The sequence below is a fragment of the Agelaius tricolor genome, unplaced genomic scaffold, assembly GCF_023055355.1.
Source record: "Agelaius tricolor isolate 1412-34295 unplaced genomic scaffold, bAgeTri1.0.p SCAF_54, whole genome shotgun sequence".
Lineage (NCBI taxonomy): Eukaryota > Metazoa > Chordata > Aves > Passeriformes > Icteridae > Agelaius > Agelaius tricolor.
In genome coordinates this window covers 1323643-1393466 of record NW_027269314.1, presented here as the reverse complement: position 1 = coordinate 1393466, position 69824 = coordinate 1323643, and the positions used below count along the sequence as shown (strand labels likewise).

The window sequence follows — 69824 nt, the reverse complement described above, 5'->3', positions numbered from 1 at the left end:
CAGCTCCTGTCCCGCTGAGCCCTGGATCTTGGGGGGAGATGCCTCCATCTCCCAGAGTCCCAGGGAATCCCAAAGAGCCATCCCGGAGCAGATGCCTCATTTATGGATCCACGCAGGTGGGATGGACCCCCCACCCCGGCAGCAGAGGGGTCCCAGTGTCGCTTTTCCATTGGGATTCCTCAAGGATGCTGTCCCCCTTCCAGGTGACGTCACTTAGATGCCAAGAGAACTCCTCTGGACAGGCACTGGGAGGATTTTCCGGGAGCTGCTGATGGTTTTCGGAAGGGATTTGGAACCTCTGGTCATTCCGTGACCCCAGGAGCGTCTCCCAGGAATGTCCCTCGTGGGAAGAGGCAGGACAGTGTCCAGGGAGGATGTGGGACATCCCTGAGGACAGCAGCAGCTGGATCTGTCCCTCAGCATCCCAGTGAGGTTTGGAGGGGATTTGAGGGGACTTTCCTGGGAGGAAACCTCAGGAAGGGCAGGGAGGATGAAGTGCCTTTCCCAAAATCGTCCCCCTTATCCAAAATGGGACCTCTAAACAGGCCGTGCAAGTTGGGAATGTGGGGATTTGGGATGGGGGCTGAGCTTTGGGGCCAGAGCTTCTTCCATCCCTTTAAGGTCCTTGAGCCACAGAATCATGGAATCATGGAATGTGCTGAGAGGGAAGGGAGCCCAGGGATCATTGAGTCCAACTCCTGGCCCTGCCCAGGATCATTCCCGAGTCTCCCACTCCACCTTCTGCCTGTCTGACAGGGCTCCTCCTCTTTCATCTCCCTCCCTGATGGAATCTCCTGGCACCAATTTGTTTTTATCCTCGTCTCTCCCCACTGCTCTCCCGGAGCTCTGCTTCCGTGAAGGAGCAGAGAGGAGGGAAATCCCCCCAAAATCCCATTTTCCCTTCGCCCAGGGCAGGTGCTGAGTGGGATCCCAGCTCCCTGCTCGGGTGTGTGGGCCGGGAATCCAGGGAAAAAGGAACAGTAGCTTTTTCTCTCCCCGGCGACGCCGACGTGGTGATCAGAGGAGCTGGCCAGAGTCCTAATGAAGATAAATGAGTATTCCCACTCCTCCAGCTCTTCCAGCTTTTATTGATGGGCTGTGGGGTGAAAGGCGAGGGCCGGAATGCTCATTCCAGCCGACGTCACGGGCTGGGGTTGAGGGGAAGGTGCAGGGAAAAGCGCCTGGTGCCGGGAAGTTCCTGCACCGTGAGCACGCTCCAAGGCTTTACAAGGCTTTCTCCATTCCTTCCCCATCCATCACTTCCCGGGATCCCTTTGTAAATGCAAATTGCACTTTGATAGGAATAATGCACTGAGCCCCATTAGTGTCGGGTAATGGGGAGGGTGATTTTAACGCCATCCTTCTTCAAACAAGGCACCCAGGAGCTTCTCTGGGGCTGTGTATCAAAAACCCATCTGGGGCTGGGCTCCTCCCATCCCCGGCCTTGGCAGGAGCTGGGATGGGTTTTATTTTGGGGCTCGGGATTCTGGGATGTTTTTTATTTGGGCTCAAGACTCTGGGGTATTTTGTACCTGGGGCTTGGGATTCTGGGGTATTTTGTACGTGGGGCTCGGGATTCTGGGATGTGTTTTTTATTTGGGCCCGAGATTCTGGGGTATTTTGTACCTGGGGCTTGGGATTCTTTTGGGTTGGGGCTGGGGATTTGTGGGGCAGCCCGAGGGTTTGGCCTCGTTAATGGGAGCTCGGAGCTCTCCCCCTTCGACCCGGTCCCAAGAACAAGGCGGAATGGATTTAAACTGGAACTGGGGAGATTTAGGTTGGATTTGGGATGGAATTGTTCCCTGTCAGGGTGGGCAGGGCTGGGCTGGAATTCCCAGAGCAGATGGGGCTGCCCCTGGATCCTTGGCAGTGCCCAAGGCCAGGCTGGATCCACCTGGGACAGTGGGAATTGTCCCTGCCCATGGCAGGGCTTTAAGGTCCCTTCCCACCCAAACCATTCCATGATTCCATGGCAAGGTTGTCCCAGACTGGAATACCATACTGGATCATGGAATGGTGGGATTACCTGCTTCCTTCCCAGTTTTCCATGTGGGGAAGGACCAGCTGGGATTTTAGGGGGCTGAGATCCCTCATCCCTGGATCTGTTCCTTCCCAGGCTCTCCAGGTGCTCCCAGCAGGAAGGAGCCGGCTCAATCCCAGCCCAGTCCCTCTCCCATGGGATGGAGCATTGGGAAGTGCAGAGCAGCCCCTCAGATCCCTGGGATGTTCCTGCACCACCAGATGGATTTTCCTCATGTCCCAGCCCGAGTTCTCCCTCCCAGGGTGAGCAGCAGCAGCAGCTCCAGCGCTGAAATCGGTTAAAGCTGCTGTAAAATTCCAGAAAAAAGGAACATTTGAAGGCACTGAGATCCCCCTACACACTCACACTTTGGGAGGTCAGAAGAAAAACGGCTTTGAAGTGCTTAAAAACAAATCCGGGGCCTCGTTCATCTTCATTAATGAGATATTTAACCAGGCCCTTTTTAATAACTTTTTGATGCCTGTGCCAAGTGAAAAAATAAAAAAACATTTTCTGCTTAAAAGACCTTGAGTTTGGTCTCTTTGCTGATTAAAAGACCATTATGCTCCATGCCTTTCCCCACCTTAATCCCTAAATCCTTGCTTTATTTTTTTTTCCAGGTGTCATCATCACATTCCCTCGGAGCAGCTTCTCCACGGGCACCACCAGGATTTATTTTTTTATATTTATTTTTTTATATTTATTTTTTTCACCACCAGTGAGGTCAGGGAAAGGAGGTGACTTCCGTCATCTCTCCCAGGTTTTCCACAGGGCTTCCATGCAGGACTTAATCAATCCTGGAGAAATCAATCCCGCTGGATCCCTCTCCCTACCTGTTTGGGTGTGAATTATTCCTGGGCTGGAGTGGATTTTCTTCAGGAAGAACTGGGAATCAAAACCATCCCGGAGCTCCTTCCCAAAACCATCCCGGATGGCTCCAAAGGTGTGGCCCTCCGGCACCTTCCCAGTGGAGCTGGAATATTTAGAGCCAGTCAGGAACTTCTGAGCGAGCCCCAGCGTGGCTCTTCTGAACTCCGGGGTGGGAACCACCGATTTTGGGGGTCCTTGACTCCCAAAACGAAGGATTTGGGGAGGGAAAAGTCCTTTCATAAATCAAGCGTGGAGAACAAAGGCAGGGAACATGGAAAGCAGAGGGGAGACTTCCCTGTTTCTCGAGGAGCAGAAAAAGAGGGATGGGGACGGGGATGGCAGCGTCGTTAAAGTGAAATCCCGACTGGAACGACAAAAGGAAAAGAAATTAAAGCCAGATTTGTTCCCCTGGGCCGGAGGAAGGAGGATCCCGTTGGATTTGTTCCTCCTTTCTTGTTTCCTTCAAAGCCAGGAGATCAATTGCGGGCCTTAATGAGAACCGTCTCGTGCCAGAGGTGGACAATGGAGCGGGACAGGGACATCCCGGGGATTTTACGGCAGCTCGGAGCATTGGGATCCATCCCTGGAAGCGCCAGCCCATCGCTGGAAGCGCCAGCCCGTCGTCTCCGGCCTTTGTGAGTATCCCGGCACTGAGCCCGAGCGGGGAGCACTGGTAGCAATTCCCATCCTGATCCCAGGGATTGAAGTGTCCGTGGGTCCATCCTTGGTCCCACACCCATGTTGGGATCTGGGAATTCGGGATCAGGACCTGGTTTTAAATCCCCCATCCCTGGGCTGTTGTGCTTTGCGAGTATCCCGGCGCTGAGGCTGAGTGGGGAGCACCGGTGGCAATTCCCATCCCTGATCCTGGATCTGGGAAAGCATCTTGGCCTTTCTGGAGACCCTCAGGGAGATGGGAATGGTCTCAAGGAAATGGGAATGGCCTCATGTAGATGGGAATGGTTTCACAGTGATGGGAATGACCTCAGGGAGACAGGGATGGCATCATGGAGATGGGAATGGTCTCAAAGGAATGGGGATGGCCTCGGGGAGAAGGGGATGGCCCTGGTGTGATGGGGATGGCCTTGGGGAAATGGGAATGGTCTCAAGGAGACAGGGATGGCCTGGGGGAGATGGGAATGGCCTGGGGGAGATGGGAATGGCCTCAGAGAGATGGGGATGGCCTCAGGGAGATGGGGATGGCCTCGGGGAGATGGGAATGGCCTTGGGGAGATGGGGATGGCCTCGTGGAAATGGGGATGGCCTCATGGAGATGGGAATGGTCTCAAGGAAATGGAAATGGCCTCAGGTGACGGGGATGGCCTCAGGGAGAGAGAAATAGCCTTGGGGAGAGGGGAGTGACCTCGGGGAGATGGGAATGGCCTCAAGGAAATGGGAATCACCTGGGGGAGACGGGGATGGCCTCATGGAGATGAGAGTGGTCTCAAGGAAATGGGAATGGCCTCATGGAAACAGGAATGCCATCGGGGTGACTGGGATGGCCTTAGGGTGATGGGGATGTCCTCGTGGAAATGGGAATGGTGTCACGGTGATGGGAATGGCCTTGGGGCCATGGGGATGGCCTCATGGGGATGGGAACAGCCTCAAGGAAGTTGGGATGGCTTCATGGTGACAGGGATGGCCTTGGGGAGATGGGAATAGCCCCGGGGAGATGGGGATGAGCTCAGGAAGTGAACACTCAACTCATGCCCATATCGAGGCCCCATCTACCACGCCGAGGCAAGAAGGAGACAAAAGGGGGATAAAATTCCCAATCATCCTGGGCATCACACCCATGTCCCACTCCATGGGCGGCAGCAGGAACTGGGAGAGCCTGGGCACATCCCGGAGCAGCGGAGCCTCCCAAATCCGCGAAGCCGCCTCTTCCGAGGCCTCCGTGCCGGACCCTGGGGATGAATCTTCTTTCAGAGCGAATTCTTTGCTCTGTCACCCGATCGGTCCCGGTCCTGGAGCTCCAGCGGAGAGAGGGACCTCGCAGGGCAGGGGAGGGGGGAGGGCTCTGCTAATCACCCCGGGCTCTTAATGAATGCAAATGAGCTCTCACCGAGGGGGTTTGTTCGAGGAGGAGCAGGCACCTCCTCATTCCCAAATGTTAACAACTTCCTGCCCAGATCCCGGACCCCTGGAAAACTCCGGGCGAAGGATTCGTCCTGAGGTCTCCTCATCTGGAATGTCTGAGGCTCACTGGGGGATTTATTCAGGTCGAGGATGGTTAAAGGGGGCAACATCCCTGATTATCCCACACCAGCACCCCACTTATTCCTCAAAACCCTGATTTCCCTTCCTGTCCTCAATCTGGGATATTCCATGCAGGAAAATGGGGTTTGCCCCATAGAAAAACTCCCGATTTCCTTTCCCATCTTCAGTCTGGGATATTCCATGAAGGAAAATGAGGTTTTTCTCCTAAAAATCTCTTGGTTTCTCTTCCCTTCCTCAATCTGGGATATCTCATGCAGGAAAATGGGTCTTGCCTTGTAGAAATCCTGAAAATGGCTCAAACCAAATATGAATTTATTTCCCTGAGTTTTAACTGGGAGCATGGATTGATTTTGATTTTAAGACGACTTTCCAAAAAAGAAAGGAAGTTTCTGTGATTTTTCTTTAAAGGGAAGGAGGTTTCTGTGAGTTTTGCTTAAAAGAATGGAAATTTCTGACTTTTCCTAAAAGGGAGGGAATTTTCTGTGAGTTTTCCTAAAAATAATGGAAATTTCTGCGTTTTCCTAAAAGGAAGGGAATTTTCTGTGATTTTTCCTGAAAGGAGAACTCAGCTCTGTGAGCGGAATGGGAAAACCGTCCTGGAACTCAGTGATCCTAAGGATGACCGGGAGAAACCTTTCCTGTGTGTTTTGGGATGTGGAGAAACACTTGGAGCCAGCACCACCCAGGAGTGATATCCTGATTTATTCCATGGATTTCCATGGGGCCGCTGTGTTTCCCTGGAACCACGAGGCCCCATCAGTGGTTTGGAAGATCCAGAGTGGTTCTGTTGGAAAGGGGATGAAGGATTTTGGGAAGGAATGGAGCCGTGGTGCTTTCAGCTTCATTCCACATCATTAAGGGAAGTGGAAAACTCCCCCAAACTTCCCAAAACTTCCTCAAACCAGGAAAAAAATTGATCTGGAAATCTCTCTTTTCTTCCTCTTCCCCAATCCCCTCCTCACTCACAAGCTTCCCTCACTTTTTCTGGGAAGAGAGGAGAAAATCCCTTCTTGCTTTGATAAAAATCCCGCTTATTCCACATGGAGCAAGCTCCCATCCCTTCCCAATCCCGCTTTTCTGGGCCACCTCCGTCCTCATCCTTGCTCCAGGGCCTCATTCCAGAGGTTTTTCCCTGTTTTTAAGGCTCTTTGGCCTGTGGGGGGGGTCCCTCACCCAGGATGGGCCCAAAATTTTGGCTGTTTGAGCCAAAAAAAGGGAATTTTAAAACGATCCCAAAGGGAAAAGTGGAATTTCAGGAGTCCTTGAGGAAAGAGGAACCCTGGGCTGGTGTCCAAGGACACTGAGCCCTTTGCTCCGGCAGCAAATCCCACCTGGAATTTCCTCTGGGTGAGGTTGGCATGTGGGGCTTGGTTTGGTTCCTTTGCTTTCTTTTCTCCCCCCTTTTCCCTCTTTTCCCAGTGGGTTCAGCAAGGAAAACTGTCGGGATTCAGGGATGAGAGAGGAGCCATGGGCTCAGCTCCAGCCTTGAATCCCCGCTCCACAAACACCTTTGGGATTTAAAACCTCCTTTCCCAAGGATTTTTGGATGAGTTGGGAAGAGGGACAGGAGCAGAGAGCTGGAAGGGAGAAGGTGGGAATCTCCAGCATGGGGAGAAGGATGGAAATTCGGGATAATGGGATCAATGCCAGCCCCCTTGGCAGGGAGGAAATCCCGGATTTGGAGAGAGCAAACATTGGGATATTCCCATTCTGTGGGTCCATGGAGTTGCCTCCTCATCCAGGTTTTCTATTCAAATATTTGGGTTATAAGTAATGTTTTAACCACAACTGCAAAATTCCATTTATAAAAATATCCATGGATATTTCATCTATGGATTTCCCCTGGATTGCCTTCCCTGGAATTTTGTGTTGGGGTGAAGGGAGAAAATTCCCTGGGGTTTCTTCTCCTTCTGGACTGGGGGAAGATGGTTCTCGTTAAGCCTCTGGAATTTTCTCCATGGCCTGGAGAAGAGTGGAGGCTGGACTCTCGCAAGGATGCACACACCCCTCACATCCAACATTTTTTGGGGAATTATGGGGAGATCCAGGCTAGGGAAAAGCTGGATGGGTTGGAAAAAGGGCTGAAATTTGGGAGGATGGTTTTGCTGGTAGCAGATTTATAAAAAAAAAAAAAAAGAGAGATTGTTTGTAAAACCAGGAAACCAGGATAAATCCCAGGCAGTGCTGGCAGGTTGGGATTTAAATGGGATTTTTATTGGGAATGTTTGGCAGAGAAAGGGCGATAAAAGTAATTATCTGAAACAAATAAATAATTAAAGTTTTTTAAAGGGGGACACTCGGGAAAAGGATCTCTTCTTCCTGAGGAGAATTCCAAACTAAGAGACTTGAAGGAAAACCTCCGGATACCTGGGATTATTCACAGAAAATATTCCCAGTTCCATCACCACTAATCTGACCCAGAAGTGAGAGGAAAATCCCGCAAAATTCTCCTAATTGGGGAAAAAAAAAAAAAGGAACAGAAGCTCAAAACTTTCCCTGTGCAGCCCCACGGGGATTTCTGCTGGGAATTTGGGGTTTGGGATGCTCTGAGGGGATTGTTGCCTTGGGATTGGGTTTGGAGGAGGAATTGAAGGATTTTGGGGAGAAAAGAGGCTGAGAGTGACCACAAAAATGCAGGAAAAGGGGTTGGGAATGGGGATAAATCAGGTTGGGCTCCATTTATCGTGAAGCCCCAAAAAAGTGAAGTAAAATCCCACTGAAACCCAGCAGGAAAATCCCATTTTTAGAGGGATTTCTTTGGATTTGGGTTGGGCTGTCCCTGGAGCATCTTCCTGAGGGCCCATCTGGAGCTCAGGGTGGGAACAACCCCAGAACAACCGGCCACTTTCGGATTTTTAAGAGATCAAAAGTTGAGGTTTTTGGTGGGATTTTGGTGGGGTTTTAATGGGGTTTTGGTGGGGTTTTTGGTGGGATTTTGGTGGGGTTTTAATGGGGTTTTGGTGGGATTTTTCCGCGGCCCTGCCGCATCCCCCCTCTGGCGGCGCCTGGAGCGGGCCCAAGGCGCGTCCGCGCTCCTCGGGAAAAGGCGGATGCACAAAAAGGGGGAATATCAAAATGATCTCGTTTCTGTCTCTCCTCGGTCTCCTATGGAACAAAGGACAGATGGGAACAAGAAAGGAAGGAAAAAAGCATCACCTGTTCCCATCCAGTCCTGGAGCGATCCGGTCATTATCTCGGAGCTTCACATTTCCAAAGGGGCTTCATTTTCCTTTGAAACACTGGCATTTTGTTAAAAAAAAACCAACAAAAAAAAAAAAAAAACAACAACCAGGAAAAAACCCCCGAATTTAAGCATTCTAACACCCCTCCAATCCAAAGGGGTTTTCCATGCTTTTCCCCACAGCCCCGAGTTTAACACCTGGGAAAAGAAAGTGGGAAGGAAATCCAAGGAAAAGAGAAAGAAAGGGCCCCCCCAAGGGCGGCTTTTCCCGATCTGCATCCGACAAAAGCCTTTGGTTTTCTGTCATTCTTTTCATTTCCTTGCTGGCTCCCCCAATTGTCAAAGCCCTCAAGAAAATGCACTTTAGCTCTTTGTCCCCAAATGTAATTTGATAAACTCCAGGCAGAAACATTCGGGTTTCGGAGGCTTTTCAGCAAAAAAAAAAAAAAAGGGAAAAAAAGGGGAAAATAAAGGGGTGGAAGAAGGGGGGAAAAGGGGAAAATAAGAGGGGAAAAGGGGAAAAATAAGAGGGCAAAAGGAGAAAATAAAAGGGGCGAAAGGGGAAAAATAAGAGGGGGAAAAAAGGGGAAAAATAGAGTGGGAAAAATGAGAGAAAAGAGGGGGAGAAAGAAGAAAAATGAAGGGGGAAAGAGGAAGAAAGAAGGGGGAAATGATCAAATAATGAAGGGGAAAAAGAAGATAAGGCATAAAAAGAAGGATGAAAAGAAGGGAGAAATGAGGGGGAAATAAGAAAAAAAAAAGGTGATGAGGGAGAAAAAGAAGGAAGAAAATGAAGGGGAAATAAGGAAAAAAGGAAAAATAGATTAAGGAGAAAAAGAAGAAGGAAAAGAAGGGACAAAATGAGGGGGAAAAAAGAAGGAAGAAAAAAGGGATAAAGAAAAGAAGGGACAAAAATTGGGGGGCAGAAAAAAATGGGGAGAATAATTTTAAAAAAGAAAAATAAGAGGGAAAAAATAAGGAAAAGAAGAGGTGGAAAAAAAGAAGGAAAAGAAGAGGGGAAAAAAAAGGGAAAAGGAAGGAAAATCCCCAGGAGGGGTGAAAGTGGGGGAGCCCCTATCGAAGAATCTCTCGGAGCCTTTGGAATTTACAAAGCGGGATTTTGGGAGTGGGGCGATGGAGCCAAGGCCGCAGGCTCGGGGAGGGAAGCCTGACATTGTCATCATCCCTAAATCCTTGGGAATCCTCATTTTCTAGCGGCACTTTCCCCCCTGTGGGCGGGGACCACCGCTGCTCCCACACTATAAAACGCTCCGGGTTTTCCCGGGAGTGGGGAGCGGCCGCCGGGGCCAACGTGGGCTTGGAGGTTGGGGTGAGTGGCGAAAAGAATCCGGGTTTTCTTCCCAGGGATTTTTCCCAGATGGGGGTTTGGGGTTCGGGGTGCTGCCGCATCCAACCGCGCCCGGAATCCTGGAATATCCGCGGCGCTCCCCGTGGGATCTCCCAAGGGGGTGGTTGGTTGTGTGTTCGTCCAGAGGGTGGGAAAAGCGGTGATGACAATTCCCAAATTTCAGGGCAGGGGTGGAAAGGCGCCTGGTTTGAAAAATATTTCGGGAAGCAAAGCCTCAAACCAGGAATGAGGGCCTGCTCCCGGCTGTGGAAGTGGTGGAATTCTGCTTCCAGCGGGAGAAGCGGCTCCCGAAACCCCAGCGGAGTTTTGGGGGGGAAAAGAGCAAAGTTGAGGAAAGAGCAAAAATTAATTGGGAAGTTTGGAGGGTAAAGAGAAGAAATTGGAATATGTCTGCAAAAAATTCCAGTGGGGGGCTTGGGTGCAAAAAATCCCAGCTGGAAGTTTGGCTGCAAAAAAAAAAATCAGGTTGAAAGTCTGGATGCAAAAATTCCAAGCTGAGGGTTTGGATGGAAAAAAAAACTCCAGTTGGAGATTTGGGAGCAAAAATTCAATAAAATTGGAGGATGAGTTAAAAAAAAGGGATATTTTTGGATATAAGTCCCTGGGATTGTGGAAGTTGTCCCTGCCCAGGGCATGGGGTTGGAATGGGATATTTAAGGTCACTTCCAATCTGGAATTCCCTGATTTTCATGTCAGGGTTTTCCCTGCTCCTCATTATCAGCCTGGGAGGGGCAGCAGTTCAGTTCCAAGGGGGCTGGAGCTGGGATTCCCCTGGAATGTAAAATTCCCTGGATTCTGCCCTCCCGAGCTTCACCTCTGCAGGTGGATGAGAGCAGGAGAGGAGCTTGTGGTGCATCCCAATTATTTGATCAGCTCTGAAACTGTTAATTAATATTAATTAATGGAAATAAAACCCACAATCAAAGCAAAAAAAAATGGGATCAACAATCCCAATGGATCATTATCGGGAAATCCCGGCTGGAAAATTGAAGAGATTTGGATGAATTGGGGGGTTTTTAAATTAAATTTTTGAAATGGCACATGGGATGAGGTAAAAAAAAAAATAAAAAGAGTCATGGAGTGAGACACGAAAATTGAAAATTCCACCTCTGCCCTCCAAGTTTTTCCCAGTTTCCCCTTTGGGAATGTTTTGCCCGGATGAGGAAAGGGGAAAACGGGGTGTGGGAAAAAAAAAAGGGAAGGGATGTGAGGAAGCCTCAGAGAAGGAGCAAAATAAACGATGATTTTAGAAGGGATTTTGGGAAAGGAAAAAAACAAAAAGGGAATTAAGCAGGAATATTACCTGGAAGCGCCTCTGGAATTTTCTCAGGGAATCCAATCCGTCAGTGCGGCCGAGGGGGTGCAGCTGCCTGTGCCAGGGAGAGGAAAACAGGGAAGGGGAAATTCCCAGCGGGAGTTTCTGTGTGCAGGGAGAGACCCCAGCACCTCCTTTGGGATGAGCTGGGGGGGCCAGAGCTTCCCTAAATTCCCTGGGAATGGGGAAATCCCGGGAATGCTGCTCCGGGTGCAACCTCCGGGACTCTCTGCTGCTCTCTCCAGCTGGAATTGAACAGCACTGGGAATTTCAGGAGCTGCAGGGACAGCGTTGCCCACTCCTGGCACGGGAAATCCCAGGGAATTTGGGGGGGAAAAAGGGAATTTTGGTGCTTTATGGCCCAGGCAGAGGGAGAGCCCGCAGGGAGCTTTTCCTACAGGAAGGTTATTCCCTCCTGAAATTCCCTGTTTTTCCCAAGGTAGGAATTCAGGGTCTCGTTTGTATTGCAAAATTGGACTCTGGGGTGCATCCCTGTGGGAAAAGCGGGATTGAACCCCGGGATTTGGGAGTGGTTCAGCCCCAAACCCACCCGGGGGGGAGGAGAGCCCGAAATTCCCATTCCCAATGGGAATTCCAGCAGTGCTATCGCCCCTCTCCCCTCTGGAATTGTCGCTCCCCCGGTGCTTTCTCCACCCCATTTGTGATTTCACAGCCCCTTGGCTTTGTTTGGGGATGATAAAATTCCCCAGGCTCCAGGAAAAGTTGGGAATGCCGTGGCTGCATCCCACAGACCCGGTTTGGGCTCCAGGTCCGACCTTGGAAAAGCCTGGATTTACCTCCAGAGGTGGGAATCTGCTCCAAGAGAAACCCTTTAAACCCCACAAATATTATTATTTTTTTTTTTTAGGCTTTCCCACTTTCTCCTTGAATTTCCAGTAGCAGGAAAAGAAATATTAGACATTTCCATAAAATTCTTATGGAATTCCGTGCCAGTGGCTCATCCCTGCCCCTTTCCCTGCTCCTCAGAGGGGCTTTTCCACACACTTGGAAAGAATTTGGGACAGGAATTCTGCTGCTTTGGGGAGGCATCCCAGGGACGGATTTTTCCATGGAAAAGGAAGGAGGGGAGGCTGGGAATTCCAGGGGGTGTTTTTCCACTGGGGCCAGGGATCATTTTGGGAAAGTGTTTAGGGAAGGAGTTTTGGGAAGGCGCCTCTGGAAGGTGTGAAGTGCTCGGAGCAGGATTTTGGGGAGGATGATTTGGGAAGGGGCTTCAGTAAGAGCTGGGAAGGTGTTTTGGGAAGGTTTTTGGGGAAGGCGTTTTGGGAAGGCGCGAGGCGCCTGGAGCAGGTGTTTTAGGAACATTCTTTGGGAACAGTTTTTGGGAAAATGCTTTGGGTGGTGTTTAGGGAAGGTGCATTGGGAGAACGCGAGGAGCTTTGGGAAGATCCTTTTGGGAGCCACTTTGGGCGAGAATTCTGGGAAGATATTTTGGGAAGGGGCTTCAGGAAGATGCTCTGGGAAGGTGTTTTGGGAAGGGGGGAGTTGGGACAGCACGAGGCACTTTGGGAGCCACTTGGGGCAAATATTTTGGGAAGACACTTTGGGAAGGGACTCTGGAAAAGTATTTGGGGAAAGTATTTGGGGAATGTTTTTTTGGGAATGTTTTTCAGGAAGGTGCTTTGGGATGGGGAGATTTGTGTGAGAGATTCAGGAAGCTGCTTTGGGAAGGTTTTTTGGGAATATTTTTTGGGAAGGTGAAGGTTTTTTGGGAATGTTTCTCGGGGAGGTTTTATAGGATGGGGAGATTTGTGTGAGAGACTGAGGAAGCTTCTTTGGGAAGGTTTTTAGGGAATGTTTTTTGGGAAGGGGAAAGTTTTTCGGGAATGTTTCTCGGGAAGGGGAAGGTTTTTTGGGGAATGTTTTTCGGGAAGGTGCTTTGGCATGGGGAGATTTGTGTGAGAGATTCAGGAAGACACTTTGGGAAGGTTTTTTAGGAATGTTTTTCAGGAAGATGCTTTGGAGACGCGACTGGGGGCGAGCCCAGGGACACCCGGCGGGGAGGAGGGGGCGGGGCCGGGGCGGGGCCGGGGCCACCTCCACCTGCCGCCCCTGCAGTGCCCGCGGCCGCCACCAGGTGGGGCCGTCGGGCCGGGAGTGAGCGGCGGGCGCGGGGCCCGCGGGGCTCGGGGGGCTCCGGGCCCGGGACGCGGCGGCCCCGGGAGGGGATCCCGGCTCCACAGGGACCGATCCCAGCCTGGGGGCACCCGCGGGGCGAGAGGAGGGGTCCCCGCACCGGGATGGTGCCGGGAATTCCCATGGGATGGGATTTTAGGGGGGGCGGTTTCCATCCCCCCGGGGATGGGGAGCGGGGTGGCGGGGTTGGGAGTCCCATGGTGCGGGAATTGGGGCGCTCCCGGGGGATCCCGTCCCTCGGGGGGGATGCGGGGGAGGGAATCCAGCCTGGATCCTCCCCCCCGGGGTCACCGCAAAAATAAAAGGGGTGAGGGGACCCCCCCCCGGCCCCTGTTCCCTGCGATCCCAGCGGGAACAGAGCGGAGCCAGGCGGGGAGGGGGCGCAGGGGAAGGGGGAACTCAAAGAACTTTTGTTTTTCCTGTAATCCGAAGCAAATGCGTGGCTGCGAGCGGGCGGCCCCGGTACCTGCTGTCATCCCGGGGTGTGGGAGGGGGGGAAATAAGGGAATTTGGGGGGGTTGGAGCCTCCTGGATAAGGGGGACACCCCTGGGAAAAGCGGCGTCACCCAGCCTGGCCTGGGAAGCTGTGGGGAGGGGGAGCAGGAAAATCCCCCCCTCCAATAAAATAAAATAGAGCAAAACCCCAAAATGTGGTGGGGGCACTGAGGAAATCATTTCGATGTTAATTATCACTGGTAATTAGGGGAGGGTGTTCGGGATTAATGCAAGGGGGGAAATAATTGGGAAGGGGGGGCGGTCATGGCAAGGGGGCAAATCCTGATGGGGACAATTCTGTAATGGGGGAAATCTGGGAAATAATGGGAAAAGGAGGGGGGGGGGTCAGCATCATCAAAGGGGGAGGGAAATTATTGCCGGGAGGAAATGATGGAAGGGGAACATCAACAGACGGGGAGAAATTATTGGGGAGGGGGGGAAAAAATATCAATGATTGGGGTGAATGAATGTCAGGTTTGGGGTAAATCTGTGCCTGGGCGGGGGCAGAGGGGGAAATCACGGACAGGGGAAAATAATTAGGGGATTAATTGGGGGGGAGGGTCATTAAAAAGGGGGGAACTGATTGGGGGAAGAAATTTTTGCCGGGGGAAGGGTTAAATATTGGGGGGAGGGAAGGGGGAATTGGGGCTTAAATATGGGGGAGAGGAAAAGTCGTGAAGGGTTAAATATGGGGGGAATCATTGTGGGGGGGGGAATATCAGGGATTAAACATCGGGGGAAACGATCGGGGATTAAATTTGGGGGGATCGTCACGAGGGGGAGTCAGGGTTAAATATTGGGGGGTTGTGGTGAGGGGAGAACAACGAAGGGGTTAAATATCGGGGGGGGCAATCAATGATTAAATATTGGTGGGGGGGAATCGATTAAATATTGGGGGGACTTTGTTATGGGGGAAACAATCAAGGATTAAATCCTGGGGAGGGGGGGATGTTCAAGGGGTTAAAGGGGGGAGGATTTTTGCCAGGAGAAAATGATCGAGGGTTAAATATTGAAATATTGGGGGGGGGGGGGGGAAATTAAGATTAAATATTGGGGGGGCAAATTAAAGATTAAATAAGGGGGGGTTGTGGTAAGGGGGGAGAGATCAAGGATTAAATATTGGGGGGACAATCCCGGGGGGTTCAAATACTGGGGGGCCGGGGTGTGGCAAGGGGAGAAGGATCAAGGATTGAATATTGAGGGGGGCAAATTAAGGATTAAATAAGGGGGGGGGGGGGTTGTGGCAAGGGGGAAGCGATCAGGGATTAAATATTGGGGGGACAAGCCCGGGGGCGTTGTGGCAAAGGGAAAAGGACCAAGGATCAAATCCTGTAGGGGGCTGTGGCAAGGGGAGAAGGACCAAGGATTGGATATCGGGGGGACAATCCCAAGTGGATCAGATCCAGGAGGGGGCTGTGGCAAGGGGAACGCGATCTCGGGTTGAACAGCGAGGCCACAACCCCGGATCAAATCTCGGGGGGACCCTGGCCCGGGGGGTCCCGGGGGGGGGCTGAGGGTGTCGGGGGAAGGCTCCCGGTGCCCTCCGCTCCTCTCCAAGGGTTAACGCGGGCGGGCGGGCGGGCGGGGGTCGCTCCGGCGGGGCTGAGCCGCGCTCGTCTCTCCTCCTCAGGCCGGCGGCGGCGAAGGAGCAGCAGCAGCGGCGGCGGCGGCGGCAGCAGGAGGAGGAGGAGGAGAAGAGGAGGAGAAAGAGCAGCAGCAGCAGGAGGAGGAGGAGGAGGAGGAGGATGAGGCCGAGCAGAGCGGCGTGACCGAGCCGCGGGCTCCGCGCCAGGGCTCGCACGCTCCAGCGCCGCGTCCCCCGGGCCGGCCCGGCCCCCCCGAGCCTCTGAAGTGCGGGTGGGGGCGCGGGGGGAGCAGCGGCGCTGGCGGCCGGCCCAGCCCCGGCTTCCCCGCCTCTATATAAACACACATTTGACTTTCTTTTGCCTCAAAGCGAACAGTGCAGAGGGGCTTTGCCCAGCAGCCCTGCCTCCCTTTTTTTTTTTTTTTCTTTCCCTTTTTTTTTTTTTTTACTTTTTTTTTTTTTTTCCTCTCCTCTCCTCCTTTGCCTTCCTCCTCCTTTACAGAAGTCTGGTGAAAAGTCTGGGGCTCCCAAATAAGCGGCGTCGCGAGAGATCTGTATTTATAGGGAGATATTTATATATATGTAGAGATAGAGCTATAAACCGAGCCGGCTCGCTGCGTGTGTGTAGATACATATATACAGCTATTTAATTCTTCCATCTCTCCAGCTCGTGGCTGAATTATTTTAAGATTTTTTTGAACTTTTTTTTTTTTTTAAATCTCGCTCCTTTTTCCCCCTTTTTTCCCCCCCTTTTCCCCCCTTTTTCTTCTTTTCCTTTTTTACTTCTCCTCTTTTTTTCCCCCCTCCTTCTGGTGTGTGTGGCTTTGCCTTGCAAGCGAGCGAGAGCCAGAGCATCTGCAGTTGGACTTTTTGGGGTCTTTTTTTTTTTTTTTTCCGCCACTCCAAGGTTTTTCTTTTTTCCATTTTTTTCTTCTTTATCATTTTTTTCTTTTTTTGCTAATTTTTTTACCCTCGCCTTTTCCCCTCCTCATCACCCCCACCCCATTTTTTTGGGGGGGCCGCTGCTTTTCCTCTTTTTTTTTTGTTGTTTTTCCCCCCCCCCTTTCCCCTCTCCGTGCGCGCGTGGTGCTTTCTCTCCGTGTCACTCCGTCAAGTTTACCCCAAACAAGCCCAAACTTCGCAGCGAGGGGCGCAGCAACCACAGCTTCTTTTTTCCCCCCCTATTTTTTAATTATTATTTTTTGTGTGTTTGTTTTTAATTTTTCCCTCCTTTCCCCCTCTTTCCCCTCGCCGCTTCCCCAACCTGCCAGCGCCGAGGGGGGCGAGCCGGGGCCCCCCTCGCCCCAGGACCCCCCAAGCAGCTCCGAGCGGGCGCTCCGCGCTCGCCGTCCCTCCGCGCGTGTGTGTGGGTGCGAGCGTGGTGCCTGTCAAGGGGCCGTTTCTCTCCCCACCCTCCTCCTCCTCCCTTCTTTCCAAATATGCTTTTTGCAAGTTTTGATCTCGTCTCGGCACTGGCTACCCTCGCCGCGTGCTTGGTGTCACTGACTTTGCTGCTGGCCGTGTCCCAACAGCTGTGGCAGCTCCGCTGGGCTGCCACCCGCGACAAAACCTGCAAGCTACCAATCCCCAAAGGCTCCATGGGATTCCCTTTAATCGGAGAGACCTTCCACTGGCTGCTGCAGGTAAGGAGGATTCCCTCGTTCCCTGCTCCTCGCTGGAACCCGGGTCGGGACCGGGTGGTTTCTTAGGGGTTTTTTTTTCCTTCTTTTTTTTTTTTCTCCCCCTTGGATCGGTGTTGTTTTAGGGGCATTTTAGGGCTTTTTCTCGCTGTATTTTTTTTTCTCTCCCGTCTTCTTTCCCTTCCGATTGCATCATGCGGCTCCGGGGCGGCAGAGCCGGAGCCGGGCGAGCGGCGGGGGCACCGCGGGAGCGCGGCCGGGCTCGGCGGGGCTGCCCCGGGCTCGGCATCGCCCCCGCGCTGCCCACCCGCTCCTCCTGCTCCTCCTCCTGCTCCCGCTCCCCTCCTCAGCCTCAATTCCTGCCAAAACCCGAAACCCGCAGCGCCGGAGCCGCGGGCGGAGGCGGCCCGGGCTGGATGCGGGGGCTCCGCCGCTCGCGTCCCCCCCCGAGCCGCGGCTCCGTCCCGTCCCTTCCGCGCTGCCGGCGCTGCTCCCGGCCCGGCTCCCGCGGCGGGGGAAGCCCGCCGAGGTAATCGGGAGATTAACCCGGGATTAACCTCGCTAAACGCCCAACAGCGGCGGGCGGAGCGGGATCCCCCCCGCGCACCGCGGGGCGGCTGCCAAAAAATCGGGGGGAAAGGGGGGAAAAAAACCCCACAGGAGAGAGGCAGGAGGCGGCCGGGGGGTGCCCGGCTCCGGGGGGAGCCTCGGGGCGCCCCGGGGCTCGCAGCATCCCGGGAGGGAACCCCCGAGGCGAAGCCGCGCCAGGGTTTCCCCTTCTCTCCTCGCAGCAGCAAAAAGAAAAAAAAAATTAATAATAATAATCAAAGGAGGATGCTCCCGCCCTTCATCGCCGCAGCCGGCGGCGGGGCAGGACAGCCCGGTCCCGGCGGGGACAGCGGCGGCGTCCCCCGGTGTCCCCTCCCCGCCAGCGCTGGGGAAGCCCCGGCGCGGCGGCCCCGCTCCGCCGGCCGCCCCCGGCGCCGAAGGGGTTAACGGCACGCTCTCAATAGGGCTTTATTTTTTAAAGAAATTTATCAGATTTTTACAGGGGGACCAGAAAAGGGTTCTCGCTTTTCCAGCAGGCTCCGTCCAAACAGAGTCCAGGGCTAAAAATACAAAAATTTTGTATAAATTGGACTCCATTCGCAACTTGTGCCGCATAAAGGTGCTCTTTGTGCTGCCCTGGAAATGGTGTACAAATAACTCTTTATTAATGCCACAAAAAGGACTTTAATTATATTTACGCAGATCAAGAAACAGGGTCACCTGAACATCTGAACCTCACAACCGCGCTTTTGTTTCAAAATAAACACCCGCGCTCCCAGCCCGGCGGCGCGGCCGCGGCTCTCCTCGCTCGCCAGGGGGGTTTTTTGGGGACCCCCGCCCCCGCTATTGCTGCGGCTCCGGCCGCCTCTCCGCCGACAAAAGCCCCTGGAGCATGTGGGAAAGTTATTAAAGTCCCTGAAATCTGGAGATTTACTTAGGCAAAGCGCTGCCTTTCTCGAGGAAAATCAGCCCGAGCGAGGAGGGAGGGGAGGAAAAAGAGGGGAGAAAAAAAAAAGAGGCAAAAAGCGAGGGGGGAAAAAAGGGGGAGGGTGTGAAGGAGGGGAAAAAAAGGGGGGGGGGGGGAAGAGGAGGAAAAATAGGAATATGTGTAAAAGTGACAGGGGAGGTAAAGGGAGGAGGAGGAAGGGGGGAAGGAAGGCACCGACCCCCGCCGGGCTGCGGGGAGAGCGGGCGGGCTGGACGCGGGGTGACCCCAACGCCCCCCAAAACTCCAAAATTCCGCCCCCAATTCCCCTTCCCCCCTCCCACCCCGCGCCCGTCCCGTCCCATCCCAACCCCTGGGCACCCCCGCAGGGCTCCTGCTTCCAGTCCTCGCGGCGGGAGAAGTACGGGAACGTGTTCAAGACGCACTTGCTGGGGCGGCCGCTGGTGCGGGTGACGGGCGCGGAGAACGTGCGCAAGATCTTGATGGGGGAGCACCACCTGGTGAGCACCGAGTGGCCGCGGAGCACGCGGATGCTGCTGGGCCCCAACACCGTGGCCAACTCCATCGGCGACATCCACCGGCACAAGAGGAAGGTCCGTGACCCCGCTTTTACCCCCCTCCTTTCCTTTTCCCCCACCCCCTCCTCCTTTCCTTCCCTTTTCCTTTTTCCCCCCGTTTTTCCTCACCCTTTCCTTTTGTCCCCTCCTTTCCTCGCCCTTTCTTTTTCCCCCTACTTTCCTTCCCCTTTCCTCTTTTTCCCTTCCTTTCTTCCCCCTTTCTTTCCCCCCCTCCTCTCCTCCCCTTTCCTTTTCCCCCTTCCTTTCCTCTCCCTTTCCTTTTCCCCCCTTCCTTTCCTTTTTTCCTTCCCCTTTCCTTTTCCCCCCTTCCTTTCCTTCCCCATTCCTTTCCCCCCTTCCTTTCCTTCCCTTCCCCTTTCCTTTTTTCCCCCCTTCCTTTCCTCCCCCTTTTCTTTTTTCCCCCTTCCTTTCCTCCCCGTTTCCTTTTTCCCCCTTCTTTTCCTCCCCCTTTCCTTTTTTCCCCCCTCCTTCCCTTCCCTTTTCCTTTCTTTCCCTTCCTTTCCCCCCCCCTTTTTTCCCCCTTCCTTTCCTTCCCCTTTCCTCTTTTTCCCCCGTTTTTCCTCCCCCTTTCCTTTTTCCCCCCCTCTCTTTCACTTTGTTCCCTTTTTCCCCCCCGGGCGCGCTGATACCTCGAGGAATTTCAAGGTGGCTCGGGATGGGATGGGGTGGGATGTGGGGGGGACACTCGTGTCACCCCCCGAGCCCCCCGTGATGGGGACACGCGTGACAGGGACGGCGGGGAGGGCTCCTAAATGGGGGATGTGGCACAAGGGGGGGACCCCCCGGGATTGTGGCACCCCCAGGGGGGCTTTGGGTGCAGGGGGTGGTGCTGAGAACTTCCTGGGATTTCAGGGAATTTGGGATTTCGGGGAATTTGGGAATGTGGGGGGTTCTGGGGTGAAGCGGGGCTTTGGGGAGGGGCTGAGACCTTTTTGTGTCACCTTGAGGTGACAACCCCAGGGCAGCTGGTTTGGGGCTGCTGGGGCCATTTCGTGTCCCCCTGAGGTGACACCTCCCCTAAGAACCCCGAGATCTACCTAGTTTGGGGTGCTGAGCCCCTTTTGTGTCACCTCAGACCCCCCAGGGCAGCCGGCTTGGGGCTGCTGGGACCATTTTGTGTCCCCCTGAAGTGACACCTCCCCTTAAAACCCCGAGATCTACCTAGTCTGGGGTGCTGAGCCCCCTTTGTGTCCCCCTGAAGTGATGTCTCCCCTCCTCAGAGCCCCAGCCTGGTTTGGGGGTGCTGAGCCCCTTTTGTGTCACCTTAGAGCCCCCAGATCAGCCTGGTTTGGGGGTGCTGAGCCCCTTTTGTGTCACCTTAGAGTCCCCAGGGCAGCCAATTTTGGGGATGCTGAGCCCATTTTGTGTCCCCCAGAGGTGACACCCCCAGATCAGCCTGGTTTGGGGGTGCTGGGACCCTCTTGTGTCATGCCTCCGCTCTGGTTTGAGGTGCTGAACCCCATCAGGGGAGGGGACAGTCCCCGTGTCCCCCCTGCCGCAGGGCTGGTGGCAGTGCTGGTGTGGCTGTCACACCCCATGGGCTCTTTCCCAGCTGGATCTGGGCTGGGAATGGTTTGGGATGAAAGGGGGGGTGACCCCCCCACAGCACTGGGGACACTGTTGGGGACACGAGGCCGTCCCCATCCCTGCCCCAGGGCCAGGTCCCTGCTCCAGCAGCGTTTCCTGTTTTGGAGGATTTTTGTAAAATCCCTTCCAAACCTCCGAAAATTCCTTCCCTCTTTTCTCCTGGGGGAGATGGCAGGAAAACAAACAGCACATGACACCCGTGGGTCACAACGCTGAGGAGCGACACCAGGGAAAGAGCTGAGCCTGTCCCTGCCCCAAACCAGGACCAGCTCAGCCCCTCCAGTGCTGGGGTTCTCCCTTAAAAATGGAGACGTTTTTCCTACCAAGGGGGTGGTGATGGGGCTGCCTCCATCCAGGGGGAAAATTGGTTCATTCCCTGTCAAGGAGGGTTCATTCCCTATCCACAGTGCTCTTATTCCCTATCCAAGGAGATTTTATTCCCTGTCCAGGGTGGTTTTATTCCCTATCCAAGGAAGGTTTTATTCCCTATCCAAGGAAGGTTTTATTCCCTATCCAAGGAGAGTTCATTCACTATCCAGGGCAGGTTTATTCCCTATCCAAGGAGGTTTTATTCCCTATCCAAGGAGAGTTCATTCCCTATCTAGGACAGGTTCATTCCCTGTCCAAGGAGAGTTCATTCCCTATCCAGGGCAGGTTTTATTGCCTATCTAGGACAGATTCATTCCCTGTCCGAGAAGGGTTTATTCCCTATCCAAGGAAGGTTTATTCCCTATCCAAGAAGGGTTAAGCAGGATCAGCGAGAGATCTGCAGGTGCTCATTCCCTGCTCCTTTCACCCTCCTGCACCTCTGGATTATTTTTTTGCTCATCCGAAGTGGCCTTTGCTGGCCTGGATAAAACCACGGAATTCCGGCCTTGGGAGCAGGCCCGGGGGACTGTGGGTTATGGGGTCATGGAAAAGGGAGGCCTGACCTCTGTGGGATCCTGGTGGGTTTGGGGTTGGCACCAGGGCTGGGCTGGGCACGAACCCGGCAGAGGTTTCCTCTCTCCTCCACGGCCCTTCCTGCTGCTCTCACTCCTGGGGTTTTCCTACTGGGAAAAACCACGCGGCCAGCCCTAAGCTCTGAAACCCGAAGCTTTTGGAATGTTCTTGGTCCTAAAGATCTCCTCAAAACCCTTCCTGCGTCCTGAGCGAATGATGGATGTTAGGAGGGAATGGTGCCCTGGCAGGGTGGGCAGGGGCTGGGCTGGAATTCCCGGATTTGCTGTGGCCGCCCCTGGATCCCTGGCAGTGCCCAAGGCCAGGCCGGGATGGGATTCGGAGCACCCTGGGAGCTGTCCCTGGCGGTGACAGGGAGTGGAACTGATGATCCTTACAGTCCCTTCCAACTCAAGTCATTCCATTATTCCATGATTTTTGGCATCACTTGTGATTCCAAGCCGGCAAGGATCCTCATTCCTAATTCATTCCTAAATCCCAATTAACTCCTAAATCCTAATTCCTGCATCAGGGGTGGCCAAAAGCCTCCCGAGCTCAGGAATTCCAACAAAACCCTGTCCCAGGATGACCCCCGGCTCCTTCTCCCACTCCTTGGTGCTCCTTGAGCTCCCACAAACTCTTTTCCCAGGATCTGGGACACTCTGGGAGTTAATTCTTTTTTAAGTTTTTCCTTTCATCAGCTGGAGATTGAGTCCAGCAGTGCCCGGCTCTGGAATTCGGCAGTTTCAGCCTCATTTCTTCCCTCCATCTCCTGCTAATCGCTGCTTTTGGGAGCCCAGCGCCTCCCACCCCACCCAGCCTGGGCTGATCCCGATTTAGGGATTCCTCTTCTCCCTAAAAACCCATCCCCGAGCTGCGCTCGGAGATAAGCTGAGCCTGCCTCTAATGAGGTGCAAATCGATTATTCTGCTCTTATCAAGATTCCAAGGGGCAGATTAAGGCTCCTTCCTTCAGGTGTGGCCTCTTCGGAGCTCGTTAATCCCGAATTTTTGTTGTTCCACGGCTCCAGCTTCCAGCTCTCCCCACCCTGAAACTCACAGAGCTCTCAGGAGAAAGGATTTGGACTTAGGGCGAGCTTAAATCTTAAACTGAGCCTGAATTCTCCTCTTGACCTGCCAGGGAAGCAAGGAAAGGACTCGGAAAAGGCAGAATTTTCCACGGGATCCCCCAGTTTCCAGTGAGGGTGCTGCTCTTGAGGGGTTCATGGAAAGATTCGGAGCAGTTGGAAGCTCCGTGGAGAGAGGATTTCCTGGGGAATCTCTTTGGCGGGTGATGATCCAGGTTAAAGCACTGTGGGCTTTCCTGGCGTTCCATGACCTCTCGGATTCTGGGTTTTGCTTCACCTCTGAGCTCGAGCCTTCACTTGACCCTTCCCAATTCCCCGATCCTGCCAAAAATTGAGGCGGAATTCCTCACCTGGCACGGGATTTTGGCCAAAATGAGGAAAAGCAGAGTGTGGAACCCACCTCTGCTGCCCTTCCAACCACTTGGGGCCATCCCCCAGCTCTTGTCCAGGCCTTAAATCCCCCTCATCTTCCCCAAACCCCACAGAGCCGCGTTTATTTCCAGCAGCATTCCCTGGCAGCCGCTCCGTGGTCTCCAGATTGTCACTGGGATGTGGAGATGAGCTCCAAACCCAACATGTTCCTGCAGGAGGGTTCTGGGATCCTGCCAGGGATCAGCTGCTCGCTGCAGCTTTCCAAGGAATTTCAGCTCCTCGTCGGAATTCCGGGATCAGAGAATTCCCGCTGGAGGATGCTTGAATGGGATCGGGGATAGGGTGGGATGATTCAGGTGTTGGAGCTCTTCTCTCTTTCCTGTTTCCGTGTCCCAGCTGTTTTTTGGGATCTTTATGGATTTGTTATCCCATTCCATATAGAATATCCAGAAGTATTGATCCCGTAGGCGTTGGTGAAGGATTCTGGGATGCAGGAGGTGCTCAGGAGGAGCCCAATCCTAACCCTATGGAAGCTTTTTCCCATCCCAAATTTATCAAATTTCCCCTCCAGGAGGCTGTCAAAATTCCTATAAATTGGAGGAAACCTCCCTGGTTTGGGAAATGAGGTTACAGACAGGGAATTGCAGGATATGGAATCACCTTGGGGCAGGGATGGAAGGCTGGGAACATGGAATTCCTGCGGCAGGGAACGCCTTCACTGCAGGTGTCACTGGCACTGAAAATTCCTATAAACTGAGGAAAACCTCCTTGCTTTGGGAAACGAACTCTCTGGGTTTGGAGTCAGCCTGGAACAGGGATGTGGGGCAGGATGGAGGGCTGGGAATGGGGAAAATTCCTGCCCTATGGAATGGCTCCATTGCAGATGTCCCCAGTGCTGGCTCTGGCTTTGCCCTTGGAGCAGTTTACAAGGAATAAACAACAGCAGCTCCAAACTCCTCTCCCACTTTCCTGGGACATTTATCCCGGCCAGGCTGTTCCTGCTGCTGGAGTTTGTGTTGATTTTGGAGAAGGGTCTGGGCCACCCCTGCTGGAGCCGGAGCTCCACAGTGGAATTTGTGTCTGGAATCCCCTCCAGGTTCCTCACAGGAGTGACCCCGGTGGCTGAGCAGGGTCTTTGCTCCAGGTTTTTGGTGGCAGATCCCCGTCCCTGCCCGCCCCATGATGGATGAATGTCATCCCATGGGAGTGGAGCTCCTGCTGGAACTCCCTGGGAAGGGTTGGTGGGATCATTCCAGCTCCTGCTCCGTGCTCTGGGGGTCTCCCCATCCCGCTCTTGTCCCACTCTGGCTCTTCCCTCCATCCTTGTCCCATCCAATCCCAACTTGTCCTTGTCGACCTCTTCAATTCCCATTTCCACCCGGAAACCCCCAGGTTTTGGGAGTGTCGGCTCTGGGGTGAAAGGAGCCGTAATGAGGGCAGAACAAACCTGATCTTAGGGATCCTGCAGCCTCTGCTTTTATGGCAATTCCAGCAGGAAGCTGGAATTCAGCACTCCTGTGCCTGCAAGGGATCCTGGTGGAGGAGGAAATGGGAACTGGGAATGACCAGGACGTGGCCTTTAGGCTTTAGGTCAAGTCTGAGCAGCGCCCAGGGCCAGGAAGGAGATTCCCGGGATGTACAGGGAAAGGCGGGATCAAACTTTCCTCGGGATCATCCAGCTTGGCAGGAGAGTGCCGGACTCGTGTTCCAGCAGAGCCACCCCAAAATAGGCACAGCCGGCTCAAAAAAAAAAGCCAAAAAAAAGTGCAAAGATGGAATAAAATGAAAGCAATCCATGGGATTGCTGGGGAGACATCCAGGGATTCCAGGAGGGAGCAGGAGGGGCAGCCCTGGTTTGTCTCAGTGTCCAAAGCTCCATCGCTCATTAACACAGCGCAATTAATGCTCTGCCTCCGAGGCACGCAAGTGTTGAGCTCATTAGCACCGAGTGGAAAGGTCCGAGGCTTTCATATCGTTTGCGAGGGGATTAAGAGCACAAAAGGGGCCATAAATTTACAGGCAAATATAAACCAGCTGCTGGGGGGGAGGGAAGGATCGGGATGGGGGAGAGGGCTGCAGGAGGAAGGAGCGATGGGAGGTGGAGGAATGGATCTTTCCCTACAAAAAACCTGGACTGAGGTTGTTAACAGGATTTATTTTTAGGGTTTCTAGGATTTTTTTCCAGCCTGGACCGAGGTTGTTAGTAGGGGATTTTTTTTAGGGTTTTTAGGTTGGTTTTTTTCCATGTCTATCCCACCCTCCCAGCCTATTCCATGGTGGAAAGGAAACCACCCCAATCCATCGGAGCCAGCTCCCAAAATTATATCAAACAGGCTGAATTGCAGCTGACATCAGCTCCAGCCCCTTCTCCATGCCCTGGGAGCCTTAATCCATGGGCAAAAGCCTCTAGAGCAGGGAAAACCTTCCATGGATGGAGGATGGCTCCTGCTCCCCTTCCGGGGGAAGAATTCCTGGGCTAGGTTGGCTCCTTGACTTTAGAAAAAGTCACCCCTGTCATCTCCAGGGGTGTAAATCCAGAGCAATTTTAATTATTTTAATCAGTTTTAATTCAAGGGATTAAAAAAAATTACCAGTTTTAATCTAAAGGATTAAAAAAAAAGGCAAATGGAGGAGCTCCTGGCTAAAGGACAAATTTTGGGGGATTTCATGGTGCCTTCCATCCCAAAACTCCCCACGAGCTCCAGGCCCACTGTGCTGGTGGAGCAGGATTGTGGCTGTGGGATACCCTGGGATCCCCAAATTGGGATTTTCCACCTTCCAGGGTGGGAGTTTTTGGGTGTGCTGGGAGGCAGGGAGAAGGCGAAGCCCCTCCTTGGGCAGCAGCCGGGTGGAGCTGCAGTCCAGGCTCCACTTCCAGAGGGACCAGGAGCAAATCCCAGGGATGTCAGGGAGTCAGGATCCATCCTGCACCGTGGTCCCTTTGGTTTTTCCATCCATCCTCTCAAGCAGCTCAAGGAACCTCCTCAGCTGTGGTTTGCGATATTCCATTTATCCCTCTGGTGGTAACGGAGGTCTCCATCCCTTCCCAGGTGGAATTTTCCCATCAAATCTCTCTGTCACCTGCTGGTTCTCCAGCTTCCTTCTCCTTGTAGGGTGGGGATCACCTTTTTGGGGTCACCTCAGCCCCTGTCCCCTCCTCCCTGGAGCAGCTTTAACCCTCGCCTGGTCTGCAGGAGCTCCTCCGGTGTTCTCTCATCCCATGGAGGCCTTGCAATCCTCAGGATTTCCTTGGAGGAATCAGTTTTCCAAGATTTTTTTCCTTTATTTCTGCCATGAGACTTTGTATGATCTGGAAGGGTTTTTTATTCCTTTGGGATGAAGTGGCTGCACCATGGATTGGCAATTTCTCACTCATCCCCTCCCAGGTGTGGCCACCTCTTGCTCTGCTCTGTTCCCAGTTCCTGGAATTCTTGGCAGTACCAAGGACTGGTTTATTTTTAAGTCTGGCTTTGTCTTTAGGATAATCCTGCTCCGGGTTACTTAAATCCATAGGGATCCTTCCCTTCTGTCCTCTCTCCGTGCTCCAGGAAAACCCATCAGCTCTGTAAAAACTGGGATTTTCCTCCTGGTATTTCACTTCCACTGTTCCCTGGGAAAGCTGTTCTCCTCCTCCTTGTCTCCAGGGAATCTTTCGTGCCCACACCACGGGCAGTGATCCATCACCCATCGGGATAGCCCATCCCAGGGGTCGGAATTAGGTCCTCAAGGTCTCTTCCAACCCAAACCATTCCATAATTCCCCGAGGAATGAGAGCTCTGACCATGCCTGCAGGGTTTGTGGGATTCTCCTTCTCCACAGCTCCATCCACAGGGATCCCAGCTGGATCCTGGCTCGCTGATCCCACGTTTCTGATCCCTCTTCTCTGGACACAGCTCCCATTTCTTTGCCAGGACATCCACGGATGTGGGATCCTTCTCCCTCCTTGAGGAGTGTAAGGTGAATTTTATTCTCCTTTTTCTCCATCAATAAAAGGGAAAAGACACTGGGAGCAGCATTCCCAAGCTGATGAATCCCAGTACCTTTTGGTACCCCCAGAAATTCGGCCCAGAAGCTGAAATTTCTTGATGGAATTCTGCTGGGGATGGAATTTTTGGGACACTCAGGCAGTTTTGCAGAGGGGCTGCTGAGGCAGATCCTGGCTCTCCCCCACAGCCCCTTTGACCTCTCGGGCTTGAAAATTTGGGATCGAAAGCAGGGCCTTGGAGGGTTTGGGATCGAAAGCAGGGCCTTGGAGGGTTTGGGATCGGAAGCAGGGCCTTGGAGGGTTTGGGATTGGAAGCAGGGCCTTGGAGGGTTTGGGATCGGAAGCAGGGCCTTAAAGGGTTTGGGATCGGAAGCAGGGCCTTAAAGGGTTTGGGATTGAAAGCGGGGCCTTGGAGGGTTTGGGATTGAAAGCAAAGCATTGGAGGGTTTGGGATTGAAAGCAAAGCATTGGAGGGTTTAGGAGTGAAAGTGAGGCCTTGAAGGACTTGGGATTGAAAGCAGGGCCTGAAAGGGTTTGGGATTGAAATCCTCCCATGCCATGTGGGGGATTTGTAGGAGAGATTCTTGAACATGGAGATTATTGAGTTGTGGGGAAATGCAGATCTTGGGATTAATTTTATTCTGAACTTGACTGGAAATGCGGGAGTTTCTCATAATCCTTTTTTTTTTGGTAACATGGAAAAATCACAGGTAGGGACAGCCCCTGAAGGTGCATCATGACAAGAGCCAAGGATCCCAAATGATCCTTCCATTTTTTCCAGCAGATTTTTTTTTTTTTTGAGAATCATTCAAATTTCAGTGTAAGAGCCTTTGGCAAAGGCGCCTCATTCCTTTCAGCCTGGAGGCTCCAGCTCCTGTTCCCAGACTCCCGTTGGAGGCTGGAGCGTTCACGAGAGCCTGGATTCCTCCAGGATGGAGCCTTCCATGTGCTCCATTTCCAAAAAAACGAGGGGGAGAAAAGGAATCAGTTCTTTGCTGTGTGCAAGGCCCGAACCTTTTATAAACAGAGTGTCCGGGTAGGAATGGGATTTTTTGGAATTTTCTCTCCTTTTGTGGTGCCTTTCCAACTTTTTTGCTGTGTTTTCCCTTTGTTCATGCTCCCAGTACCAGGATGGCCTCTTGCCCATGAACCACCTCCAAAAATATCCCGGTTTCTAATCCCGCTGGAGCACGGGAATGGGCTCTGGAGAGGGGCAGACATCCAGGATAATGTGGTGATGGGGCAGGGCTGGGACAAACACAGCCTGGCCTGTGGAAATGTGGGAAGAGTTAGGATGAATCCAGGTTGAGATGTTGCTTTGGATGCTTCCCGACGTCTCCTGTCGGCCAAACCTCCGGCAGGTGCCAAATTGGTTCCTGAAAACATTTCCTGGCTCATCCTGCCTCCCTTTGGTCAGGCCAGCAGCCCCAGGCTGGATGGGGATGCAGGTGGCTGATCCCAAAATTTCAGTTTTCCTCCTGGAGGGGAGGAACAGAAAGCTCCATTCCCTCTTTTGGGAGCCAGGTGGGAGCGAGGGGCCTGGAAATCATGGATGGCCAAAGGCAGGGATTGGTGCTGGTGCTTGGGGTGGGAAGGAGAAAGCCGTGGAAAATGTGGTCCCCCACACCCCAACCAGGCATGGAATCACTGCTGGAGCTCACAGAATTCCCTCAAATTCCCTGGCTGTGGTGTAAGGATGGGGCTGGGGCGTTCTCCAGCCGGGGCTGGGGGCGCTTTGCTGTCACGTGGAGCTGGAGCTGAGGCACTGGGAAGGCATTTTCTGCCTTTGGAAAATCATAAATCCTTAAATATCCTTTTTCCATGTGAGATGGAGTGGGAAGGTTCCGGCTGGGTGGTGGGGTGTCCATCAATATGAGTGTAGGGTGGAAATGAGCGTCCTTGGATGGACCAGATCCCCAGATTTGGCTCTTTTGGGACATTCCCCAACATGGAAAAACTCTTTCCAGCATCCCCAAAAACTCCTGGCCCTGCTGCGAGCCCTTGTGGCTCCACCGCAGCCGGGCTGCGGCATCTCAGGGTTAACAAAGCTGAGCTTAGAGACGGTTTTGCCTCTTGGCAGCTCTGGAACAACTTTTTCTTGCCCCGATTCTCCTCGGCTTTGCCTGGATTCGCTCCTGGAGCAGCCGAGCCGCTCGGCCCGGCTTCACTAGAGGGCGCAGGAATTTTAGGCTAGGAACGCGCCGGGCTTCGTCGGGGAAAGTTGGCTGCCTTCTCCTCCTTTTTAATCAACTGGAAAGATGCAGGGTTGAACTGGAGGTGACTGGAAGGGGATCCAGACTTGTGTCTGGCCGGGGAAGGATCTGCTGACATGTGGGATTAGACGGAGCAGCGCGGCCGGGGCTCGGGCCGTGCTCGGGAGCTCCAGGGCGCAGCCAGCTGGAGGAGCCTCCTGGCGCGGGGAGAGCTCCCAAAAATTGCGGAGAAAGAACAAAATCCCCCCCCCCCCCGGTGCTTAACCTCCCCCTTGTCAGGTCTGCGCCGACCCCATGGGGAGGGGTTCGGTTTTCTCTTCCAAAGGATCTCCCCTTCTGTTCACACCAATCCTTAGGGACAGGATCTTTCCTCTTGGGAGGATCCGGGGGTGTGGGTCCAGCCCCCCACACCTCGGCAGATGTTCTGGGACCAGAGGCACGTCCGGGACCGAGTCCTTTCTTCAGGGAGCAGGGGGTCCCCAGGTGCTCCTCCTGTGGGGAATGCAGGGAAGGACGAGGCCAGGAGCCCCCAGAGGTCACCTCCACTGGGGTGGTGGCTCCCAGCAGGCATGCAGACCCCGTGCTCCTAAAGCACAGGTTGTCCCCTCATTGGCCCTGCTTCCATCTGGGGAAACTGAGGCACAGGAAATGTTTCGGGGCATTCACTGGGAGCCTCTGCTCTTATTCCGTTGTTCCGAGCTGCTCAGCATGGATGAAGGGCAGGTGAGAGCTGGGTGGAGACACAGCAGTGTCCCTTTGCCGGGTGGTCTTGTCTCCATCCCTGGGGAAGAGCTCATGGATCCTGGCTCTGCAGCAAACCCGGTGTCCTGCCCATGGACAAAGGAACTGTCCATTCCCTTCCTTCCCCACCTCCCACCTTCCTCACTCCCTCCCCACCTTCCCCACGCAGCCGAGGGTCTCAGCTTTACCCCCCCCCCCAGCTTTTCCTGCCCGAGCAGCTGCTTTTTCCAGCGGAAAAAGCCCGAACGCCGCTGCCTTTCCCGGCTCTGGATGGATGCAGGCAGGAGGCGGCCGCCGCCGCCCCGTCCCGCGCCCTCGCCGCGCTCTCGCTCCCCGCTGTTCATTCATTCATTCATTGATTCCTCCTCTCATTCATTCATTCATTCATGCCTCGGCTCCGCGCGGCCATCCAGGGATGGTTCCCTGTCCCCGGGCTCGGATTCCCTTCCCTGTCCATCCTCCCATCCTGGGATTTCCGCGGGCCGCTCCTCGCTGGGCGCTGGGTTTCGCTGGGGGCTCAACCTGGGGCGTCGTGAAGCGGCTCTTGTGGAGGCCCCTGCGCGGAGCTGCGAGGGGACAGAGGTGTTTTTTCACCAAACAAACTCCCAGGGAACGCCGGGCATTAGCAATGAGGGGTCGCAGCCAGGAAAATATTACCTTTCCCTTGGAGTGCTGACTGCGGAGGAAATTCTCACATTTACAGCTCCGGCGAGCCCGGCGCTCATGGAAAAGAGGGGGCGGCTTTGATTTCGCTCCTCTCGGTGGGTTGATAACTTTGGCAGCCCCCCCACCTCGCCTCCATTCCCGCCGGGAAGCGGCCACCGGTGGAGGCTCCGGCGCGCAGCTCCCTCCTTGGAGTCCTGGTTTAATTGGATTTTCCTGGAGGCCTGCGGTGCGTGTGCGTCCTGCCCCGTGCGTGTGTGTAGGTTAATAAAAAATAAACAAACAGCACTTTCCCCCCTCGCTCGGCGAGGGATGAGGCGGGAATGCCGAATGAAAGCGCTGCTGTGCCGGGAAGGGACATTCCTGGCATTGCTGAGCTCCTCGGAGCGGGCCCGGGCCCAAATTGGAGGAAAAAAATTGGAGTAAGGAGCCGTTAGCGTGGGGGACCTGGGGAGGCCCAGTCCTGCTCACTGTTTACTCGCAGGGCTTAAATTAACGCTGGCTGCTGACATCAGGAATTTTTTTTTTCCCTGGTTTCCCAAGGAAATGAGCCGAGGGCGATCGCGGCCTCTGCGTACGTGCAGCGGCTCTTCCCCACTTGAACCCCTGTCGGAGTTCAGCCAGACTCCACAGAGATCCTAAAGGCTCCAAAATAATTATTTTGCTTCGTTTTGCATCCGTGAACAAAAAAAAAAAAAAAGAAGGAAAAGGTGATGGAGAGGTGGGAGGAATTGTCAGTGCTTCCCGTTGGGAGAGTTGTGTTTTCCCCTTGTGTTTGTCCGTGTTGGATGCTGGAGAATCCCTGTGAAAGAGGTGCGTTAGTGACACCCAAGCCATGGGATGAACAGAGCTGGGATCCTTTGGACATGGAAATGTTTCTCTGTCCCTCCTGCCACACGTGGGATGGAGGAATCCCTCCCACCCCAGTTTGCTCCGTTATTCCCCATCACTTGTGACAGTCATGGTGGGAATTTCAGGAAGAGCTGGTGTTTCTGGCAGCTCTGTTAGGAACGGGATGAAGAGTTTGGAATGGTGTCCCACCTCCTCGTGGGACACCTTGGACAAGGCCCCGTGTGCTGGGGCCTGTGGACAAACCTCTCCTCGCTGTTTCCCGTAGGTTTTCTCCAAGATTTTCAGCCACGAGGCTCTGGAGAGTTACCTGCCCAAGATCCAGCTGGTGATCAAGGACACGCTGCGGGCCTGGAGCAGCGAGCCCGAGCCCATCAACGTGTACCACGAAGCGCAGAAGCTGACGTTCCGCATGGCCATCCGCGTCCTGCTGGGCTTCCGCATCCCCGATGAGGAGCTCGGACGCCTCTTCGAGGTCTACCAGCAGTTCGTGGAGAACGTCTTCTCCCTGCCCGTGGACCTGCCCTTCAGCGGCTACAGGAGGGTGAGCTTTGGGGCGGGGTCTCTACGCTGATAGCGCAAATTAATTAATGGGAGGTGATTAATCCGCGCCTTTCCCCGTTCGCGGGGGGATTTCTCATCTTCCGACCTCAAGGAGTCTGTTTTGGGCCACAGTTCCTGAATTAGTGGAGAAGGCAGGGGAAGATCTGTTCCTTGATAGCAGGAAATAGTCAGGAGTTGCCCAGATTTAATTTGAGTTTTTCCTCATTTGGCAATTTGCCTGTGTTTTTTTACTTTGTGGGACCCTTCTCCTTTTAATTCCTTTGGAGTGAAACAGGTCCTTGTAATTCCAGGCGCTAAAATACACCCTTGTAATTCCCAAAACTAAAACAGGCCCTTCTAATTCCTGGAGTATTCCAGTTTTTATGATGAAAGACGCAAAATGAAAACATGACAAAAAATGAAAACATAACAAAAAATGGACATAACATCGTATTTTTTTCCCATGGGGGAATTTTGATAACAGAAATAGGGGGGGTTCAAAATTTATTTTTCTGATATCCCTGCATATTTTTTTTTTTTATTGCTGTTTGCCCATGGGAATGATTCCATCCCCTCGGAGCCCGGAATCGTTCCCAGCAGCAGGTTAGCCCCGAGCAGCTGCACTCCCATAGGAATTGCTTTACTGGGACCAGGTGATCAAATTGCTGGGGAAAGGGATTCTTTGGGATGAATGGGCTTTCCTTTGAGAGACGATTTTCCCAGGGATTTCCATACATCCCAGGAGGAGCCGGGGGCTGTGAACCGGTGCCGGACAGGGGCTCCCAGCCCAGACCTGTCATTTACACCTAGGTGTTGATTACTCCTCCTGTGATCTCCCCCACTCCGGCTTTACTCCTCCGGCCCAGGGGACACCTCCAACATCTTCACACCCTTCTTTGAGCCTCTGCTTTTATGGCTCGGACCTGTCCTGGGCACGTCTGCAGCTCCTGGGATGGCAAGGTGCTGCTGGTGGTGACGTGGTCTGAGCGCTTCCTGCTCCACAGGGAATCCGGGCCCGGGAGACGCTGCAGAAGGGGCTGGAAAAAGCCATCCAGGAGAAGCTGCAGAACACGCAGGGCAAGGACTACGCCGACGCCCTGGACATCCTGATAGAGAGTGGGAAGGAGCACGGCAAGGAGCTGACCATGCAGGAGCTGAAGGTAAAGCCCTTCCCTGGGGCCTCCTTGGGATTGTTCTGCTCAGGGCAGGGCCTTCCTGAAGGGAAAAGTGAGGGATGATCCCAGGAGGAATTTCTGGGATCAGAAGAGAGCTGGGGGACCACGATGTGTTTGTTGGTGGATGCAAACCAGTTGCTTCATTCATTTGCTGGTTGTGCCCAGCCCTTTCTACCAAGCGTTCCATGGAATCATCAAGCTTGGAAAAGGCCTCCAAGGTGACCAAGTGCAACCTCCATCCCCACTAAACCATACCACAAAATTCACCATCCATTCAGTTTTTGAATACTTTCAGGGATGGTGACTCCATCCCTGTCCCAGGCAGCCTCCTCCAATGCTTGGCCCCTCTTCCAGGAAGGAAATTTTTCCTGATATCCAACCTGAACCTCCCTGGTCACAACAGAAGCCTTGGTCAGCTGCATCCCCTGACCTTTCCGCTCCTCCTGGTGCCTCCTTTGCAGGGCACAGGAGCCCCTCAGCAGGTTCTTATCTGCAGCAGGGCCATGGAATGCCAGGAGCTGTCTCCTGGGCTTTTGTCTGATCCTTGGAGGTTCTGTGTGAAGATCCTGGTGGTGGCTGTCCAAGGAGTGACCTTCCAGTTAAATGTGACCAGGCTTTGGCTGCCTCTGGAAGTGTCCGAGGCCATTAACAACAGACACAAACTCTGCCCAGATTTCCCTCATCCATCCTGGTGGGTGGGAAATCACCCAGGAGAATCCATCTCCCTTTGGAGGCCACGTTCCATTTTTCCCTCTCCCAGTTTCGGGATGTGTTCCTTCCTCAGGTCGCTTGGCCCCTTTGGATCTTAAATCCTTGGAGCAGCTGTTTTTTGGGAGAATCTGTGGCTGCTCCATCCCTGGGAGCACCCAAGGCCAGGTTGGATGGGGCTTGGAGCACCCTGGGACAGCAGGAGGTGTCCCTGGGGATGGAACAAGGTGATCCCTGACTTCCATCCAACCCAAACCATTCCATGATTCTGAGGCCAGGCTGGAAATCGTTTGGGGAGAAGAACACCCCATGGCACCTCGAGGTGCTGAGGTTGGTGGCTCCTTGTTGGAGCCCAGGAAATTCCTCTGGCTGCCCCGGAGGGCCCGAGCCCCTGCCCGGGTGGCCCAGAGACCTTGGCACAGAGCCCCAGACCCCTGTGCCTTTGATTTAGTCCTTAAAAAAAACAATCACCAACCTTAGATGAAGAATGACAAGCCACAAAATTTTAAGTAGAATGATAGTGAATTTATCACGGGGTGAAAAAATAGATTTTTGGGGTTTTTAGCATGGGGGTCCAGGGGGCAAGATGGAGGGTTCTGGGTGTGTCCAGCCTTTCTCCTTCTTCTTCTTGGCCTCCATCTTCTGCTGTGGTGGTGGCACTTTTAGATTGGTTCAGAGTAGAAGCTCACTGTCCAACATGAGTGATAAGTATTGAAAAGTAATTGTAAATATTGTACACATGGATTTAGCACAAAAAAATAACACCACCCCCGGGGGCAGGCAGAGTGCCTCTGACTGTCTTGCTGAGCAGACCTCAGCAAGTCAAAAGAAAAAAATTTATAGATAAGATACAACAAAAAACCTTAAACCTGAGAAATTAAAAGCTCTAACTCCTTCTTCAAGCGCCAAGCTAAGAAAGGAGACTTTCTAACGCATCACGAAGTCACTGTGACCAGCTAAAGTCCCCAAAGCCCCTCTGCCCCACCCCTGTGTGTGACGGTGTTCACTGGGGTCTGAGAATGAGGGAAGAGATGAGGATCTGACTCCATGTTTCAGAAGGCTGATTTATTATTTTATGATGTGTATTACATTAAAACTATACTAAAAGAATAGAAGAAAGGATTTCATCAGAAGGCTGGCTAAGAATAGAATAGCAAAGAATGATAACAAAGGCTCTGTCTCAGACTCTCTGTCTGAGCCAGCTGGGCTGCGATTGGCCATTAATTACAAACATCCAACATGGGCCAATCCCAGATGCACCTGTTGCATTCCACAGCAGCAGATAACCATTGGTTACATTTTGTTCCTGAGGCCTCTCAGCTTCTCAGGAGGAAAAATCCCAAGGAGAGGATTTTCCATGAAAGATGCCTGCCACACCTGTGTCTCACCCTGCCCTTCCTCCTGCCCTCCAGGACGGCACCCTGGAGCTCATCTTCGCCGCCTACGCCACCACGGCCAGCGCCAGCACCTCCCTGATCATGCAGCTCCTCAAACACCCGCGGGTGCTGGAGAAGCTGCGGGAGGAGCTGCGGAGCAAAGGGATCCTCCACAACGGCTGCATCTGCGAGGGCTCCCTGCGCCTCGACAACATCAACGGCCTCCAGTACCTGGACTGTGTCATCAAGGAGGTTCTGCGCCTCTTCACCCCCATCTCCGGGGGCTACCGGACGGTGCTGCAGACCTTCGAGCTGGACGTGAGTAGCGCTGCACCCCGAGCTCCCCAAAACGGCCCAGCTCGCTTGAGCCTGGCTTAGAGGAGACCTCTGAGGGGATGAACGAAGTCCTGCCTAATTAAAGTCCTTCTCCCAGGCAATCAGTGGCAGGACAAAGGGACGCAGCCTTAAGCTGCACCAGAGGAAGTTTAGGTTGGATTTAGGGAAAAAGTTCTTCCCAGGAAGAGTGGCTGGGCATTGGAATGGGGTGAGGTGGTGGAGTCACCATCCCTGGAGGGGTTTAAGCCTGGATGTGGTGCTCGGTGCCACGGTTTAGTGGATGAGGTGGTGTTAGCTGACAGCTTGGACTTGATGATCTCCAAGGCCTTTCCAGCCTAATTAATTCTGTGATTCCGGCAATGGGATTTGCCCCAGATCCAGCAGTGATGGGATGTGGAGCTGTCAGAGGGCAGACGGGTGTGATGCTCCAAAGCCCAGCTCATGACAGTGACGCCAAATTCTGAGCTGGGGTGTGACAGGGGAAAGGTTTACAGCAAAGGGCATCTCCAGGCTGCCGGATGACAGGCGGATTAGTCACCACCATGGCTGGAATTTCCTCCCAGCAAAACAAAATCTCGGGAGCTGCCTTGTCACTGTAAATCCTCCTAATGCAGTGGTTTGAGTCAGAGACCTTTTAAAGTGCTCAGGGGATGATAAATCCACCCCATTTCTCATCGCCCGGGCCCCGGTGTGGGTGTTGGGTGTGTGGTGCTGACAGGCAGCGGGGTGTGGGATGCTGTGGGGTCCTCTGGGATGCTCTGGGAAGGGCTGGCTGATGTGTGGGGCACAGCACGGGAGAAGCTGCTTCCCCTGCTCAGCACCACGGGGCTCCTGGTAGGCAGCTCCTGCCAGTGACCACAAAGCAAATAAATGGATGGATCATCCCACGAATCTTTGGGATGGAGGGAGGAATAAAGCCAGGATTCGCATCTCTTTGTGCTGTGCTGTCTGGTTTTCCTTTAAATCTGCATCACACTTGAGGGATAAACCCAAAAGAAACGGGAATAAGCAGGGAAAACTGTGAGGGTGGCGCGGCCTGGCACAAATTGCCCAGGGATTGTGGATGCCACATCCCTGGAAGTGTTCAAGGCTGGATGGGGCTTGAAGCACTCTGGGGTGATGGAAGGTGTCCCAGCCCGTGGAGTGGGGTGGGACAGGATCAGTTTAGGGTCCCTCCCGACCCAAACCATTCCATCCTTCCACGCAAACAAAATTCCTTTATCTCATCCCCCTGAGATAAGATATCTCAATCCTCCCTCTCCAGCAGGACTGACCTACTCCGCTCTCCTCTCCTCCCCTTCCCGCCTCTCCACAGGGTTTCCAAATCCCCAAGGGCTGGAGCGTGATGTACAGCATCCGGGACACCCACGACACCGCTCCCGTCTTCAAGGACGTGGACGTCTTCGACCCCGACCGCTTCGGGCAGGGCCGGAGCGAAGACAAGGAGGGCAGGTTCCACTACCTCCCCTTCGGAGGAGGCGTACGGACCTGTCTGGGCAAGCACCTGGCCAAGCTCTTCCTCAAGGCCCTGGCCATCGAGCTGGCCAGCACCAGCCGCTTCGAGCTCGCCACCAGGACTTTCCCCAAAATCACCCTGGTGCCCGTGGTCCACCCGGTTGACGGACTCAAGGTCAAGTTCTTCGGACTGGATTCCAACCAGAACGAGATCCTGACGGGCACAGACGCCATGCTGGGGGCCACCGTGTAAAGCCCGCGCCGCCGGTGGCACCAGGGACGGGCGGCCGGGGGAGGCAGGGGTGGGGTGGGGGCGAGGGGATGGACAGGAGGGGAGCAGAGAGGGATATGAGGAGCTTCTCCACGGCGCTCACCTCCGGATCGGGACTGCTTTTCCAGCAGGGAAGCTGCCGGAAGCGTTTTGCTCTTCCCGCGGGACGCGGAGAAGGTCGGGGCGGAGGAGCCTTGTTTCGTCGGGAAGGAGGAAGATCCACAAAAGCCGAGTCGAGCTGGGATGGCCGACCATACACAGTATCTAATTATTATAAATATATATATATATAAATATCTATAAAACACTTCTGCTGCCAGGAGGAGAAGGCCCGACTGCGGGAAAGGCTTGGAATCAGCCGAGGATCTGAGGTCTGGTGTCCCGGGGCAGCTCTGGGGTGACCTCTGACCTTTTTTTTTAACAGTGTTAAATTAGCTGGTGATAACAGTGTTTTTATGTTTTTTGAGGTGTTTTTTTTTTTTTTTTTTCTGGTTGGTTGTGTTTTTTTTTTTTTTCATTTGTTTGGTTGTGTTGTTTGTTCCGGAGCGTTGGAGCCTTTCCTTGGCCGGGGGGAGACAACGCTGCCCATTCCCAGCCCCTCTCCCGCTGGTGCCGGGGCAGGCTGGGGAGGAGGAGGGGTAGTTTCCCTTCCCAAAAAACCCCTCCTGTGGTGTCTTGCCCGGGGCTGAGTCATCCCCCAGGCCTCAGGAAAGGCAGATTTGTATTTTCCAAGATGTTTTGAGGCTCTGGGGAGGGGGATGCCCTTTTTTATCTCTCGTTGAGTTTCCTGCTGCTGCTACCCGGCCTGTGAGCACCCCCTCCTCCGCAGCCCCCCGCCAGCCCTGGGCACAGGCACCCAGCTTTGGGGACATTTCGGTGCCTTTGCTGTCCCCTCAAGGTGCTGGCACCAGCCCCCGACCCCAGCACGGCTCTGAGAGCGCCGGGGCTGCTCCTGCCAGGGGCATTTGCATTAAAGGTGATCTCTCGAATTAAGCCAATGCACGCATTTGTTTGTCTCGTGATTGGGGTATTTTGGCAACGGGAGAGCTCAGCAGGAAGGAGAGGGCACCGTGTCAGCTTCCACCTCGCATCCCAGGAGAATTCCAGAGCCTCCCCAGCACCAGCCAGCAGCCACCAAGAGGTATCTTGCCTTCCGTTTGCTGGGGGAGTTATTTTATTTTGGTTTTCTGCATGAAAGAGGCTTCTGGGCTGAGTCGGAGGTTTGGGGTGGGAGGGTGTGGAGCAAAAGTTCCCTGAGCACCTGGGCAGGTGTTGGGTTCCAACCAGAGCCAAACCCCAGCTTGGGAGATCCCTCTGTGACTCGGGGCAGCTCTTCCAGCCCATCCAGCCCCACTCCTGTCCCATCCCAACCCTCCGAGGTGGAACGGGCGACACGAGGAGGCCGAGAACGGTGATGGGCACCGACCCCATGCTGGCGGGGGCAGCTCGGCTGTCGGCTCCACAGGGGTCCAGAGAAGTCCGAGGGCTTGGAAAGGGGAAGGAGAAGGGGCAGGTGTGGCTCACCAGGTGGCTTTGCAGGTTGTGCCTTTGCCTCTTTGGCAAGAGGTGCCTCTCGGGAAGGTGGCGGGAAGTGTGAAGCGAGCGGAGGCGAGGCCGCCCTGGCCGGCGCGGCGCTGGCGGGGGCAAGGAGGAGGGAGGCAGGTTTGGAGCCAAGGGAAGCACTTGAGGTTGGAATGCCGTCAGCCCAGCTGCCAGAAATCCCCCCCCGGAGCATCCCGGGGCGCGGTGATCCCTCCCACCGGGGTGCACAGCTTGATTTAAGCTGGAATAAAACTCCCAATCTTCTGGGATTTCCCATTCCGATCCCGGCCTTATTCCTGGGTGGTGACCAACGTGCCAAACCCCATGGGAAGGTCTCAGGAGCCCTGGAGCAGAGGCCCAGAGTTTTCCAGCCTGGAATTTTTAAATGGAACACCACTAGCTCAGGCCCTGTTGGGATTCCAGCTGTTTCCTTGTCCCTGATGGAGAGAAAATGTTCCCAAGAGGAGCTGGGTGGAAATCCAAATCCCAAAGGGCAGAGGAGAACATAAACCTGGATGTGGTGGGAATGGGAATCTCCCAGGGACAAACATCCTGGGAGAGGCACCAGGCACAGGGAGGTGTCCGTGGTTTTTGTAGGATTTGGGAATGGGGATGGAAGGTGGATGAGCTGCAGGGTGAGAACCCAGCGGGCGCCCTCCAGGAGCCCCCGTTTCCATCTGGGATCTGTGCTTGGGGATGAGTGGCTGGGAAAGGGAAAGGCTGGAGACAGGGACGGACAGCCAGGATGGAAGGTCTGCTTACAGACAAATCCCTCGGAGAGACGGGCAAAATCTCTTGGACAGGCTTTTCTGGAAGGGCTCCGTCCCTCTTTTCACAGGGAATCAGGGATGGGTTTTTCCCTGAAATTTTAATTTTAACTTCCACTGTCGTTCCAAAGTGAGAACCAAACCTGCTCTGGAGTGAGTTTTGATGGGAATGGGAGCTGCAGCCATCCCTGAAATTCCATTGACATCCCGTGGATATACAGTGTTTGTGTGGGGGAGTATTTAATCCAGGCTGAAGTAAGCCAGGCTTTGTTGTTCCAGTCCTAACTAATATAACTTGACTAAAAAAATAAAGTTGCTGCAGTGGGTTTGCAGAATAAAGCACTTTGAATCTCAGATTTTTTTTTTGTTTGTTTGTTTTTAATTAGCACAGTCCAATTTGCTATAATATTATTTTATACACAAATTTTTTTTTTTTGGTCTGTCTTTATAAACTATTATAAGTGCTATTTTTGTTATAATTCAAAAATAGATATTTAGGGTAAAGTTGTGCTGTTAAATATTTGTTATTTAGTAAAAATATGATTTTTTTTTCCTCTATTGTAAACGTCGTCTGGGAAAAAATATTAATGTTTTATCCTATTTGTTTTTAATATTAAAAAAAAAGGAAAAAAGCACTTGTGGGGTTTTTTCGTTCGGGAATTGGTGCCGTGTGCGGTTGTGTTGCAGTCATGTGGGTTTTAATATGTACAGAATATTCTGTGTCCCATATTAAAATGAATGTTGTGTATTTTGTGATCCCAAAATAAAACAAAACAAAAAATCCCATTCCTGTGGCTCCTTTCTTGAATTCCTGATCAAAAAGTGTTGGAGCTCCCAAGTTTTGGTCTCGTATTCCAACTGCTGCTCCTTTGAAGGCCTCGTGGCCTCTGGGTTTTGGGAGAACCATCCCAAAAATTGGGGCATCCCACAAAGTGGGATTTTGGCTCCATGGCCAAGGTGAACCCTGCTTGGTACAGGCCCAAAGAGAGGAAATTCCACTTGAAAATAAAATAAATTATGGGGACGGTGGTCAGGTCAATGAGTTGAGACATCCAGAGATTGGGAATCCCTGTCCTTGGAGGTTGGGAATCCCTGGAGATTGGGAATCTCTGTCCTTGGAGGCTGGGAATCTCTGTCCCTGGAGATTGGGGACCCCTGGAGATTGGGAATCTCTGTCCCTGGAGATTGGGAATCCTTGTCCATGGAGACTGGCTATGGTCCTGAGCCACCTGTCCAATGTGAATCCCGGCTGACAGGGACCCCAGTACAGGAAATTTCACTTCAAAATACAAAAAAAATCCCACAAGATGAAATATTTTTATGGGCAGGATGTCCAGGGATTTGGAGTCTCCATCATTGGAGATGGTCCTGAGGACCCAGACCAAGGTGAGCCCTGGCTGATACAGATCCAAATACAGAAAATTCTACAATAAAATAAAATAAAATAATCTTTTTTGGGGAGGATTATCAAAATTTGGATCAAGTGGGAGAGGTTTGGAGTCTCCATCCCTGGAAACTGGACGTGCACCTGAGCCACCTGTCCAGGGTGAACCCTGGCTGATATGGGTCCAAATAAAGAAAATTCCACAATAAAATAAAATAAAATAATTAAAATAAAATATTTTTATGGGGAGGAATGTCAAAATTTGGATCAGGTGGGAGATGTCTGGAGTGTCCATCCCTGGAGATGGGATGTGATCCTGAGGACCTGGACCAAGATGAATTCTGGCTGATATGGATCCAAATACAGGAAACTCCATAATAAAAATAAAATAAAATTAAAATTTTATGGTCAAGTGTTGAATTAAGTGGGATAGATTTGAAGTCTCCATCCCCGAAGATTGGACATGGACCTGAGCAAGGTGCCACAGCTCTGAGGTCCAACTCATCCCGAGTTTTTGGGAGCTCCAGGATTCTCCATTTCTGCCCAGAGCTTTCTCCTCTTCCCAGGAGGAGAAAGGAGGGAAGGGAAGGCAAATATTCCAGCTGTGTGTGTGTCCTGGTCCTTGCTGCTGGAATTGCTCTGTATGGAATAGACACAGGAGCCCACCACATTTTGGGGTTTTTTTAGCATTTTAAAAGATTTTGTTCCATTGTCAGTCTCGATGAAGGGTGAGACATAAGGGATGTAAAACTCAACACTATTCTATCAAAAACTGACTTACTTCTTAGTTACAACGCTTTATAAATGTTTTTCAGCCTATTAACTTTTACTACACAATATGACTATTATTTTTACACTAATCACCTATTATTTTTCCCCCATGTAATCCTACTACAATACATCTTTTACAACTCTAATTCTCTAAAATACCTAAGCTTTTTACAAAGCTATATTTAAAATTTATTAAAACTTACTTTTAACTCTATCTCTCTCAACAGTATCACCTCTATTCCACAACCTTCCTAAATCAACACACCTTATCTCAATATTTACATAAAATTTACATAACATTGACATACAAATATACAAAACTAAAAAAAAAAAATCCTAAAAATAAAATCCTCAAATCCTAAAAAAAAATTCCTAAAAAATCCTGTCAAATTACAAAAAAAAAATATTTACAAATCTATTTCTCACACCCACCCAAGGTGGGAATGGCCCCATGATGAGCACCAGGTAAGCATCTCCCGTTTGGGTTCCCATCATCTCCCACCTGGGTTCCGGGGGGACTGACTCCACCTCCCCATCCAATCCCGGATTTTTCTGGGAGCTGGGGCTGCTGCGAGGTTTTCAAACCATCAATATTTCGGGAAGTTCTGGCCCCGGCTGGTGGGAGCAGAGCTTCGGATGATGAGATGTGCCAGAACAAGCTCCTGGTGGGAGCTGCAGCTGCAGCCGCTCAGGAGCGGGCTGGGAGTGCTTAGGGTAATTAGGCAATTAGTGAAGTAATTGGCTTCTGTCTCCTTCCTCTCTTCCCCATAAATAGAGCCCTGACGGAGGCCTGGCCACGGTGGGAGCGGTGGAGAACAGGATGTTGCTTCCAGCGATGACATCCCAAGGCAAGTGCGGGAACGAGCGGAGCTTTGGCTGGAAAATGTGACCGTGAAAGCCCAGCCCGGGGCTCCGAGGCTCCTCTCCCTCCCTTCAGAGCTTTGTGGCCGCTCTTTCCCTACTTTGGGAGGTGTCCTGCCAGCCAGGATTTTGCCGGCTCTGTCCGGGCTGTGGCCAAACTCCACCCTTGGGCTGTGCTCATCGCTGCTCCTGTCCCCTTCCCACCCTGGGGTGTCACCTCCCCATCCTCTCGGTCCCATCCAAACCCCGTCTGTCACCTCTGTCCGAGCAGGGCAGGTCATTTCCTTCTGGGATTTCTCTGCTCCCCTCCCTTTGCTGGGAGGGGAGCAGAGATGGAAGGTCTGGTTAAAGACAAATCCCTTGGATAGATGGGCAAAATCTCTTGGATACACTTTGCTGGAAGGGCTCCGTCCCTCTTTTCACGGAGAATCAGGGAAGGGGTTTTCCCTGAAATTTTAATTTTCTGTCTCATCCAAACCCCATCTGTCCCCTCTGCCCAAGCAGGGCAGGTCATTTCCTTTTGGGATTTCTCCCCTGCCTTTGCTTGGATTTATTTATGATTTATGATTTATTGGTGTTTACGGCTGTCAGCGCGGCGCTGCACTGTCCCTGCGGTGGGATGAGGTGTCTCACTGTGCTCCAGCAGCAGCAGGGACAGGGTTTTAGAGGGTTTTTTTTGGGACGGCCTCACGGGAGCTGCTGGATCCCGGCGCGGGTCCCTCGGACTCCGTGTTCTTTCCACTCGGCGCCGGCTCCGGGGCTCACGTTACTCCCTGGGTTTTAACTCGAGCTGAACTCTTGGAAAGTTTCTTTTTAAAGGTCGTGTGTGAGAGCACAGAAAAGGTGTGTGAATGCATCCAGGGATTGTTTTTTCCCCCCTTTTTTCCTCCCCTTCTTTTCGTCTCCTTTTTCTTCCCCCTTCTGAACACAAAAGGGAATTTAGGAATCCTGCAAAATCAAATGGGATTCTGGAGTGGCCTCGTGTCCTCTAAAAATGTGGATTTCACCAGAAAATCTCCAGGCTAGGCCCATTCCAAAAAAGAAAGCTATTTAGCTATTTAGAATTTAGAGCTGAGCTAAAAGTTGAGCTAAAATCCTGCAGTGTCCTTAAGTAACATTTACAAGAATCATAGAAAGGAGAGAAATGGGAGAAAGGGATGGATTTCCAGGTGGGTTCTTGGCAGAGTTTTTCTCCAGAACATTTTAGGAGCCCTGATGGACCCCGTGCTCTGGTCTTGGCTGGAATTAAAACATGGAAGGTGCCTTGGAATAGAATAAAATTGAATATTCTAGAAGGGAAATGTCCAGGCAGAGCTCAGAGCCCCTGGCAGGGCCTGCAGGGGCTCCAGGAGAGCTGGAGAGGGGCTGGGGACAAGGCCTGCAGGGACAGGAGCCAGGGAATGGCTCCCACTGGGAAAGGGGAGATTGGGCTGGGATCTTGGCAAGGAATTCCTGGCTGGGCTGGAATTCCCAGATTTGCTGGGGCTGCCCCTGGATCCCTGGCAGTGCCCAAGGCCGGGTTGGACATTGGGATTTGGACCCTCCTGGGGCACTGGGAGATGTCCCTGCCCATGGATGGGATGGGATTTAAGGTCCTTCCTGCCCAAATCATTCCATGGAGGATTCACTCCCCCTCAGTTTTGGACTCCTGGGTGAAAGGAGCTCAGAATTCTCTGTGTGTCCAATTCCCTGCTGGCATCCTGAGAAAAACTGAATGAAGCCCTGAAATAAATCCTAATAAATCTTCCCAAGTGTTGGGGTAATAACTCAGCGTACCTGGATGGCCTCGGTGCTTGATCTGAAATTTTAAAAATGATAAACTGTGACAGCAAGCAGGATGTCAAGTGCTGGAATAGCAAATGGATTTCTGGCAAATATTCCCCTTTTCAAGGTCTCCCCCAGCACTCGGAATGAAGGATTTTAATTTTATCCCAGGCTACAGATGAAAATTTCCCTTTTCAAGAGACGATTACATCAAAATCCTGACTTGGAGCACCTCCCTGATTATTTATTTAACTGCTGACGTGGGATTTTTGATGGGATAAAACACAAATGAGAAAGGTTTGCATGGAAAAATGTAGGAAAGGGAGGGTCAGGGAAGCTTGGAGTCTGTGCCTGGATTTTTGGTGGATTTGTGTGGATTTTTTGGGAATAATCTGCAGTGAAGACACCCAAAATTAGGGAATGAGGGTTTAGGCTACAACATCCCTGTGAGGCTTCAGGTTTGTTCCTGGGGGTGGTTTCACAGGAGGTTGCTGAGGTTTTCATGGAATCATCCTCATAAAAACATGGAATGAGTTGGAAGGGACCTTAAAGATCCCCTAATTCCAGCTGCCCCTGCCACAGGCAGGAATGCTCTTGGTTTTCCACGTGAAAACCAGGAATTGGTCCTTCCATGTTGGCTTGAGCTTCCCAGAGACCGGGAAGATCCGAGAGGATACAGGGCCGGGTCCTCACCATGGAGACCTCAGGAAAGGCCTTGGCCAGCGCGGAATTCCCAAACGTGGAGAGGTGACGTGAAATTCCCTTAAGGTAAAGAATCCTGGAGTATCCTGAACGGGAAGGGACCCACAGGGATCGTGGATCTGACTCCTTCCCAGCCCAGGATGATCCCAGCAATCCCACCCTGCCCATGGGAGTGTTGTCCAAACACTCCTGGAGCTCTGGCAGCCTTGGCAATGTGGCCATTCCCTGGAAAGGTGTTCCAATGACCCAGAACCCTCTGGATGAGGAATCTTTTCCCGATTTCCAATCCAGCCCTGCCTGGAGCAGCTCCAGCCATTCCCTCAGCCCTGTCCCAGGGAACAGAGATGGGAGCTGCAGATCCCAATGGATCTCCCTCGGGTGCCTCTTCTCCAGCTGAACATTCCCTGTGCCCTCATCCGCTCCTCGCATGGCTCCTCCAGACCCTTCCCCATCCTCGTGTCCCTCCTTCGGAAGCTCTCCAAGAGTTTTGGACCTTTCTTGGGTGCTGGTGCCCAAAGCTGCCCCAGAGCAGAGCAGGACAATCCCCTCCTCCAGCCGCATCCTTGAATCCCCAGCTAATCCCTGGGACTTCAAACCTGAACATTCCCTGAGAATTCCAGGCAGCAGCTTAAGCAATCTGTTCACTCACACTGAGAAAATTTCCCTTTTTTGGTGGTCGGAAAATTTCCCTTTTTTGGTGGCTGAAAATTTCCTTTTGGTAGTCAAAAATTCCCCCTCAATAGTCAAAAAATTCCCTTTCGGTAGTCGAGAATTCCCTCTTAATAATCAAACCCCATATTCCAAACGACCTTCCCAGCATCTTCCAGTTTGTGTTACAATTCCACGTCCTCCTCCAGCCCTGGACAAAACCAATGGATGTCTTTTTTTCCAGTGCTGGAAGCTGGATCAGGCCTTTCCATGCTGTTTTTCCCCCCATTATAAAAGTGGATGGGATCTATATTTATGTATATTTGTCCTGAGGTATCGAGCTGGAGCGTTTGTTATGGAATGAGAGCTCCTTTTCCAGGGTGAGGAGCAGTTTTCTCTGGCATGGGAGACGTGTTTAGTCTACATTCCCAGATCCCTTTTCCTTGAACAATATTTGCCCAATTAAGCCTCAGATTCACTTGGCTCGCGAGGAAAAGGTGATGTTTGGGACGTGCTTGGGGGGGATTGCAGGGAATGACCCCAAAAAATGGGATGTGGTCCTTGGGTGTCTGTGAAATGCAGGAGCACCTCTGGTGTCCTGCTGTAGTGAATTCCTGACTCTGAGCACGGCCAGGAATGTGCAGGGAGGGAAAGGGAATATCCTGGGATCTGCGAACATCAGCCCAGGTGGGCACTTGGATTGGGAATGGTGTCCAGCAGGATCTGGGGAGGGATTGTCCCTCTGTGCTGGGCACTGCTGAGGGCTGCGTCCAGTTCTGGGCCACTCAGTGCAGGACATGGAGGGGCTGGAGCATGGCCAGGGCAGGAACGGAGCCGGGCAGGGGCTGCAGAATCCCTGAGGGAGCCGGGCAGGGGCTGCAGAATCCCTGAGGGAGCCGGGCAGGGGCTGCAGAATCCCTGAGGGAGCCGGGCAGGGGCTGCAGAATCCCTGAGGGAGCCGGGCAGGGGCTGCAGAATCCCTGAGGGAGCTGGGCAGGGGCTGCAGAATCCCTGAGGGAGCCGGGCAGGGGCTGCAGAATCCCTGAGGGAGCCGGGCAGGGGCTCAGCCTGGAGCAAAGGAGGCTCAGGGGGCCCTTGTGGCTCTGCACAGCTCCTGCCAGGAGGGCACAGCCGGGGGGATTTGGGATCTTATCCCAGGGAACAGGGACAGGAGCAGAGGGAACGGCCTCAGGTGGGCATCAGCAGGAATTTCCCCATGGAAAGGGTGCTCAGGCCTTGGAACTGCCCAGGGAGGTTTGGAGTCCCCATCCCTGGAGGTGTCCAAGGAATTCCTGGATGTGGCACCCAGTGCCAAGGTGGGCATTGGGCACAGCTTGGACTCAATGATCCTGGAGGGATTTTCCAACCTCAGTGATCCCAGGATTCTGTGCATTTGGAGGCCGGATCAGATAATCCCTTTCCAACTCAAATTATTCCAGGAAAGCTTGGAAAAATAGGGGAGGTAGAGATGGGAACCTTTCCTGGCTAAACCTTAGGCCAGGTCTAGGAGTTGGTTGGGAGGTCCTGGCCTGGTGGAGCACCAAGATTATTCTGTAGCCCCCAGGCAAATCCAGGTGGGATGTGTGTCCCACACAATTCCTGTGTGGATGAAGCATTTTCCCACATAAATGCACTTTTGTGCCGGGTTAAAACCAGATCCATCCCTGATCCTGGGAAAACAGCGGAGTTCATCCACACAAAGTTGGGATGGCTCAGAACCCAGCAGGAGAAATGGGAAAGGGGAGCAGTTCCCAAATAAACTCAGTTCTGAGGGAATAACTGGATAATTTGGAGTGGAAGGACCTGCAGAGATCCCCTCATCTGCCCAGGAAGGGACAATCCATCCGAAGTGGGATCTTCCCTCCCGGTGCCGCTGCCTGGAGAGCACTTGGGAAGGAGGGAAAAGGTTGGGAAAGCGAAGGGTTTGGGAAGCACTGGCAGCGCTGTGGGTTGAGCCTGGCTCGCTCCAAGGGCTGGGCCTGACCACAAAGCCTCATCCCAGCCCCAGGGGAGGATGTCGTGGGTGTCCTGGGCTCCCGTCACGTCACAGGGCCGGACACTCCGGCGTTTCCCATTCCCGAGCTCCGCCTCTGGCTGAGCCAGAGCTTCTCCTGCCGGAGTTTATTTAAACCCAGGAGCACCAGAATGGCTTTTGCAGGAGCCTCATTAAGCCATTATTGCGTCTATTAATAAAGCAGAACATTTCCTCTGCTGGACGTTCATCCCTGGGTGGATGCACTCCGTGGGGCGGGAAAGGGGCCTCTGGACAAATCTGGAGCGAGGAAATTGATGGATCAGGTTACTCCTAGAAAATTAACCAGTGTTTGTCCACGGAAAAGCAGGAAAAATGGATCCGGAGAGCCCCCACAACCATCCTGCTGCTCGAGATGGGGGAGGCTGATTTATAGGGAAGGCCCTTGGGATCAGTTAATTAGGGATTACAGCGTCTGGAATGTTGGAATTGTCTGAGCCACCCCTGGAGTCTCAGCAAGAGCCATTGTCAGGTATTGCTGATGAGGCCCTGGAGCCCACCAGGGGGAATTAATTAATTAATGTCTTTGTCCCACTCATCCCCAACATTCCCCATCTCCTGGGGATCATTGTCCCATCCCAACATTCCCCATCTCCTGTGGATCACTGTCCCATCCCAGAATTCCCTATCTCTTGTGGATCACTGTCCCATCCCAGAATTCCCTATCTCTTGTGGATCACTGTCCCATCCCAGAATTCCCTATCTCTCGTGGATCACTGTCCCATCCCAGAATTCCCCGTCTCCCGTGGATTGTTGTCCCATCCCAGAATTCCCTATCTCTTGCGGATCACTGTCCCATCCCAGAATTCCCCACCTCCTGTGGGTCCTTGCCCCTTCCTGGGCAGCTGATGGGGTGAGGTGACCACTGCAGGATCCTTTCCACTCCAGGTTTTCCAATGATTCCCTCCAAACTGAGTTTATTTGGGAACTGCTCCCCTTTCCCGTCTCTCCAGCTGGGTTCTGAGCCATCCCCAACTTTGTGCGGATGTTTTCCCGGGATCAGGGATGGATCTGGTTTAGCTTTTCACCTGTGTTGTGCCTTGCTGCAGGAATTCCATAGGAGTTTCCCAGGGAAAATTCCCATCCTGAAGAAATCAGGAGAATCCATCGCTTCCCTGCTTCATCCCTCTCGCTGTCTGTTCCACTTGGAATTTTTCTGACTCCCAGACATTCATTCCTGCTCTGCCTTTCACCTTCGGGGTAAGGATTCCTGCAGGACCTGGATTTCACTTCCTGGGAAAGAGTTTGTGGGATGGGATCAAGCCAGATCCCGGTTTTTGACAAAATTATTGAGCTGCCTCGGGAATAATTTCTCCTTGCTTTCCCAAAAATCATTCCTTTACTCATCTTCCTTTTAATAATTTGGGACACAAACTCTTCCCAGATTTCCCTCATCCATCCTGGCGGTGGGGAAGCCACAGAGGAGAATCTGTCTCCCGCCAAAATCCGCATTTGGAGATCCCATTCCATTTTTCCTTCTCCCAGCCTTGTGGCGTGACCCATCCTCAGATGACTCTGGATCTGAAATCTTTGGAGAAGCTGTTTTTTGGGAGATGCCGTGGCTGCCTCACCCCTGGGAGTGTCCAAGGTCAGGCTGGACGGGGTTTGGATCATCCTGGGATGGTGGGATGTGTCCCATGGCAGGGGGTGGGATGAGCCAGGCTTTAATCCTTCCAATCCAAGACATTCCATGTTCCGTGTGTCCCACACCTCTGTTTTGCCAGGGCAGCTGTGAGAATTGAGACTGCTCCAAAATTCTCCAAATTTCCAAATGAGTTCCCTCCTTTATTTTAAAGGAAAACCTTTCCAAGCCACCTTAAAACCAGGTTTTGACGTTGCCATGAAGGCCAGACTGCCCAAAGCTGGGATTCCCAGAGCTGGGCTGTGGCTGTGTGGCTTTGGTGGGTCAGGGAATGCTGTTCCTGCCTGGAATCCCACACGGGCACGGGTGTGGGGTCAGAGGCGCCGCGCCCACTCCATGGGAGCTCTTGGATCTCATTGTCTCCCAGGTGACCAAGAGCAGCTGCAGGTCGGGGATTCGAGGCCGGATTTGTCCACCCGAGGCTCCACAAGTGACCCTGAGCATGGAGGCTGGGAAAACTGGGACAAACCTCTTTGCACCAGGGTTTTTCCGAGGGAAAATGTGAATGATTGGAAAGGATTAGAGGGCCCGAACACCTTTCCCATGGGGAAAAGGCTGGCAGAGCTGGGAATGTTCCCCTGGAGAAGGGAAAATTCCAGGGAATCCTCAGAGTGCCTGGAGGGGCTCCAGGAGAGCTGGAGAGGGGCTGGGGACAAGGCCTGCAGGGACAGGAGCCAGGGAATGGCTCCCACTGGGAAAGGGGAGATTGGGCTGGGATCTTGGCAAGGAATTCCTGGCTGGGCTGGAATTCCCAGATTTGCTGGGGCTGCCCCTGGATCCCTGGCAGTGCCCAAGGCCAGGCTGGACGCTGGGGCTTGGATCCACCTGGGACAGTGGGATGTGTCCCCACCCATGGATGGGTGGAATGGGGTCTTTAAGGTCCTTTATAACCCAAACCATTCCATGATTCCATGAAATCATCCCCAAGTCTGAGGTGTTTGTAGGATCTGATCCTTCTGGGCATGGCCCAATCCTACTTTCCAAAGGCAGGGATCAGCTCAGGGAATTGGGGAACATTCCAGCCCACTCCCAGCCAGGGTTCCCAGACCCTCTGCGCTCCCTCTAAAGTTCTGAGCAGAGACTTCCAGGGATGCTCCAGCATCCTGCAGGGAGCTGCTTTGGGAATGCCAGCAGCAGGAAGGGAACGTGGCTCCCAAAATTGCCCTTTGGGATGCTCCCGCTCCAGGTGTGCGGATGCAGCCAGAGTACAGGATCCTGCTGGCAAAATTCCTGCACGTCCCTCTAGAGCAGTGGTTGGCTACTCCATAGGAATTGTGGAATCATGGAATAGTTTGGATTGGAGGGACCTTAAAGCCCATCCAGTTCTACCCAGGGACACTTTCCCAGGTGGATCCAACCCCCAGTGTCCAACCTGGCCTTGGGCACTGCCAGGGATCCAGGGGCAGCCACAGCAAATCTGGGAATCCCATTCCAAGGTCTCCCCACCCTCTTGTGCTGATAAATCCCAGGATAGAGACTGAAAGGGAATTTCCACCTGTTCCATGTCGGCTTTGGGAATGTTTGTGCCAGGCCTGAGTGTCCCGGTGTCCGTGCTGGGGCAGGGAGAGGATCCTGGATCAGGATCCCCCCATCCCACACTCCTGTTTTTGGGGGGAGAGGCCTTCCCAAGGTGTCCCTGTGATGGCGGGGATGGGGAGAGGAATTTTTAGGCTGTTTCCCTGTGGGATGAATTTCATTGCTGCTGCAAATCCGAGTGCAAGGGAGCAGGGGCTGCCCAGCCTCACCCCACAGGGATGTGGGATCATGGAAGGGGCTGAGGGAGCCGCTGGGAACACGGGGGTGGGAAGGGCGCACCTGAGGCTGCACACGGGTGTGGCCACAACTTTTTGGGACGTTACTGAATCCCAGTGGCCATCCAAGCGCTCTTGGAGCCGGATCCTGGCGCTGGGCATCGGGATCCAGCCCATTCCATGGCTGTGCTGCCTTGCTGCCCTCTGCAGGTCCCGTGTCCGGGCTCAGCCCATCCCGTATCCCGGGGAAACAGCCCTGGCCTGGCTCGGGCCGCTCCCCGCATCCCAAAATAACCGTGCCCTGATGCAGCTCCCCCCATCCCAGCATCCCAAAATAACCGTGCCCTGCTGCAGCTCCCCCCATCCCAGCATCCCCACGTAACCGTGCCAGGCTCCGAGGGCAGCCGGGCACTGGAGCAGCAGCCCGAGCCAGCTGTGCCAAAGGGCGCCCGCAGCATTCCCGGGCAGCTTTTCCATGGCATTTCCGCCGCTGGAGGAGCGCGTGGGATGGGTGTGAGTCAGCCCAGGAGTGGCTCTGGATGCGGAGGTGCCCGGGAGGTGCTTCCTGGAGGGATCCGTGCTGGGTGGGAGAGCGTGGAGGGATTCAGGGATGCAGGAGCTTGTCCAGCTGTGAAAATTCCATCAATTTCCTTGGAAAATCCCCAGTTCTCGGTGTAATTATCAGTGCAGGCAATTCTCAGTGTTGTTTGGGAAGTTTTTCCACGCACAGACTGGACCTGGGTGTTTAAAACAGGTTGGGAGACTCTGGGAAGCAGATTCCATAAATTACCTGGGAGTTGTGGTTAGAGCAGGGAAACCTGGGTGGGATTTCCTTGCCTGGCTTTTGTGGGAGGTCAGACTCTTTGGATTTAGGGAGTTTTTGGTGCTCTCATGATCATTGGAATTATCAGGGAAATTGACATTGTCTTTCCCACATTTGCACCAATTTATATCACCTTGGCCCAAAAAACCATGAGGATTTGGGAGAGATTCTCCCATTTATTTTCATGGATAAACCTTCAAGAGGAAGCTTTCCCTTCCCCTCTTCCCTCTCTCCTCTGGGTAAATCCGGGTCCCTGCTCCCACTCCCACCCTCCCTTTTCCTTCCCGGGAAACCTCTCCTGGCCCAGGAGCCCGAGCTGGAATTTGGGCTGGTTCAGAACATTCCCCCTTCCATCTGATCCCTGACCCAGAACAGCAGGAATCTGGACTTGGAGCTCCAGGATATTTCTTCCAGAGGCTGTGGCTGGATGGGATCCAGAGGAGCCCAAACAGAATTCCAGGGGCAGCTTGGGTTCTGCAGGCACTGAGGAAATCCAAGCATTAAAAAGGAGGAAAAACTCGAAACCCTGCCCACCCCCAGGTTCTCCAACACTTCATTTTCCTGGGCAGGGTTTGGGTTTGGCATCCAATGAATCTCCAAACACCCCAAAATCCAGGAGTTCTGCAATTCCACGGGGCCTTTTCCCTGGGAATTTGGAAACACCTTGTTAGAGAAAGGGGCTTTGCAATTATCCCGAGTGTCCAAGTGGAAAAACTGAGCTCAGCTGGGGCTTGGCCAAGGTTAATCCCGATGGTGGCAGGGTGGGAATGAGGTGGCAAAGGCACTTCCCAGAAAATCCGAGTTTAAGTGAGAGGCAGGATCCCTCTGAGCTTTCCAGGAACAATCCCAGCTCCAGCCCCGCTTCCCAAAGCCTCCCTTTTACAAAATTCCACAGCAGCCGAGTAGCTCCACGGTGGGAAAATTTGGGATGAAACCTGGCTGTGACCAGCACAGCTCTGGATAGTGGGAACACCTGGGAACTGGAAGTTGTTTTGGGCTCCACAGGGATGGGAAAATCCCGCTTGGAGGATTGGGCGATTCCACCTTCCAGGACCTGGAGTCCTGCATCGGTTCCTGGGGTGGCACGGATCACGTTTTCCTTTCCATGGGAGTTTTTGGCGGCTGAGTCCCAGAGCTCTGCTCGGCAGGCCGTGGATTTCCTCTGGAGGGATTCCCACTGGGAATGTGGGAGGTGGCACCCGAGGCTAAACAGGAGGAGCAGATGGGTCAGCAGAAGGAGGAGCAGGAGAGGGAATTGGTTTGTGATTCCTTCACACACCAAACAGCAGAAAATGTGGGAATTTTAGGTCACGGCTGAAAAAAACGGAGTCAGCGGGGTGGAGAAGCAGCTGGAATTTGTTGTAGATTGAGTCAAGGTGGGAAAAAAACAGAAGAAAAGACATTTTTGTGGAAAAGTTGACATGATTTGGGTTCCCTGCCTTGTGTCCCTGTGTGCGCTTCCCCGGGCTCAGGAAAAAAACCCATGGATTCCATCCTGGGACACGTGGGTGGATCTGATCCTCGCTGGTGTTTGAGGGATTCTGAATCCCCGATCTCCTCCAGGCTGTTTGGAGCTGATGGATGGAATCAAAGTCCCCAAAATTCCCAATTTTTCTCGTTTGAGGCTTTGCTGATGCCTCTGCATGGAGAGTGTCGGATCCTGCTCGGATCCGGGGAGATCCTGTTAATCCGAGGGAGATGGGAAGCAAATAAGCACCAAGAAATTAATTAATTTAATAATTTCATTAATTTTAATTAATTTCTTCCCCTCCAAGAGAGGACACGGTTGCCAAAAAAAAGGGACAGAGCCTGAAACTCTGGACCTGGAGCAGAGGGTTTGGGATGAAGGATGAGTTTGGCACGCCAACAGCCGCGGAGGGCGTTCCGAGGGCAATTCCAGCTTCCTGGTACCTTTGCCCAGGTAAGAGCTCGCTGGAATTCCAGCAGCAGGCACGGGGATCGGATTGGGTTGGATTGGAACCAGATGTCAGGAAGTGCGAGCTCCAAACGTGTGGAAGGGCCCCCCGGCCATGGCGGCCCGAACAAGGGGTCATTCACCAAGCAATCATCGGCATCCCGTGGCTCCAGGCCCCAAAAAACGGGAATCGACCTCTGGGAGCTGAGCGGGAATTCCAGGGAAAGCTGGCTGGGATCAGTGGAGCTCCCGCTGACTGTGGAAATGCTCCCCAGAGGGTTTTGCCTCAAGGCACAGCTCGGGGGAAAATAAAAATAATTGGGAAGAGAGGCCAGGATCTCTCCCTGTCCCTCAGCTCCCGTTGGAGCTTCCATGGGTTGTGTTTTCCATGTCTTCCCTTGGGAGCTGTTTGATCATCCAGGCGCAAACCTGAGGTCGTTCAGTTCAGGGGTGTTTAAAACAGGTTGGGAGACTCTGGGAAGCAGATTCCATAAATTACCTGGGAGTTGTGGTTAGAGCAGAGAAACCTGGGTGGGATTTCCTTGCCTGGCTTTTGTGGGAGGTCAGACTCTTTGGATTTAGGGAGTTTTTGGTGCTCTCATGATCATTGGAATTATCAGGGAAATTGACATTGACATTGTCTTTCCCACATTGCTCCAATTTCTATCACCTTGGCCCAAAAAACCATGAGGATTTGGGAGAGATTCTCCCATTTATTTTCATGGACAAACCTTCAAGAATAATGGTAAAAAAACCCAAAACCCAGTTTTGAGGCAGGAATTGTGGCTTATGATTTTTAACCTTTTTTTTTTTTTTTTCAGTTTTCCTTTCTTCTCCACTCTTTTTGATCCAAAGAAAGCCTCCCAAAAACTCACCAGTCATTCCTGGAAGTGTCTGAGGCCAGGCTGGATGGACTTGGACAACCTGGGATAGTGGGAGATGTCCCTGCCCAAGGATGGGGTGGCACTGGATGGGATTTCAGGTCCTTCCCACCCAAACCATTCCATGATTCCATGACCTTACACCAGACCAGTTTTCCAAGCTCAGGATAATCCAATATTTGGCTTCCTTTTCTGACTGCATCCCTTGACCTTTCCACACCCCTCATTTCCTGCAGCAGGAGGAAGGCTGGGATCCAAACTCATCCCATGGAGAAGAACTTATCCCAGTGAATATTTGGGAACCACCAGCTCCAGCTGCTGAGCACTTCCCAGTGGATAAATCCCACTGTGGGTAGGAGAAGATGTCCCAGTCCCTGCCTGATGCCCCATGAAGTCTCCATGGAGCCATTCCAGCTCCCAAGGTCCATGGAAGCTGCTCCATAAGGAATGGGACACACCTGGAGTGGAGCCAGTTTTCAATGGAGCCCCCATTTATGGGTGTGGATATGGAAACTGTTCCCTCTGGATCCATGGAAGGAGGGTGTGTTGGGCCTCTTGGGAATGGCGCAGCCGGAGTTTGGATCAGCCCCTTCCTGAGGGAAAATATTCCTGAGGTTTGTGGTGGGGAAGGTGGGTGTTTAAACTGGGGTCAGATCCTCGCTCCCTGCCTGATCTCCACAGCCCTGGAATGGTGAGCGGCAGGATTCCCACCTTGCTCCCAGCTGGATTTAGGGAGGTGAGGGAATGGAATGTCCAGCTGAGGGGGTCCCTTATTCATCCTTTAACTAAACTCCAAAAAAGGGTGAATTCCCTCAGATTTCCCAAAATGCTGCAGGCTCCGAGGATCCTGGGGCAGGATTTAGGATGGTGGGATTGGAGGGAATATCCGGAAGAGGGGGAGCACCCTTTTCTTCCCTCTGCTCCTTCCAAGTGTCGCCGAGTGGAAAAGTCCAAAGGGTTTTGTCTTTCCAAGCACTCACTTAATGGGATTGGAATGACTTCGGAACTGTTCCTCTCCGACCAAAAATAACCCCAAACATTCCCCGTTCTGCCCACCCCTCCCAGGCCTCATGACTTTAAAAGGATTTGTGCCTTGAGAAAACAAAGCCGGATGAATTCCCATCAGTGGAGACCATTCCAAAGGCCTGCGACTCCTCCTCCCTGCTCCACGGAAAACCACGGCCTTGGCCAGGGCTGGAAGAGGAGCCATTCATGAGTTTGATTTCCCAAATGGAATCCCGAGGAACGCTCTCAGTCATTCCCAAATGAGCTCCGTGGGGATTCTGCTCCCGGCGTGTGCCAGGTTATCCACGGAGAGCCAGACAATGCCCTTGGCACATTTTTGGGGTGATCTTGTGGCCAGGGAATGTCTGGGAAGGGGATGGCCTCAGCAGTGGGATAATCCACCTCTGGAAAATCCCGGTTTTCCCAATCTTTTCCACTCAGTGCTTGGGAGAGAGATTTTAAAGCAGGAGTCACTGCTCCACCTTTTTCTCCCCGAAGTGGGGTTTGGGGGACTGGAATGGCTTTGGAAGCACTTGAGGAAGGAAAAGGATGTCTTTGGGAATTCCTTGGGGTTGGAAAAGGCGGATTTTGGATTTTATTGGGGTTTCAGAGCAAGGTTTTTGGAATTCCTTGAGTGCTGGGAAGGATGGGTTTTGGAATTCTTTTGGGTTTGAGAGGATGGCTTTGGAATTTCATTGAGGGTGGAAATGGTGGATTTTGGATTTCATTGGGGTTTGAGAGGATGGTTTTTGGAATTCCTTGAGGGTTGGAAAGGATGGTTTTTGGAATTCTTTGAGGGTGAAAAGGATAGTTTTCGGAACTCATTAGGGTTTGAGGGGATGGCTTTTGGAATCCCTTGAGGGCTGGAAAGGATGGGTTCTGGAATTCCTTTCGGTTTGAGAGAATGGCTTTGGGATTTTATTGGGGTTGGAGAGGATGTCCTGAATTCCTTGAGGCTGGAAAGTGTGGCCTTTGGAATTCATTGGGGTTGGAAAGGGTGGATTTTGGATTTCACTGGGGTTTGAGAGGTTGGCTTTTTGGAATTCCTTGAGGGTTAAAAGGGTCGGAAATGAGGCTTTCCATGGATTAAAAGCATCATTTTTTGCCAGAGCACAGAAATCCTCCCCTCGTTTGGTTTTCCTGAAAATGTTGGCAGAGAAGCGCCCAAAGCTCTTCTCTTTGGTGGGTTTTGTTTTGCAGAATCCCAGAATGGTTTGGATTGGGAAGGACCTAAAGACCCCTTAGATGCAAATCCATGGGGTGTTCCTTGTTCCGTGGTTTGTAATTGTTAAAATGGTGCTGATTTCCTTCCATCCTTCTTTGGCACTCCGGGGTTTTATTGGGATTTTGGTGATAAAATGAGAGCATAAACAGATTTGATTTTGGGAAATCACTTTTTTGGGGGGAAAGGCAGAGGGGAAAAACCATTTTCAGCTCCAGAATGATCCCAAATCCCAAGTTCTACTGATAAAATTCTGGTGTTACAGATGAGCACAAAGATTGTGGATTCCCAGCACCTTGTTCTGGGAATTCTCCTGTCTGGGAAAATTTTCCTGCTTTTTTTGGCTGGAGCTGCCTCACCTTCCTCTGCCTGAGTGGTCCCATAATTCATGACCTAATTTAGGAGCAGGACTTTCCCTGGAGCTTCCTGTGTCCAAACTTTGCCTGAGGAATCCTTGTGCTCCTCCAGCACGGCAAACCCGGATGGGCAGAGAGCGGGAAACACCATGGAATTCCCTGGGAAATCCTCTGGAGATGGGTGGGGAGTGCTGACACACCCAAAAGAAACGTGGAAAAGCAAATCCCGTTGTGTCCAACACGTGCAGGGATGAACCACCCACAGTTTAACGAGGGAATCAGGACACGGGAATGGCTTTTCCAATCTGGTTTCAATTCCAGCCTGGGGAAGCTGGGATGGGAAGCAGGAGGCCTGTCCATGATGTGTCCAGATAGAAGCGTTTCTGATCTTGGAATGCCCGTGTGGAGCTTTATTTCCCATAATTGCACACCAAGACACATTTGGCGCTGTAATTCCCAATGTTCCCTGGCAGCCAGAGGAATTTTCCCACTAATCTGTTGTTCCTGTGCGGAGAACCTCTGGTTCTTCCTCCCCTCCCTGCTCCAGGCTGGGTTGTTCCAGCTTGGCAGAAACAAGGAGAGAAGCCAAGTTATGCTCCAAGTTCCAGAGCTTCTCCTAAAACATGGATCCCCTTCCGGGGCTTCTCCTAAAACATGGATCCCCTTCCGGGGCTTCTCCTAAAACATGGATCCCCTTCCGGAGCTTCTCCTAAAACATGGATCCCCTTCTGGAGCTTCTCCTAAAACATGGATCCCCTTCCGGAGCTTCTCCTAAAACATGGATTCCATTCTGGAGCTTCTTCTAAAACATGGATCCCCTTACAGAGTTTCTCCTAAAACGTGGATCCCATCTGGAATTTCTCCCAAAACACGGATTCCTTGTTCCAGCCACATGCGCAGATATCCTTCCTCTGAATTCCCATGGCACGGCATTCCCAACAATGTTTATTTTCCTGTGTTCTCTCAGGGGTGAACCATGATGCTCCAAATTCCAGTGATTTGGATTTGGACCATTCTCCATTATTGAAGATCACAGCCTAAGAGCCCTGCCTTGCTAAACCAGGCCAGAACCTCTCATTATTCGAGAGTTTGGCCTAAAATTGGATGAGTTTGGAGTCTTCTGGTGAAGAGACTTCCTGGTCTATGTAGGTAATGCAGGATAATGTAGGATACAGGATGGAAAGGAACAGTTCCTCATTCCTCCAGTGGTGAAAAAGGTCTGGATTGGGTGGGGAGTCATAAAATCATAAAATCATGGAATGGTTTGGGTGGGAAAGGATTGTAAAGCCCTGCCATGGGCAGGGACACCTCCCACTCCACCAGATGGATCCAACCTGGCCTTGGGCACTGCCAGGGATCCAGGGGCAGCCCCAGCAAATCTGGGAATTCCAGCCCAGGCAGGAATTCCTTGCCAAGATCCCAGCCCAATCTCCCCTTTCCCAGTGGGAGCCATTCCCTGGCTCCTGTCCCTGCAGGCCTTGTCCCCAGCCCCTCTCCATCCCAGATCCAGCAAAGCTCTCCTGGGAACTGGATCCAGCCTGGAGAGGGACCCTTGGGCAGCTTCTGCTGTTGGCTTCATGGTGAGCAATATCTTGGGAGGATGGTTGAGATGATGCAGCAGGAGATCTTGGGATGAGGGAAAAACATTCCCAAACTGGTGGCTGAGAGGGAGATTGGATGAGTTAGAACAAAAGACGCCATCAGGATGCAGAAAAAATACGGAATTCCTGCTTAAATGTACAGTAATATCTCTTCTTCCTTTTCTCCGAGCAGACAAATCCTTTATCTTGGAGTTTTGGGGACTGAAACTTCCAGGACCTCCTGTGGGATGTCCTGATTCTCCTCTGGCTGGAGAAGAGAGACTTGCACTGGGATAATTATTCCAAAGGACTTGGATGTGCTAACAAAAATAAAAGCCCTAAAATTGCTCTTTTCTCTCCTAAATTCTGTAAAGCCAAGGTTAGAAACGTGGGGCTGATCCCCACTGGAGAATCCATCTCAGAGAGTGAAGATTGGGATTTGGGAATGGAATTTCCTCTCCACTGGTTCTTCAGGAAGCCAAATAGCCCAGCCTGGGTTTCCTTTGAGACTCCTAAAGGGAGATGAGATAAATCCCACTTTTAATACCTTCATCCTTTTCCATGAGGTTGAGCTTCCAAGGTCTTCAACTGCATTATTTTCTCCTGGTTTTTCCTTGGATCTATCCAGCTTTCAAACAGCTTTTTGACAATCTGTAGCTGGTATTTCGGTCTCTTCCTTGTCAAGGCTTTCTGTGCTGCAGTAGTTCTTCTTTTATCCTATTTTCCATAATTTTAAAGGAAATTAGGCTGATCTCCTTTCCCAGTTAAATATTCAAGCCCTCAAAAAAAAAACAAAACAACCACTAAAACCCAAACAAAACCTGGTCCTCATTTGAATATTCAAGCCCTGAAAAATCGTTGTCCTTCTGCTCTTCAGGGATGGTGGATTTTCCCTGTTTTCTGCATGTTCTGCTGGATTTTATTCCCTAAAAGTTCCATTGGAGCCGGAGCACTCAGCAGCTGGACAATCCTGCCCTCCTTCTCCCTTTGCCACCCCGCTGTGACCTCAGGAGCTGCCATCAGCTGATGGGCAAGGCAGCAGATCCCACCAAACGTCCTTTCCCACTGGAACAACCGCTCCCAGCTCTCTCCCAGCCCCAATCCCAATCCCGATCCGTGGGATTGTGGGGTTTATTCCTGCAGCAGAAGCTGCTCCAGCTCGGGGTTGTGCCACGTGAACTCCAGCACCACGTGGAAGTTTTGGTTCTGCCCGGAAGAGCCTCTTGGGATGAGCAGAATTCCTCATTTTGGGCGGGGGTCAGGCCTGTGTCCCATGGAAAGCACGGACTGACACTGGCTGCCAGTGCGAGTATCGGTGAGGCGGAGCGGTGCCGCCTGGCATAATTTTATCCAAATTCCAGCGGTGCGTCTGATCCCAGGCTCCTTCTCCAGGCCCTGCAGCAGCTGAATCACCTAATCTGGCTCAGACATCTGGCTCCCAGCGGGATGATTGCTTGGAATTGCCAGCCGGTCTCCGGTGGCTGGGGAAAAGGAGCAGGGATTCATCGGGAGGCAGAGCTATCCCAGTGAAATCACCTCTCCCTGTAAAACGTTGGCACGGCATTCCCAGGGCTCGCTCCCGAGGTTGGGAAATGCGTTGTTCCCCTTCAGGACACTCATGAGTCACAGGCTGTGGAGTTTCGGGATGAATCCTCGAGACAAAATTCCAAGATCCCCTCCCAGTGCTTTCCCTTTATCCAGAAAGGTGGTTAGGCTCAGCCTAAGTTCATAGGACAGCGTTTGTTAGGCTGCTCATGGTTTTCCAGCTGCCCACAGGCTTTGATCCATGTGCATCATCCCAGCTGGAAATGGATGTGGTGTTCCCTCAGCAAATCCCTCAGGAGCCAGAGGAGTGGGAGGGGAAGTTGCCCATGGAGTGAGTGAGGATGGAAATGCCAATGGGATTCCTGATCCCGCCCTGGGAGCTGGGCTGGATGGGCAGAGCCGGTGGGAAAACCCCTGGGAATTGTCCCAGAGCTGGGCCAGGAAAGGCTGAGCTGCTGCAGGGATCTCTGGGATCCAAGGTCTCATTCCAGGTGTGCAGGAATTGCAGGCTATTCCATGCTTGGATAATGAATGGCTCATGGACAACCCTGCCTGTGTCGCAGCTCCCTGCAAACTCCAGCTGGGACAAGGCAGGGATGGACTTCTCCAATGAATCCATGGAGAAAGAAGTGGGAGATGTGAGCTGAATGTGGATAAAAGGGAAAGGAAGGAGGTGGAGAGGGTGATTCCCACAAGGATTATCCATGCGGTGCCACTTGGAGATGACTCCAGCCAGGTCCTAATGTCACCTTTGGGATCATCCCATCAGGAAGGGAGTGTGGAAATCTTGGAGTTACCCTAAAATCGCTTTTTATTCCTGCTTGTCCCTGCATTCCTCCATTTTCACGGAATAAGAGCAAGGGAATGAAAAGCATGGAATAAAAAAACACGGAATAAAAAGCAGGGAATAAAAGCAAGGAGACCAGAATAGCACTGAAATTACAGCCGGAATTATGAACTGCTGAAACAGCCAAGGATTTAGCAGCTCTTAATTGCAAATAAACCAAATAGCTGCATTTTGGGACCTGCTAATTTGTAACGGGGAGAGAAAAGGACAAATAAATCAAATTGGGGTTTGTGGCCAATTAAATATTTGCTTTAATAAGAAATAGGATTAAGTAGGGAGGCTCTGCCAGGGTAGAAAATGCGTCTGCCTGGAATTCTCCTGTAAAACACTTGGAATGAACGGAGCTGAAAGGATTTCACAGGAATCTCCTGGTTCATCCTTGCAGCTCTTTGTTCCCCCCTGCATTTCATTGAGTCCTGGAGGGGCTCTAACGTGGTTAATCATTAATTAGCGGTTAACCATTAATTAGCGGCAATTTGGTTCCATTAATAAATGGGGTCTTTTTTAGGAATCGTTTTTTCTTTCAGGAAGAACAAATCTTGTTATGGATGAAGGGAAGTGGGAACATCTTTGGGGTTGGATTGATTGGATTTTGGACTCCTTTTCCAAGTTCACAGATGGAGCTGCAGCTGCAGGGCCTGGCAGCAAAACGGCAGGAGAGTGTTGAGATGTTTGGGAGCACCAAAAAACCATGGAATGGTTTGGGATGGATGGGACCATCCAGTGCCACCCCTGCCATGGGCAGGGACACCTCCCACTGTCCCAGGTGGATTCAAGCCCCAGTGTCCAACCTGGCCTTGGGCACTGCCAGGGATCCAGGGGCAGCCCCAGCAAATCTGGGAATTCCAGCCCAGGCAGGAATTCCTTGCCAAGATCCCAGCCCAATCTCCCCTTTCCCAGTGGGAGCCATTCCCTGGCTCCTGTCCCTGCAGGCCTTGTCCCCAGCCCCTCTGCAGCTCTCCTGGAGCCCCTGCAGGGACTCTGAGGATTCCCTGGATTTTTCCCTTCTCCAGCTGGGAACATTCCCAGCTCTCCCAGCCTGGCTCCAGAGCAGAGGGGCTCCAGAATTCTGGGATGATTGGGGTTGGAAGGAACCTTAAGTCCCATCCCATTCCCACTATCCCATCCATGTTCAGGGACACCTCCCACTGTTCCAGGTTTATCCAAGCCCCAGTGTCCAGCCTGGCCTTGGGCACTGCCAGGGATCCAGGGGCAGCCACAGCAAATCTGGGAATTCCATTCCAGCCCCTCCTCACCCTCACTGGGAAAATTTCTTCCCAAATCCCATCTAAATCCATCCTCTTTCAGTTTAAACTCATTTCCCTTTGTCTTATCCCCACCTTCCCAGGTAAAAAGAGGGATATTTGGGTACAGCAGAATTCCCCTCATCCCAACTCAAATCCTGCACATGGAGATGGGAAGTCCCCAGGTGTGCTGTGCTTTCAGGACCTTTGGAAAGCGTTCCTATTCCATCTTTTTTTTTGCGTGTGTCCAGGGCTGGCTCTCAAATCTTGGAGCTTTTGGGATATTTGCATTCCCCACAGTCCCTGGTGGGAACAGCAGAGCCATCCCAAGCACGGAGGAGACGCGGATTCGGAACCAGATCCAGACTTAGGAACTTTAATCTCCCTCTCTGATGGGCCAGGCTGAGATCTCCGAGTTGAGGAGTCCCAAAAGGCTTCAGATGGAGCCCAAAAGTCCGGCACAAGGCATTCCGAGGGAGACCAGGGCCAGCTGGAAGGAGTCCAGGGGAGAGCAGCAGGAATGATCAGAGGCCCGGCAAACACAACCTCCAGGAAGGACGGAAAGAGTTGGGATTGTTTAGTCTGGAGGGGAGATGAGTGCAGAGGGATTTGCTGGGAGTGTGTAAAAGGGGACTGGGGAAAAGAGGGGCAGAACCTGCTCCTGGAGCCCACCACAGACAAAATGTTGGGATCCAAATCCAGGAGCGGGACATCGGTGTGGGACAGGAGGAGAAGGTTGGTCCTGGTGAGGGGTGGAGCTGGACCCAGGAGGGAGAGAAGTTGACTAAAAGGCCTGAAAAAAACCACCTTATTTTAATTTTATTTTTTTTCCTGGATTTGGTTGGAGTTTGATCCTGCTCTGGAGCCCTCCTGGATGGGAACATGGGATGGAAACTGCGGTTGGAAAACCCCAAAAGAGAGGAGCAGGAGGAGGAATCCTAAGGCAGGAATATTTTGTCCTGTGCAGAGCAAAACCAAACATCTCCAGGTGCTTTGGGAGTCCAGAGTGGTGGGAACGTTCCCCCATGGCCACATCTCTGTAGGTAAAGGAGAAGGAAGGAGGGAGTGGGAAAATCCCTTCCCTGGTGAGCCCCAAGGCTGTCTCTCTGTGATTATTCCCATCTTTCTCCATTTTGGGTGGAAACCTTGCAGGGAACTGGGAAAATCCCTTCCCTGGTGAGCCCCAAGGTCATCTCTCTGTGATTATTCCCATCTTTCTCCATTTTGGGTGGAAACCTTGCAGGGAATTGGGAAAATTCCTTCCCTGGTGAGCTCCAAGGCTTTCTCTCCATGATTATTCCCATGATTTTCCTCTGGTTTTGGGTGGAAACCTCACAGGGAACTGGGAAAATTCATTCCCTGGTGAGCTCCAAGGCTTTCTCTCCATGATTATTCCCATGATTTTCCTCTGGTTTTGGGTGGAAACCTCACAGGGAGCTGGATTTTGGAGAAGTTCCTGAGCCGAATCCTAAAACCTCTTTTCCTCAGTATTTTCCGGACTTCTTCCCGGGAATGTGCCCAGTTTGGGGCTCTCCCAGTATAGCCAAGTATTCCCGAGCTGGGGACGGTGCTGGGGCATAGGGAGGGTGAAAAGGACACAAGGGGATCCTTGGAGACCTTTTAGGATCAGCTTGGGAAAGCCCTGAGCAAGCTGCTCTGTTCTGATACTGGTTGGAGCACGAGGATGAGCTGGAGACCCCTGGAGGTCCCTTCCAGCCTGGAATATTCCAGGATTGTGGAATTCCAAGCTGTATGTATCTGTCACAGCCCTTGAGGCCAAGGATTGGTGTCACCGGGAGGGATTGGAGGGAGATCCTCAAGGAAAAACAGATGAAAATTGGCTCTACTCACAACAATGGGGTTCTCTTCTTTTAATACTTACTTTATTCCTATTATATTTTATTCAATTTTTTCCTCTTTTTAATTTTTTCTTCTATTTTATTTTCCCTCTATTCCCCCTTTTTTTCCCCTATTATTTCCTCATTTTTTATTTTTCCTCTTTATTTTTTCCTATTTTATTTTTCATCTCTTTTATTGTTTTCCTCTTTTATTTTTTTCTCCTTTTAATTTTTCTAATTTTATTTTATTTCTCCTTTATTTTCTCCTTTATTTTCTCCTTTATTTTCTCCTTTATTTTCTCCTTTATTTTCTCCTTTATTTTCTTTTTTTAATTTTATTTTTATGTTATTCCTATTTTACTTTATGTTATTCCTATTTTACTTTATGTTATTCCTATTTTACTTTATTTTATTCATGTTATTCCTATTTTACTTTATTTTATGTTATTCCTATTTTACTTTGGTTCATTTTTCTCCCAGTTTTTGCCATTGATTTTTTTTTTAAATTCACTTTTGTTTCCTTGTTTGGATTCATTTCCCCAAGCTCTGGGATGCTCCAGGTCCTTGGCTTGGATTTTGAGGCCATAAATGAATTTTTACAGCCCATTTGAACCTCGGGCCAGGCCTCCAGGTGGGATAATCCATGGTGCATCCCAAAAGTCGGAATCTCCCTGATAATCAAAATCCATGCCACTATTCCCACATTTTTCCAGGAACTGGGATGACTTTGGTGTCAGAACTCTGGGCACAGAAAAATCCTGATGGTGAAAATTCCTATCATTGTTCCCCAGAATTCCCAGCTTTCTATCCAAATGTTCCCTCATTTCCAGGTGCCTTGCAGAGAAGGGGAGGAACTCGTTTCCCACACCCTCACCGAGCGACTGCCAGCATGGAGAGCAATCCTTGCATCCCAAGGAATTCTGGATGCTCCATCCCCGGGAGAGTCCAAGGCCAGGTTGGATAAAGCCTGGAGCACCCTGGGATAGTGGGAGGTGTCCCTCATGGAATGAGATGATCCTTAAATTCCCTTCCAACCCAAACCCTTCTGTGACTCCATGAGTCCATGCCCGGATTTTCCCGGATTTGGGCAGCCCATGCTCCCTGAACCCCTTCCTGTGGTCCAGGTGTTGTTCTTCCTGCAGGGAACACCCTGCCCGGATCCAACCCATCCCCACCCCAAGAATCGTTCCCAGGAATGCTCCAGGCCATTTCTAAACATCTCCAGGAGCAGGATTCCCACCCCAACCCCCGGGGGGAGGACGGATGTTCCCCATTCCAAGAGGCTGGAATGTCTCCCCTGATGGCCAGTGCTGATTTTCCATTCCTTAATCCCATTTTGTGATTCCTGGTTATTCCCCAGTCGGTCTGACCCAAACAGTCCCTCCCTCTCCCGGATATTTCTGTCCATCCGTAGACAGTTGTCCTCCTTCCCTGTTTTCCAGCCAAACTATCCATATTTAGCTCCTCTGGCTTTTCTCCTCATAAGTCCATCCTTCCAGCCACTTCATTTTGTCCCACTTGGACTCCTCTCCAAGAATTCCAGTGCTGCCGAGGTGACCAGGAGCCCATCAAATCCCCCGAGGAGGAGGAGCTTGACAGAAAAGCTTTATTTATGGGAAAATCCCTCTTTTTTTTTTTTTTTTTTTTTTTTTTTTTTTTTTTTTTTTTTTTTTTTTTCAGAGGGTGGAAATGGGGATTTGGTGTTCCTCGTGAGACCTGGCTCGTGTCATCCAAATATTCCATGGAATGCAGGCACTGGGAAGGGCCAAGGAGCGATGTCCTGCTGGGTTATTTTCGTCAATGTCATGGAGAGATACCGGGAGGTGAGGAGGAAGGGCTGGGCCCAGGAAAAGCAGGGATAGAGGAACCCAAAAGTTCCCTATCAAACGGCACAGCCTGGCCGTGTCCTGATGGAGAAAAATCCCAGACTCCCTTTCCCGTTTCCCTTGGGATCCTTCTGCTGCCGAAAAACAAAGGAAGTTTCTCTCTGTGCCCTCTGTCCCGAGCCAAGGCTGGTGCTCACCTCGTTTTCTTTGGCTGCTTTGAGGCGTTTGCTAATCCAGGGCAGAGAAAACCTTCTCCAAGATTTCCTTAAAAAGTTGGAAGAACAAAGTTAGGGAGAGAAGATATTTCCCATCCCTGGAAGTGTTCAAGGCCAGGTTGGACACTGGGGCTTGGATCAGCCTGGGACAGTGGGAGATGTCCCTGCCCATGGAATGGGATGGGATTTAATCCCCTCCAATCCCAAACCATCCTAAACCGTCCCACCCCATGATTCCACAAAAAACAGGTTTTCAGCACATCCAAACGATCCTGCATTGCTCCAAAACCTCGGTTTTATCCCACATGGATAAATGAAACACCAAGGAGCTGAGGGTGATCATGGCTCTGGAGTGCTGGAATCGTTCCTTTCCCAAGCTTTCCAAACCCTTTGTGCTCCCCAGGGAATGGTCCCAGCCCTGAGGCTGCTGGAGCTCCAGGAGCACTTGGACAACATTCCCAGGAATGCCCAGGGTGGGATTGTTGGGGGGCTCTGGACAGGGATGGAGTTGGATCCATGATCCTTGTGATTCCTGATTTTTCCCATCAGGATATTCCATGATCTCCCCACACCGCTGTGACTGGGCGGAGGCTTGGAGCCTTGAGCAGATGAAGGAATTCCCTGTTTCTGGAGCAATCCTGAGCTTCCTCCATACGAGTTCTGAGTGTGGAATGGCTTTAAATCATGGCAAAGCTCACGTAGCCGAAACAGCTTTGTCCCAAAACTGCAGCTTTTTTGTAGCTCAGCCCATCCGAAAATTCCTCTTCGGATTTAGAACAAAACCTCTCATTTTGCTCCTCCAGCCTGGTTTAAAAATAGGGAAACAACGGCCTCTCCTAAAAATAGGGAGACAAACATTCTCCTTAAAAAAAAAAAAAAAAAAAAAAAAATCTGTTGTTTTTATTCCTATCTATTTTTGCTGCCCAGGCCTTGACTCAGCAAGGAATTTCTCCTTTGTGCCCATCCCATCTTTATTCCCATCTCCTCCTGCTTCCAAGGAATTGGCTCCTGGGTCTAGACAGTAGGAATTTGGGAAAGGCTGAGGGAGCAGGAGGAAGGAAAAGAAAGGAAAGCTGGGATGGAAAGGGGCTCCGTGCCACTGGGAAGCACCTGTGGAATGGTTTAACCTCCACTGGGAATTAATCCACACTGGGACTGGGGAGGGAAAAGGTGGGAAAACTCATGGGTTGATATAAAGATGAATAGGGAAAGGAAGATCCATGAGAAAAAAAAAAAAAAGAAAACAAGGAATTCACTCCCAGCTTCTCATCCCAGGCGGGTGTTTGCCCATCCTGGGAAAACCAGGCTCCATCCCAGGAATGACGACCCAGGAAGACAAAATGGTGTCACCTGGAATGTCCCCACATTCCTCCTTTTTCCCCCAGGTTTATCCACTGAGGGTGGTGTCCCATGTTCTGGAATATCCCCGTGGTCATGGCCGTGGCCCTTCCCAGCTCCTGCTGCATTCCCGGCCTCTTCCCTGGTATGAGGAGCAGGAAAGACCTCGGATCTGTGAAACCGCTTCCCAAAAATAACGGAACCATCCGTGTGTTTCCAACACCAAATCCAGCCCAGATCCCAAACACAGCCCCACTCCAGCTCCTGGGTGGAATATTTACTCCAGCCCAGCCAAGCTGGCACATCCCAAGCTCCGCTTTCCTCCGAGGATGCAGCTGGGAAGCAGGAGGAGGTGGGATAACAGCAGCTCCCTGTGGGAGTCGGTGCTGCCAAGAGCAAAAATCCTGGGAGCTCTCCCAGATGGAGACCCCCCCATGCCAGGGGCTGGATCCAAGCCTGTGTTGTTCCTCTCCCACCCACTGGAGCGGAGCAGATGGATTTGAGCTCTTGTGGAACTCCTGGATAATCTGGCAGGAGCGAGGAGTGAAAAAAAAAAAGTGGGATTTGTCTTTAGCTCTTCCAAGGAAACTTCGCTTCTTCCTGGCACAGACACATCCGTGGGCATGGAGTGATAGGACAAGTGGGAATGGCTCCAAGTTGGAAGAGGATGGATTTAGATGGGATCTTGGGAAGGAATTGTTCCCTGGGAGGGTGGGCAGGGGCTGGGCTGGAATTCCCAGATTTGCTGGGGCTGCCCCTGGATCCCTGGCAGTGCCCAAGGCCAGGCTGGACACTGGGGCTTGGATCCACCTGAGACAGTGGGAGGTATCCCTGAGCATGGATGGGGTGGGAATGGGATGGAATTTAAGGTCCCTTCCCACTCAAACCATTCCAGGATTCTGGAGCCCCTCTGCTCTGGAGCCAGGCTGGCAGAGCTGGGAATGTTGCCCTGGAGAAGGGAAGGCTCCGGGCAGAGCTCAGAGCCCCTGGCAGGGCCTGCAGGGGCTCCAGGAGAGCTGCAGAGGGGCTGGGGACAAGGCCTGCAGGGACAGGAGCCAGGGAATGGCTCCCACTGGGAAAGGGGAGATTGGGCTGGGATCTTGGCAAGGAATTCCTGCCTGGGCTGGAATTCCCAGATTTGATGGGGCTGCCCCTGGATCCCTGGCAGTACCCAAGGCCAGGTTGGATCCATCTGGGATAGTGGGAGGTGTCCCTGCTCATGGAAGGAGTGGGAATGGGTTAAATTTTCCAGTCCTTTCCCACCCAAACCATTCCATGATTCCATGAATGTCAGGATAAGGTGTTTACCTGAGCCTGGCCCTGTTTTGGGATGAAGAAGGACAATTCCCATGTCACAGTGAAGGGGATAAAGAATGGATCAAGCTCTGACCTTCTCATCCAGCTGACAACCAAACAGTGGATATGTTCTTCCCCTTTTTCCCTGGAAACAAAGGGAAAACTCTATCCCAGATAACTCCTCTTCCTCTCGCCGTTCCCTGACATTTATTTGTCCTTCCCAGGATATTTTGCATTGCTCAGAGTCACTCTGGAATCTTTGATTTGGGACAAAATAGCCACAAGTGAATTTCCAAGGAAGAGGAGTTGTGGGATTCAGGAAATTCCTTCTGGCACGAGGAGCGTGGGTCAGGAATCATTAAATGGATCCAGATCAAGTCCAGGGAGGTGTTTTGGTGCGGTCACGTGAGCAGAGGGATGGACACTGGGAAAACTCCGTGATTTTCCAGCTTTTAGGTCTTCCTCCAGCATCTGCTGCTGGCTGGGCCTGGACACAGGGCAAGGATTTAGCTGGAATTTTGGATTAACCCTGATCATTGATTTACAGATGGATTCTGCTCCCATCTCTGCCCATCCCACTTTCCCAGAGGGAGATCTGAGCTGTGGATTTGCCTTTGGGGCCCAAATCCTCCATAGAGAGTTTTTTTTGGGAGAATTTGCAGCATTCCCAGGAACATCTCTGTTCCTTTGAGCAGTTACGGCAAATCCAGGGATTTTCTGGGCACTCCAGGAAATTTCCAGGACCCAAATTCCTCTAATGATGACCGGACATGGCTCAACCAACACCACCTTGGATTTGATCAT

The 69824-nt window shown here is 52.3% G+C and overlaps 1 protein-coding gene across 1 annotated transcript; it reads left to right on the top strand.

Moving 5' to 3' along the window:
* Positions 1–15558: 15558 nt before the first annotated feature.
* On the top strand, positions 15559–37207 carry CYP26B1 (cytochrome P450 family 26 subfamily B member 1). Its single transcript, XM_071455832.1, has 6 exons — positions 15559–16855; positions 18716–18940; positions 31630–31905; positions 32909–33064; positions 35200–35481; positions 36815–37207. The coding sequence occupies exons 1-6, from the start codon at positions 16652–16654 to the stop codon at positions 37205–37207; spliced, it is 1536 nt and encodes a 511-aa protein (XP_071311933.1). The 5' UTR covers positions 15559–16651.
* Positions 37208–69824: the final 32617 nt, after the last annotated feature.

What these genes read in the sequence shown, in the direction of transcription:
- CYP26B1 (XM_071455832.1), top strand. Translation starts at nt 16,652, where the DNA reads ATGCTTTTTGCAAGTTTTGATCTCGTCTCGGCACTGGCTACCCTCGCC. An exon ending in CCTTCAGCGGCTACAGGAGG is followed by an intron (nt 31,906 to 32,908) that starts GTGAGCTTTGGG and finishes CCTGCTCCACAG; the next exon opens with GGAATCCGGGCCCGGGAGAC. An exon ending in TGACCATGCAGGAGCTGAAG is followed by an intron (nt 33,065 to 35,199) that starts GTAAAGCCCTTC and finishes CCTGCCCTCCAG; the next exon opens with GACGGCACCCTGGAGCTCAT.